The sequence below is a fragment of the Xenopus laevis genome, chromosome 8L, assembly GCF_017654675.1.
Source record: "Xenopus laevis strain J_2021 chromosome 8L, Xenopus_laevis_v10.1, whole genome shotgun sequence".
NCBI classification, from domain to species: Eukaryota; Metazoa; Chordata; class Amphibia; order Anura; family Pipidae; genus Xenopus; species Xenopus laevis.
This window is the reverse complement of record NC_054385.1, coordinates 131,106,448-131,178,244: the sequence shown is the minus strand read 5'-3', so window position 1 is coordinate 131,178,244 and position 71,797 is coordinate 131,106,448. Positions and strand designations below refer to the sequence as shown.

General features: G+C 41.4%; 4 protein-coding genes across 9 annotated transcripts in view; 2 read left to right on the top strand and 2 right to left on the bottom strand.

Annotated features, from left to right (window-relative positions):
• Positions 1-6,265, bottom strand: part of cfap126.L (cilia and flagella associated protein 126 L homeolog) — an 8,109-nt gene extending 1,844 nt beyond the window's left edge. Inside the window, exons 1-5 of one of the 2 annotated variants that reach the window (XM_041572159.1) lie at positions 6,183-6,265; positions 3,562-3,637; positions 3,364-3,426; positions 1,881-1,961; positions 439-615 (exon numbers count right to left, since the gene is read on the bottom strand). In XM_041572159.1, coding sequence (XP_041428093.1) covers positions 439-615; positions 1,881-1,961; positions 3,364-3,426; positions 3,562-3,588 — 348 coding nt within the window. In that variant the 5' untranslated portion in view covers positions 3,589-3,637; positions 6,183-6,265. 2 annotated transcript variants of the gene reach the window in all.
• Positions 6,149-17,760, bottom strand: LOC108699158 (eukaryotic translation initiation factor 3 subunit F). Its single transcript, XM_041573718.1, has 8 exons — positions 17,574-17,760; positions 17,227-17,297; positions 15,542-15,621; positions 13,993-14,130; positions 13,824-13,915; positions 12,577-12,713; positions 6,567-6,680; positions 6,149-6,435 (listed from the first exon to the last, which is right to left on the bottom strand). Exons 1-8 carry the CDS (start codon positions 17,719-17,721, stop codon positions 6,358-6,360), a joined length of 858 nt encoding a protein of 285 aa, XP_041429652.1. The 5' UTR covers positions 17,722-17,760; the 3' UTR covers positions 6,149-6,357.
• On the top strand, positions 17,754-32,817 carry LOC108699157 (Fc receptor-like protein 5). The gene is made up of 7 exons (XM_041573728.1): positions 17,754-17,931; positions 22,122-22,142; positions 23,359-23,619; positions 24,264-24,515; positions 24,943-25,224; positions 32,120-32,401; positions 32,525-32,817. The coding sequence occupies exons 1-7, from the start codon at positions 17,754-17,756 to the stop codon at positions 32,815-32,817; spliced, it is 1,569 nt and encodes a 522-aa protein (XP_041429662.1).
• Positions 32,818-40,907: 8,090 nt separating this feature from the next.
• On the top strand, positions 40,908-69,690 carry LOC108699156. 5 transcript variants are annotated; one of them, XM_041573686.1, is made up of 21 exons: positions 40,910-41,143; positions 44,469-44,546; positions 46,436-46,510; positions 47,034-47,081; positions 47,985-48,081; positions 51,507-51,715; positions 52,888-52,990; positions 53,298-53,539; positions 54,085-54,184; positions 56,311-56,519; positions 56,923-57,022; positions 58,434-58,642; positions 60,833-60,935; positions 61,705-61,946; positions 62,644-62,749; positions 63,770-63,811; positions 64,789-64,824; positions 64,909-64,950; positions 65,517-65,567; positions 68,326-68,543; positions 68,907-69,690. In XM_041573686.1, exons 2-21 carry the CDS (start codon positions 44,493-44,495, stop codon positions 69,087-69,089), a joined length of 2,469 nt encoding a protein of 822 aa, XP_041429620.1. In that variant the 5' UTR covers positions 40,910-41,143; positions 44,469-44,492; the 3' UTR covers positions 69,090-69,690. The 5 variants fall into 5 exon arrangements, with proteins under 5 accessions (XP_041429623.1, XP_041429621.1, XP_041429622.1 ...); XM_041573687.1 differs by lacking the exon at positions 47,034-47,081 and having other exon boundaries at positions 40,909-41,143; XM_018231019.2 differs by lacking the exon at positions 64,909-64,950.
• The last annotated feature ends 2,107 nt before the right edge of the window (positions 69,691-71,797 follow it).

Genomic DNA, 71,797 nt, shown 5'->3' with positions numbered 1-71,797 from the left:
TGGTCAGTTTCCCACCAGTCTGACCAGCAAGTAGTCAAGGAAGTTGTCAGGAGAAAGAAAGAGGTTGATGTTCTTCTGCTTAGGAAAGATGTGAGAAAGGTTTCTAATTTTATTCCTAAGCAGAAGAACATCAGTCTCTTTCTTTCTCCTGACAACTTCCTTGACTACTTGGTGGTCAGACTGATCAGAAACTGACCAGCAGGTGGCGCTGTTGTAACACAATTCATTCATATTAACAGTACATGTATCCCTTAATATCTTGGAATAAGAAGATATAAATAATGAATGTAAATTACAAAAGTGCTTAGAATAGCCCCCTCATCAATTTTACATTCACTTATTATAATGTTTTACTTATCCTTTAAGGCAAAGATTTCTGTTACCCCATTTTCTGCCCCATTGAGCGCATATTAACAGCAGGTAGGTGGATGTGAGTACCTTGCCCGAGATCTGAGGCTGGAGCCCATTGCAGGCATGGAGCAGCTCTTCCGAGTTCTGGATCCAATTAGTGAGGCGCTTTGAAGCCTCTGCAGAGCGGGACGTCAGACTCAACTTGGAGGGGGGGATTTTTGTTGGCAAATCCCAGGTCCCTAGAAAGGTCCCCCATGGGTTCTTCTGCAGAGGGGGGAAGTAAACTGTCAGTGTGAGAGTCGGTAAGTGGCAGTTAGGCTGTATTCCCTGTGTATCCTGTTGGTAGAGTCTGTCAGCTACTAAATCTATGCGCTGTTCTCTTTCCCATGGCCAGACAGGGCAGTAACTGAATGCTTCCATTGGTCTCTGAGTAGCATACATATAGCATACATTTTCATTTGGTGAAGTTTAATGAACAATGCTATGGGAGAAAAACTAGGGATGCACTGAATCCAGGATTCGGTTTGGGATTCGGCTTTTTTTCAGCAGGATTCGGATTTGGCCGAATCCTTGTGCATGGCCGAACCAAATTTGATTTTGCATATGCAAATTAGTTCTGGGAAAGGAAATGCCGTGACTTGTCCCCCCCCCTAATTTGCATATGCATCCTTGACACAGCACCCATCCCTACACAGCACCCATCCTTACACAGCACCCATACCTACACCTATCCCTACACAGCACCCATACCTTCACCCATTCCTACACAGCACCCATACCTACACCTATCCCTACACAGCACCCATACCTTCACCCATTCCTACACAGCACCCATACCTACACCCATCCCTACACAGCACCCATACCGTCACCCATCCCTACACAGCACCCATACCTACACCTATCCCTACACAGCACCCATACCTACACCTATCCCTACACAGCACCCATACCTTCACCCATTCCTACACAGCACCCATACCTACACTTATCCCTACACAGCACCCATACCCACACCCATCCCTACACAGCACCCATACCTTCAGCCATCCCTACACAGCACCCATACCTACACCCATCCCTACACAGCTCCCATACCTTCACCCATTCTTACACAGCACTGATCCCTACACCCATACCTACACAGCATATGCAAATTAGAATTCAGTTCGGTATTCGGACGAATCTTTCATCATGGATTTGGGGATTTGGCAGAATCCCAAAAAGTGGATTTGGTGCATCCCTAAAAAAAACCTCTGATCAGCTTTTCAGATGAAACTATGCCCTGGCCCCATTCCTGACCCTGGGAAAGAGAGCAGCCCAGAAACAGGAAGTACAGAGAATGGGAATTCTAAACATGGATACGTTGGGGGACATTGTGCTAGTTTGCTGGTCTCGATAAGATCACATGACTCTGTCACATGACAGTTGGTTGCAGTCAGGACAAAACTGTAGGCGTGAGTTGTTGATCCAGGTTCCTATGTGCCAGGCTGTACCATGATGCCAAATGGGGGGGGGGTGTGACTGACCTGTGAGCGGGGGACTCCAGCAAGCAAGTGGCCTCTCTCATTGGCTATGAACTGGGTGTAACCATCATGAGTGGAGGGGTGCTGAAATAGGAAGGGAATGTTAGTGCATATAATATGCCACGCTGGGTGCTCTATACATCAGACTGGCACAAGTACAGTGTATCACAGAAATAAAAGTATATACAGACAATACATGGGGGGAGGGGGAGTTTTCATGATGGTGGGAAGCTTCAGCTGTAAGGGGATTGTGGGAGCTGTAGTTCTACCACCTCTGAAGTGTCACAGTCAGTGTGTGGTTTCCCAGCTGTTGAGCTCATTCTGCGAGTCACACCTTGAGTGTAAGCTCACATGAGCAAGGACATAACAGCAACCCATTTGTTCCCTTTATTCTGAAACAGCTCCTGGATGATAGCACCCCCTACTGCTCAGCATCAGTACTTCTCATCTCCTTAGCATTCTCTATAGGGGGTACAGTACTTATCAGGGGTTGTATTGTCTCTATTAGACCCAAAGCTGGACCCTCATTTCTCAGGGGGATGTAGGAATGGGTGATGTGTAGGGATGGGTGATGTGTAGGGATGGGTGATGTGTAGGGATGGGTGATGTGTAGGGATGGGTGATGTGTAGGGATGGGTGATGTGTAGGGGTGGGTGATGTGTAGGGATGGGTGATGTGTAGGGATGGGTGATGTGTAGGGATGGGTGATGTGTAGGGGTGGGTGATGTGTAGAGATGGGTGATGTGTAGGGATGGGTGATGTGTAGGGATGGGTGATGTGTAGGGATGGGTGATGTGTAGGGATGGGTGATGTGTAGGGATGGGTGATGTGTAGGGATGGGTGATGTGTAGAGATGGGTGATGTGTAGGGATGGGTGATGTGTAGGGATGGGTGATGTGTAGGGATGGGTGATGTGTAGGGATGGGTGATGTGTAGGGATGGGTGATGTGTAGGGGTGGGTGATGTGTAGGGATGGGTGATGTGTAGGGATGGGTGATGTGTAGGGATGGGTGATGTGTAGGGGTGGGTGATGTGTAGGGATGGGTGATGTGTAGGGGTGGGTGATGTGTAGGGGTGGGTGATGTGTAGAGGTGGGTGATGTGTAGGGGTGGGTGATGTGTAGGGGTGGGTGATGTGTAGGGGTGGGTGATGTGTAGGGATGGGTGATGTGTAGGGATGGGTGATGTGTAGGGGTGGGTGATGTGTAGGGGTGGGTGATGTGTAGAGGTGGGTGATGTGTAGGGGTGGGTGATGTGTAGGGGTGGGTGATGTGTAGGGGTGGGTGATGTGTAGGGGTGGGTGATGTGTAGGGGTGGGTGATGTGTAGGGGTGGGTGATGTGTAGGGGTGGGTGATGTGTAGGGATGGGTGATGTGTAGGGATGGGTGATGTGTAGGGATGGGTGATGTGTAGGGGTGGGTGATGTGTAGGGGTGGGTGATGTGTAGGGGTGGGTGATGCTTTCAGTTTAACCCCTCCCATTCTTACCTGTTTGAAATCTTTGGGAATACTCCAGCAGTGAAGTTGTTTGGGAGTGAAGGCGCTCTGGTACTGCGGGAGGGAAACACAGAGAAGAGAGTGACGTCATTTCTCATTTGTCTGTGAGCTGATTGGTGGGCAGCACAGGGCTGTGTATAGATATATAAATATATAGGTAAGTAAGTAAGTCAGTAAGTAGAGAAATACCTGGTTAGCGCTGTAGTGAGTGGCCATGATGTACCGCAGCCCGGGATTGTGTATAGTGTATCCTAGCAACAGTATTCTGTGGAGACAGGGCGATAAGAGCCAATCAGTGTCAGTAAGTAGTACAGGACACGCCCACACGCAGGAGCAGGTCACGTGACAGTGCCAGACAGCGCGGTGGTGGCTTTGCTGCGCCTCCTGTTGAGCGGGGAGAGCAGAGCATTATGGGAAGTGTGTCGGATTAGTAACGTACAGAGTAGGAATCAACGGGAGTGACACGGTGTAATGACAGTGAGACAATGAGCTGTGCTGGGAAATGAACCATCTGCTGCGCCTCACAGTGTAGCGATGTGATATGTGCTGCCCCCTAGTGGCCACTGTGTGTAACACTCATCAATTACCTGTGAGTCACATGATCTAGTGGCCACTGTGTGTAACACAATTACCTGTGAGTCACATGATCTAGTGGCCACTGTAACACAATTACCTGTGAGTCACATGATCTAGTGGCCACTGTGTGTAACACAATTACCTGTGAGTCACATGATCTAGTGGCCACTGTGTGTAACACCCATTAATTACCTGTGAGTCACATGATCTAGTGGCCACTGTGTGTAACACAATTACCTGTGAGTCACATGATCTAGTGGCCACTGTGTGTAACACAATTACCTGTGAGTCACATGATCTAGTGGCCACTGTGTGTAACACAATTACCTGTGAGTCACATACACGGGGCCCAGGTGTCAGCAGCGGAGGGAGACTGGGGTTCTGATCAGCCCAGTGACTAACCCCAATAGTCCCGAACACTCGCCTCTCCTGATCTATAAACCCACGTGTCACTCACTGTTGCTTGAGGCTAAAGCCCAGCTCACACCAGTAGCAGAGGAGTCTGTGTTTTTGTCTGAAGCCTAAATCTCATTCCCACCAGTAATGGAGCAGGAAATAAAGCTCAGCTCTCCCCAAACTGCCACGTTATTTACACAGTCTGTGATTAGAGGAGTGAGTGTGGGAGAGACAGAGTGTGTGTATATATATATATTATATATCAGCAGCTTATTTGTCTCACTTATCTCTCATCTATATCCACATCTATCTCTCTTTCTCTATCCCTCTATCTATAACCATCCACCTGTCTCTCTCTCTCTCTCTCCCCCATATCTCTATCATATCTCTGCCCATCTACAGTAGAACCCCAACTTTACATCCTCAGATTTTAAGTTTTCCCTCATTTTAATGTTGTTTTGTGGTCCCACCCATATATTATGCACAATACATTTCCCTGGATTTCACACCATTTTTTTCTGGTCCTCTGAAAAACTAAAAATGGGGGTTATACTGTATTTATCCAACTCTATCCACATCTCTCTATCTATCCACCCCTCTCTATATATCCATCTCTCTAGCCATCCATCCCTTTCTCTCTCCATCTCTTTCTCTCTCCATATCTATCTCTATATATCCATATCTATCCATCCATCTCTCTCTCTCTCTCTCTCTCTCTATAACCATCTATCTATCTATCCCAGAGCCAGCATAGAGCCATAGTCACAGCCGTGCCAGTATCACAGCACTTCCATCTACTCACTAAACTGTGTATGTTACTGTATGGCAGCTCCCACTTGTGTAGGTAGAAATATAGTAGAATATACATGAAATGCAACCCTCACCCACCCCCACTGAAGATTTGGCACCAATGAGCAGGAGGCTGAATAGTCTAATAGCCCCTCCCCCCATATACAAATTCATTAAAAAGTGTCAAGTCAGTAAGATGAAATGGTTTTGTCAATATATTTCTTACTCCACAAAATACACGTTGGTGATGGATCATGTTGCCTGGGAATGTGAGTAATCCCCCCCGTATAGACTGTAACATAACGGGATACACAGGGAGGGGGCAGAATTAGAAGTGTGAGCCGGCCCAGTCCTTTAAAGGAAAACTATACCCCCAAAATGAATACTTAAGCAACAGATAGTTTATATCAAATTGAATGACATATTAAAGAATCTTACCAAACTGGAATATATATTTACATAAATATTGCCCTTTTACATCTCTTGCCTTGAACCACCATTTCGTGACTCTATCTGTGCTGCCTCAGAGATCACCTGACCAGAAATACTACAACACTAACTGTAACAGAAAGAGATCACCTGACCAGAAATACTGCAGCTCTAACTGTAACAGGAAGAGATCACCTGACCAGAAATACTACAGCTCTAACTGTAACAGGAAGAGATCACCTGACCAGAAATACTACAGCTCTAACTGTAACAGGAAGAGATCACCTGACCAGAAATACTGCAGCTCTAACTGTAACAGGAAGAGATCACCTGACCAGAAATACTACAACACTAACTGTAACAGGAAGAAGTGAGGAAGCAAAAGGCAGAACTCTGTCTGTTAATTGGCTCATGTGACCTTCCATGTGGTTTGTATGTGTGCACAGTGAATCTTACGATCTCAGGGGGCGGCCCTTATTTTTTAAAATGGCAATTTTCTATTTATGATTACCCAATGGCACATACCAAAAAAGTATATTATTATGATAATGGTTCATTTACATGAAGCAGGGTTTTACACATGAGCTGTTTTATGCAATATCTTTTTATAAGAGACCTACATTGTTTGGGGGGTATAGTTTTCTTTTAACAGCGAAATCCAATGGGAATATAATTTAATAGGAAGAGTCCCCCTCTGATGCAGCAAAGAGCAGTTGGTTTCCTCTCGTGGGTCGGTGTTTGTCAGTCAGTAAAGTCCAAGTAAAAACACGAGTTGTGCGTTCGGGAGGGAAGGGGTTACAGGTTGAGCAGCTTCTCGTTCAGAGCGATCTGGGACTGCGTCAGGTTGGCCAGGTAAGTGACCATCAGAAGATCCTGAATAGGAACAAAGGAAACAATAAAAAGCAGAAGAGACTGTTCTAATAGCCAGTTACAGTCTGTATAATGGAGCCTGCAGTGCATTGTGGGAATGTTCTGATACGAATACGAGGGTCCGATGCACTTACATTAATGTTGCTGTTCAACATGGACTCAAAGTCTTCCGGCTCAATCTTGGGCACCTGATTCACCAGATCCATCAGGAAGCGCCCGACTGTGTTGTCTGCCGTCACCTTCCCCGACTTCCAAAAGACACAAACATGTAACAACAAGGGGTTAAAGGGGTGGTTCACTTTTAAATTAACTGTTGGTATGACATAGAGATTGATATTCTGAGACAATTGGGTTTCATTTTTTATTATTTGTGGTTTTTGAGTTTAGCTTTTTATTCAGCAGCTCTCCAGTTTGTTATTTCAGAAATCTGGTTGCTAGGGTCCAAAGTCCCCTAGCAACCATGCATTGATATGAATAAGAGACTGGAATATGAACAGGAGAGGCCTGAATAGAAAAAGGAGAAATAAAAAGTAACAATAACAGGAAATTGTTTTTACTTACCGTAATTTCTGTTTCCTAGTCACCCCTGGCCAGCATTCACCAATGGGTTAACCTCCCTCCAGACCAATGGACAGGACCTCCCCCTAGCAAGTTAAAAATGAGAGCCCCACCCATACTCACTTGTCTTAGTCTAAAGCCTGACATTTAGGGCGGGTAATTCCCTGGTGAATGCTGCCATGGAAGGTGACCAGGAAACAGAAATTACGGTAAGTAAAAACAATTTCCTGTTTTCCTAGTCACCCCTGGCCAGCATTCACCAATGGGACTTCCAAAGCTACGAAAAAAGGGAGGGATACACAATATTGCATAATGAAAGAAAAATATGCTTTATTCAGCAATGTATAACTGACTGCAAGACTTTCCTCCCAAATTTAGCTTCTTGGGAGGCAAGGACATCTAGTCTATAGTGCTTAATGAATGTGTTGACCGATGACCATCTTGCTGCTCTACAAATCGCTTCTGGCGATGCTTTCGCTTCCATCGCCCATGAACTCGCCAACGCTCTGGTGGAATGGGCTTTTAACCCTTGGGGAACCTTCCTGCCTGCTATATTGTAGGTTTTCGCAATTGCCGACACAATCCAAGAGCTTAAAAGTCTTTTTGGAAGGAGCTTGTCCTTTCCTGAAACCACAGGGAATCACAAACAGATGGTCTGACTTTCTGAATATCTTAGACCTCTCCAGGTAAATTCCAATGGCTCTGACCAGATCCAATGTGTGCCAATATCTTTCTCTGTCCGACTTTGGAGATGGACAAAAAGATGGTAGAACTATTTCTAATTCCATATGGAATTTTGATACAACTTTTGGTAGAAATTTGAACGCAGGTCGAAGCACAACTTTATCTTTGAAGATTACCGTATACGGCTCTAAAGCAGACAATGCAGCCAACTCTCCGACCCTGCATGCTGATGTAACCGCCACCAGTAGTATAACTTTTAAGGTAAGGTTCCATAAAGAAGCCTTTTCCAATGGTTCAAAGGGAGCTTTTGTGAGAACATCCAAAACAAAAGGTAAGTCCCAAGGCGGTGCAATTTTCTTTATACATGGTTTTACTCTTACAAAAGCATCAAAAAATCTTCGGACTAATGAATCCGATGCCCAACTTACTCCTGTCAAAGCTGAAATGGCTGACACTTGTACTCTTAGTGTACTCATTTGGAGGCCCTACTCATAGCCTGAGAACAGAAAATCGACCAGCAACAGAGCTGTCGGAGACCTTGGGTCTTGGTTTTTTAGGGTTACAAATTGCACAAATCTGTCCCAGACTTTATAGTACTGAGATGAAGTGGAATACTTCCTTGACTTTAGGAGAAAATCCACAATCTCTTGCTTGAACCCTTGGTTTTTTAACCTCTCCCTTTCAACCTCCATGCCATCAAGGACAGGGGGTCCTTCTCTTGGTAAAGGAACATTCCCTGGGACAACCAACCTGGGAACTTCAAAATCTTCTTGGGACCCTCTAAGGTAAGTTTGCGAAGCAGAGGAAACCAAGGCCTTCTTGGCCAAAAGGGAATCAGTACTATAGCATCGACTGCTTCCCGATCCACTTTCTTCAATACTTTCCAAATAAGAGGAATTGGGGGAAATACATACACGAGTCCTCTGGACCAATCCTGATTTAGACCGTCTGTAGCCAGAGCCTCTTCGCAGGGATACCTTGCGTAGAATTTTTCGCATTTCCTGTTTTGGACTGAAGCCATAGCGTCTATATCTGGCATGCCCCATGCGTTTGCCAATTCCTGAAAGATGTTCTCGTGAAGACTCCACTCTCCTGGGTCTAAAGTGACTCGACTTAAAAAGTCTGCTCTTACATTTTCTGTTCCTGGCAAGTGTATTGCTGAAAGATTCTCCAGCCATCTTTCTGCCCACTGGAAAATCGGAACGGCTTCTTTTAACAATGTCATACTTCTGGTGCCTCCTTGCTTCTGAACATAGGCGACTGCTGTGACATTGTCTGACATGACTCTTACACTCTTTCCTCTTAGAACATCTGAAAGAGCAACTAGAGCCTTTCCTATTGCCCTTAGCTCGAGAACATTCGAAGGTGTCTGTTTCATATCCCATGACCCTTGAGCGAAATGTTCCCCAAAATGGGCTCCCCAGCCGGAACCTGACGCGTCTGTTGTCAGTATCGCCCATGCGGGTTCCTCCAGCTGTGTTCCTTTCCTTAAATTTTCTCTTACGCACCACCAATCTAGGCTGTGTCTTACCTCTTGCGGCAACCTTAGTGTCTTGTGCATATTTAGCTCTGGACATCTTACTTTCCTTAATAGGAAATTTTGAAGATCTCTCATGTGCCATCTTGACCATTTTACTACTTGTATTGTTGAGGACATCAGACCCAGAATTTTCAGACAGTGATGCACTGTCACTGACGCACGGCTTCCGAAGTCTTCTATTGCCTGCGGAATTTTTTGCTGTTTCGGGATTGGAAGACTTACCAAGTTTTCCTCTGTCTGGAAATATGCTCCCAGAAAATGAAGTGACTTGGATGGGATTAGCTGGCTCTTGTCTCGGTTGACAATCCATCCATATGTTTTCAGAACTTCCAATACTCTGTTTGTATGTCGTTCTGCCTCTTCTCTTGACCTTGCAGCCACCAGGATGTCGTCTAGGTAATGAAAGGTTGCTATTCCTTCCTTTCTCAATTCTGCTATTATGGTAATGAGGACCTTTGTAAAAACTCTTGGGGATTGTGATAACCCGAACGGGAGACACCTGAATTGTACATGAATTTCCCCTACTGCAAAACGTAGATACTTCCTGTGATCCTGGAAAATTGGTACGTGGAAATATGCATCCTTTAGGTCTATGTTCGTTAACCAATCTCCGATTGAGATGGCCTGAATGATGGATGCTAAGGACTCCATCTTGAACTTTTTCTTTACTAAGAATTTGTTTAGTTTTCTCAAGTCTAATACCGGTCTTAAAGCGCCGGATGCTTTTTTCACCAAGAAAAGCCTTGAATAAAATCCTTTTCCTCTTTCTTGAGACGGAACTTCTTCTATGGCCCTCGAGATGAGAAGCTGATTCATATACTCCTGAATCAAACTTTGACTCTCTTCTTTGTTCCGGAATGACAAAATTAAAAAATAATCCCTCCTTGGGATAGTTTCGAACTCCAAACGAAAACCTTCTTGAATGATCTTGGAAACCCATCGGTCCTGTATCGTTCTGGCCCAGACTTGAGCAAACAGATTTAATCTGCCTCCTACTTCTGCCTGAGCCAAAGTACCCTCATTGCTGCTGAGCTGTAGAAGAGGAGGAAGAGAAAAAACTTGATCTCTTCATATTCCCCCTGGAGCCAGGCCGCCCCGATCTCCAGGATGAGGTCTCGTGTACTCCTTCCCAGGTCTATATTGCCTTGAAGATTTAAAAGGCCTGTCTTTGTCTCTGGCATATGATGTATCATACCTGCCTCTTTTACTTCTCCTCTCCTGAGGAAGGAATACACTTTTTCCACCGGAGACCTTTTTGATAATGGCGTCTAGCTTTTCACCGAAAAGCATATCCCCTTCAAAAGGAAGCTGACATAAGTTTGTCTTCGAGGCTGCATCCGCTGCCCAAGGCTTCAGCCACAATGCCCTCCTTGCTGCAACTGAAAGTGCCATGGATCTGGCCATAAAATGCACCAAGTCAACTGATGCTTCTGACATAAAGTCAATCGCTGCCTTACAGTCTGCCAGCATCTCCAATAGTTTAGGTCTTTTAACGTTAGAGGAAATTGCTTCCTCGATATTTAGGAGCCAAACCTTAACTGCTCTAGAAACAGAAGTTAGTGCTACAGCTGGCCTGCATGCTGCTCCTGCAGCCGCAAATGACTTCTTTAAATTAAATTCCATTTTTTTATCCATAGGCTCTCTGAAAACCGCTGCATCATCTACAGGTAATGTTGTTTTCTTAGCAAGCCTGACCACGGCTGCGTCTACTTTGGGAGGGACATCCCAAAATTTTGCCTCATCATCATCAAAAGGATACTTCTTTTGGAACTTTCCAGCCGTCTGTGGCCTTTTCTCTGTCTTCTTCCATTCTGTAGCTATTATTTCTTTAATAGAGGCATGCACTGGAAAGCACAAAGATCTTTTCTTCAAAGAAGGAAAAAATTTATCAGCTGAAGATAATTTAGACGGCTCTGTAGGAAATGTCAAAGTTTGACGAACTGCCTTAATTAGTGGCTCCACAATGGACACATCAAAATTTGACTCATCTTCTGAGTCAATCTCCCCTTCTTCTGAGCCTAATGGAGAATGAAAGACTGAAACATCTGAAAGCTCCCCTTCAGAAACTTCCGACAGTGAGTCTGTCTGTCTTGAATATGCATGCCTTGGCCTTTTCCTGGAACTAGCCACTTCTTGAAAACCCTGCACCACTGCTTGTTTTATAACAGCTGCTAAGGAATCCGTAAACGCTTGATTTTCCTGAGAACCTGAGGGTGTTCGAACTTCCTGAGCCTGTGACGTGGAAGTCTTCTCGGGTGTTTTATCTTTCTTCTCTGTGGCAGGAAGGCTGCATAAAACAATAAACAAGATTAAATAATAACCTTTAGTTGCCCCCTTTTTTTTTTTTTTTTTATCCAGGTACCATCTAACCTTTTCCCCTTGGGGTGAGGTGTCTTGCCCGGTACACCAGAATCCATGTTCAGCTATCCCCTGGAATGTAACACACAGTGACAGGATTGCAGCATACAAACAAATGGAAGCAACAGGAAGTAATGATCTCCTTAAATAGCCACAAGTGTACAAGCATGAAATAACTTTACCATATCTGTAGAGGTTATAACTTGAAACCATGCCTGTTCCAGGGTTGCACGCCATACCTAAAAGATTTTGGCGCCAAAGGAAACACTTCCGTGTTTCAACGAAATGCTGCGACATAGACGCCTTGCCAATAACCAAAATGGCGTCCTCCATACTTCCGGTTTTAAAAATAGCGTAGAATCGCTCCTCTCGCACATCCCGCGTCTCAGGATGACCGAGCGACCCTGCCTACCTTACTATGTGACCACCGTCAACCGTCTGAAGCCGTTCCTTTGGAATGCACCGACTCCTCTGATGGTAACGCTCGCAGGACGGAACGATGACGTCACTTCCGGTTCCGCGCTCACAGTCAGAGACAACTCGCGCATTAGGTCTGCAGCATCGCCTCCCTAACCCGCTCAGCGGGAGGTACGGCTTGGCCATATGGCAAATCTCACCACCCGGCCTTCCTTAACTAACCCCTCATAGGGGAGTATTCGGACCTCCAGCAATGCAGTGGCTTAAGGGAGCGCACCAAACCCTACATGCTGGGAACTCCACAGGGACCTTAGCCCTCTGTTATTTCCATCCATCGGCCTCTGGACAGGACGAAAAAAAGACAAGTGAGTATGGGTGGGGCTCTCATTTTTAACTTGCTAGGGGGAGGTCCTGTCCATTGGTCTGGAGGGAGGTTAACCCATTGGTGAATGCTGGCCAGGGGTGACTAGGAAAGATTTGTAGTCTTACAGAGCATTTGTTTCTTACATGGGTCAGTGACCCCCATTTGAAAGCTGGAAACAGTCAGAAGAAAGCAAATAATTGAAAAACTATAAAGCGGCACTCACCAGCACATCCTCGGCATACTGCAACACGGTGCTCAGCGAGTCCTGTAGTCTGTTAGCAGCCGCCCCCACCTGCTGGAGGTCACTGGTGAGTCCAATGGAGCGGGTGGGGTTGGAGCTGGTTTTTGTGATCAGATCCACTTTGAAAAGATATATATATATATATATATATATATAAAAAATAATACGCAAAAGCCATGAATATCTTGTAAATTATATCCTTAAACGGTGACTAGTGATGTCATCAGTGGTAAATGGGGAGTTCTGATGTCATTTGAGTCACATGACTCCCCAAAACTTGTGTGTTATAATAAAGTACCACCTGTTGCAAAATATGAGGATATCAGAAGTTACCTCAGAGTTCCATGACCTGTACAAAAACACTCGGCCTTGTACTTTTATATGGTCATGAAACTCCTCCGTGACTGATAATATCCTTATAATTTACAAGAGGGGGTACTTTATTCACTACATATTCTGCATTGTTTCTGAAATAATCAAGTTTATGTTCACTATTCCTCTCTCAGCATCTGTTTCTCTTCATTCTCTCTTCATGCAGCAGTTGGGTGTCAGATATTCACTGACAGTTACATCCAATATATCTTATAGGGGGGCTCCTTTTGCCTAGAAGATGTATTAGAGCTCACTCTATTAAACTCACCAGACATCATGTCTCTCTACATGCAGGATTTGTGCAAAAGGCAGTTATTTTGTTAGATTTTGTTTGTACTGGAATCAGTTATTTGAGTGAGCTCTAATACATCTTCTAGGCAAAAGCAGCCCCTCTATAAGATATATTGGATCTAACTGTCAGTGAATATCTGACACCCAACTGCTGCATGAAGAGAGAATGAAGAGAAACAGATGCTGAGAGAGGAATAGTGAATATAAACTTGATTATTTTAGAAACAATACAGAATTTTTAATTGATTGTATTTAGAAAGTTTCTTATTTCAGTATGATGAAGCTTGTATTACATTTTATTTTTTGCGATAGTTCCCCTTTAATAAATCTACAAGCTCTGTCCTGGACTTGGAACCACTGGAGGTGCCAGAGAGCTGGACCAGAACACACGGCTGTCCATGAACTTGTTATTGGCTGGAGCTGTGGGCGGGGCTCTGAAACCAGATTCTGTGTGTTCCTGCAGCAGGGGGGCTGCTTATCTCCATTGACAAGTGACTACTTTTAACCAATAGCAGTACAGTATCCCTGTAGCAGCAATCCCTTGCCCCGCCCCCATCCGTTCTCACCTCCTATCCGCTCTGTATCGTAGTAGACGTACTTCACAGTCAGAGGGGTGAACATGACGCCCATAGTTTTACCGGGGACGCCCATCGGGGTGCTGCAAGAAAGAGGGACATGACATTCAGCCAATAGAAGATCAATATATAGGAAGGCGGGGCCTGCGGATCCCTGTACCTGATATAGGCCTTTATATTCATGCGGCTGCCCTGCAGACTGGTATCCAGAGTCATGTGAATGGGATTGGTGGCCTCGCGGCTGTAATACTCGTGGATGAGAACCGAGTGCTCTGTGATGTCATTTCCTGTGGCGTACCTGCAACGTAGAACATACACTTCAGATTAGGTACCAGCAGCTGGGTGTATCTGCTCCCTAATATCAACTTTAAAGGGACACCGAAATTACGGGTTGAATTCTCCTTTAAGTCTATTAGAAAATCATGTAAACATGTAATAAACCCAATAGGCTGGTTTTGCTTCCAAAAAAGGACTAATAATATCTAGGTTGGGATCAAGTACAAGTTACAGGAATGGGACCTGTTATCCAGAATTCTCAGGACCTGGGGTTTTCCAGATAACAGATCTTTCTGTAACTTGGATCTTCATACTTTAAGTCTACTAGAAAATCATATAAACATTAAATAAAGCCAACAGGCTGGTTTTGCCTCCAATAAGAATTAATTATATCTTAGTTGGGATCAAGTACAAGCGACTGTTTTATTATTACACAGAAAAAGGAAATTGTTTTTAAATATTCAGATAACATGGAGTGTATGGGAGAAGGCCTTCCCGTAATTCAGAGCTTTCTGGATAACAGATCCCATACCTGTACGTATGTATGTATGTATGAAGATGGCTCTATTCTAGGGGCCGAAACATTGAATAAAACAAACCTTTTTTGTAAATTGAGAAAATATATTTCAGAATATATTCTGGGAGCATAAGATCAGGAAGTCATTCCCCCTATCAGACTTCCTGTCTGGAAGATATAAGGGGAAGGAAACCTAGTCAGCGCAAACCCCCCACCCCCCCTCCCGTTTGTTGCCCCCCCTCCCTCCTCCCCCCTGGCCTACCCGTCCCACTGGGCAAATTCCCCTAACTTGTTACTTACCCTTCTGCGCAGGTCCAGTCCAGGGAGTTCACAGACGACATCTTCTTCCACGCGATTTGCTTCCTGCTGTGAACAGCGTTTTCGCGCATGCGCAGTAGGATCATTTTGCCGGTACGGATCTACTGCGCATGCGCCAAAAGTCACGCGCAGTAGATCGTACCGGCGAAATGATCCTACTGCGCATGCGCCGTTCACAGCAGGAAGAAGATCGCGTGAAAGAAGATGTCGTTGGTGAACTCCCTGGACTGGACCTGCGCAGAAGGGTAAGTAACAAGTTAGGGGCATTTGCCCAGTGGGACGGGTAGGCCAGGGGGGAGGAGGGAGGGTGGGGTTTGCGCCAACTAGGTTTCCTTCCCCTTTAAGGAGCAACACTGGGGCTTTTAATTACAGAAATGGAAAACGTTAGTAGTAAAAACCCAAAAATACCCCTAAAAGTATTTGGAATACCTAACCAATGAGTGGGGTTAATCCGTACCCATCCCCAGCTCCATGGCTACAGTTAACCCTATGAGCGTAATGGGACAGAAGCCCAACATGTCAATCACAATGGAGCTGGTGTATCTGGGGGCATCTGGGTGGGAACTACTTTCCCTACAAAGGGGCACTAAGTACTTACCAGCCCACAATCTGCTCAGTGGAGGTCACTTTCTTATGCAGCTCATACATGTTCTTGGCAAACTCCATGTCGACGGCCACCTGATGTAATAATAGAGAAGAAACGAGACTCACTCTCACACAGGTTATAGCAAGTCCTGGGGGGAACGCACCCAAAATCTGAGCAAGATTTCTTTCTATACATTCCTTACACCCAATCGTTTTTATAAGCGGCTGTAAAAGCAGGATCTGTGTCGGTTTCTATTTTCTGCACTGCTGGTTCTAACCCTTAAAACAACGTAGCAGAGCCAATTAATTAAAGAGGTGGTTCACCTTTAAAGTAATTTTTAGTATGTTATAGAACAAACAATTCCAAGCAACTTTCCAATTGGTTTTATTTATTTTTTTATAGTTTTATAGTTATTCGTCTTTTTCTTCTGATTCTTTGCAGCTTTCAAACGGGCGTCGCTGACCCCTTCTAAAAAAAAAACCCAAAATGCTCTGTAAGGCTACAAATGTATTGTTACTTTTTACTATTGATCCTTCTATTCAGACTCTCTCGAAATTCATATTTCAGTCTCTTATTCAAGTCAGTGCATGGTTGCTAAGGGAATTTGGATCCTAGCAATCAGATTGCAAACTGGAGAGCTGCCGAATAAAAAGATAAACAACTCAAAAACCTTCAATAATAACAATTGCAAATTGTCTCAGAATACCCCTCTCTACATAATACTTAAAGTTATCTCAAAAGGTGAACAACCCCTTTAAGATAACTTTTAGTATGTTACAGAATGGGAAATTCTAAGCAGCTTGATTGTTTTTAATAGTTTCTTAATTATTTGCCTTCTTCTTCAAACTCTTTCCAGTCTTCAAATGGGGGTCACTGACCCTATATAAAAAAACAAAAACAAATGCTCCATAAGGCTACACATATATTGTTATGGTTACTCGTCTTTCTATTTAGTCCCTGTCCTTTTTATATCAATGCATGGTTTCTAGGGGCATTTGGACCTTAGCAACCAGACTGCTGAAATGATAAACTGGAGAGCTGCTGAATAAAAAGTTAAATAACTCAACTAGAGACAGTGGTATGATTGGGTCAATACCCTAGAATGACCCCCAGACTAGCAAGGATGATTCCGCTTAATATATATACTGATAGAATAAATAAAGGTAGACCAATTGGTTGTGTAATGTTTAATATATATATATATATATATATATATATATATATATATATATATATATATATATATTATGTGATTTTACTTAAAAATGGATAACATTTTGACAATAACATCACTGTCAATTGTGAAAGGGACACGGTGTGTACCCATAACATTCAATGGATGTGAATATGGTTTTATATAATAAAAATGTAAGTTAAAAAAAAAATAATTAAAAAGCCAAATAAGTCAAAAAAGCACAAATAATAAAAAATGAAAACCAATTGCAAACGGTCTCAGAATATCCCTCTCTACGTCCTACTAAGAGTTAATTTAAAGGTGAACACTCCCTTTAAGCAAGTGGTTGTGGACTGTATAAAAGACAGACAGAAGGAGAGTCAGGAGACATTCCACATAAAGAAGACTGAGAGCAAATAGCGCAGGGGCTAGAGCTGCTCTGAGACCCCAGGAATAAAGCGAGGGCTTAAATATCCCAAGTAAGAACGTTGCGCGGCCCCTCCAAGCGGATTGGGATACAAACCTCATCCTCAGACTCATTGTGTGGGACGGAGAAGCAGTTTGTCACCTCCACGGAGTGTTTGTCGGTGGTCCCTGCAATGACACAAGCAGCACTGATTAATTCTCTGTGTAATTAATAGAAGAACATGGAAAGAACTACACAAATGTGCCTCAAACCCACAGCCAAACTAGTTCTGAGACAAACATGAGCCCAACAGACCCTGCCCCTGTCACACAAACCCCTAAACAATGCACTTGTGGCCTAGTCCAAATACAAATGTCACAGCTGGAATCACAAGGAAACGCTTTTTGTCCCACTTGGGCTCCCGTCACTTTTTCCCCCTCCACTGTATCCAGCCTTTCTCTTACCCAAAAGGGTGCCTATAACTCGCCCAGCTCCTTCGTTTCTTCTCTCAAAACTGTCCACTATGGCGGCCAGCACCACCGGATGAACCTTCACCACCGGACCGTGCAGAATGGCTGAACCTGCCACAGACAGAGAGCCGGAAGCCGCCATTTTAACTAGGGCAGGCGCGCGAGAGGGAGGTCATGGGCGGGTCACAAAACCCCGCGTTCCGATTGGGTCACATACAGGAAGAGCTTGCCGGGAACGTCGAACTGAGACGCGTTCCTTTGTTCCGATTGGACAGGAGTACAAGTCAGCTGACCTGCGCTTACGGCAGTAAAGGAGTCGAAGCGCGTTGCTTTGCTGTGATTCGACACACGGGTACTCCATCAAAAACCTTAAAGGATTATTAAACCTTTAAAATAAGTGAATGTAAAAGTGATGAGGGGGCTATTTTAAGTACTTTTGTAATTTACATTCATTATTTATTTTGTCTTTATTCCAAGATATTAAGGGATACGTGTACTGTTAAAGGAACAGTAACGTCAAAAAATAAAAGTGTTTTAAAGTAATGAAAATATAATGCAGTGTTGCTCTGCACTGGTAAAACTGCTGTGTTTGCTTAAGAAACACTACTATTGTTTATATAAATAAGCTGCTGTGTAGCCATGGGGGCAGTCATTCAAGCACAGGATACACAGTAGATAACAGATAAGTACTACTATAGTTTATATAAACAAGCTGCTGTGTAGCCATGGGGGCAGCCATTCAAGCACAGGATACACAGTAGATAACAGATAAGTACTACTATAGTTTATATAAACAAGCTGCTGTGTAGCCATGGGGGCAGCCATTCAAGCACAGGATACACAGTAGATAACAGATAAGTACTACTATAGTTTATATAAACAAGCTGCTGTGTAGCCATGATGGCAGCCATTCAAGCACAGGATACACAGTAGATAACAGATAAGTACTACTATAGTTTATATAAACAAGCTGCTGTGTAGCCATGGGGGCAGCCATTCAAGCACAGGATACACAGTAGATAACAGATAAGTACTACTATAGTTTATATAAACAAGCTGCTGTGTAGCCATGGGGCAGCCATTCAAGCACAGGATACACAGTAGATAACAGATAAGTACTACTATAGTTTATATAAACAAGCTGCTGTGTAGCCATGGGGGCAGCCATTCAAGCACAGGATCCACAGTAGATAACAGATAAGTACTACTATAGTTTATATAAACAAGCTGCTGTGTAGCCATGGGGGCAGCCATTCAAGCACAGGATACACAGTAGATAACAGATAAGTACTACTATAGTTTATATAAACAAGCTGCTGTGTAGCCATGGGGGCAGCCATTCAAGCACAGGATACACAGTAGATAACAGATAAGTACTACTATAGTTTATATAAACAAGCTGCTGTGTAGCCATGGGGGCAGCCATTCAAGCACAGGATACACAGTAGATAACAGATAAGTACTACTATAGTTTATATAAACAAGCTGCTGTGTAGCCATGGGGGCAGCCATTCAAAGGAGAAAAAGCTCAAGTTACACAGCAGATAAGCTCTGTCTGTCTAGTGGTGTTATCTGTTATCCATTAGTTAACCTGTGCCATATAGCCGTTTTTCAATTTCTGCCATTGCTCCACAGCAGCTTGTTTATATGAAATATAGTAGCGTTTCTGAAGCAAACACATCAGTTTTACCAGTGCAGGGCAACAGTACAAGATATTTTCATTACTTTAAAACACTTAAATTTTTTGGTGTTACTGTTCCTTTAATAAGAATGAATTTTGTTCCAACAGCGCCACCTGCTGGTCAGTTTCCCACCAGTCTGACCATCAAGTAGTCAAGGAAGTTGTCAGGAGAAAGAAAGAGGCTGCTCTGATGTTCTGCTTAGGAATAAAATTAGAAACCTTTCTCACATCTTTCCTAAGCAGAAGAACATCAGCCTCTTTCTTTCTCCTGACAACTTCCTTGACTACTTGATGGTCAGACTGGTGGGAAACTGACCAGCAGGTGGCGCTGTTGGAACAAAATTCATTCTTATTAACAGTACATGTATCCCTTAATATCTTGGAATAAAAACAAAATAAATAATGAATGTAAATTACAAAAGTGCTTAGAATAGACCCCTCGTCAATTTTACAGTCACTTAATTTAAATGTTTACTTATTCTTTAAAGCTGGATGTTGTTGAATACGGAAGTGCTGGTGTTACAGAAGAATTCTTGTTATTCTTTAGTCACACAGTGTTATGGTACAAGCTGACTTTAGTTTCTATCAGAGCTGCCACTTTATTTTATTGTTTTATTGAGGAGCCTTTAGCAAAGTATTGAGTTTCCTGTACATTCATTTCTACTGGTCTCTATATTTCTATTTAATCTTTATGATCAACCCCAGAAATCAGGGGGGGCCATCCTGGTTTTTAATTACTGGGGGTCAGTGACCCCACTCAACAAAGAAACAGCATTTTTAGCTGCAGGCAGGAAAGATACAGAATAGTAAGGCTAATTATTCTAAATGAACAGTAAAGCTGCTTAGAATGGGACCTACTATAATGTATTGTGTTGTAAAGATGAACTTCCCCTTTAATTCCTATTTACATAGGATCTGGGGTATCCATAGCAACCAATCAGCAAATAACCCAGATCTCACCCCCAGACTGGGACATATTTCCCATTTGCAGAATTGCAAAACATCTGATTTATGGGGATTTTATCTTTTTGTTTTTTTTTATTTACCTTTTAAATGATTTGGCAGTTACGGTATATGTCGTAATACCGACTTGGTCATAGAGGTCAGATACACATTCTCAACCGCAAGCTCCTTTCATCTTTGGGAACTGTGAAATCATGTTCTATATATATATAGACCCAAAAACAGAACTAATGGGGTTTATATTCTGATCTAACGAGCTCCCTGAATGTCTTTTGCCAGCATGTCTCCTCTAATCTGCCTGGTCTTTATTGGTAAGGGCAATATCCTTCTTATATTCCTTATTATCAGATAAAAATGTGGGGATCAGATAGGATCTGTGCAGCCACTGGGACAGAATGTTCTGTTATACAGATAGCGAGAATCTCAGCTGCCATAAAGCAGGACAGGACTGCTGCTTACAATGGGGATCAGATAGGATCTGTGCAGCCACTGGGACAGAATGTTCTGTTATACAGATAGCTAGAATCTCAGCTGCCATAAAGCAGGACAGGACTGCTGCTTACAATGGGGATCAGATAGGATCTGTGCAGCCACTGGGACAGAATGTTCTGTTATACAGATAGCTAGAATCTCAGCTGCCATAAAGCAGGACAGGACTGCTGCTTACAATGGGGATCAGATAGGATCTGTGCAGCCACTGGGACAGAATGCTCTGTTATACAGATAGCTAGAATCTCAGCTGCCATAAAGCAGGACAGGACTGCTGCTTACAATGGGGATCAGATAGGATCTGTGCAGCCACTGGGACAGAATGTTCTGTTATACAGATAGCTAGAATCTCAGCTGCCATAAAGCAGGACAGGACTGTTGCAGATGAGCATAGATTTCTATTATTATTTTATTTTGCATTTGCTTTTATTCAGCCCCTCTTATGTGTCCTTCATTCTGATATTCAGCAAATCTAACAAGGAAAGACCATATCATATACATAAAATAATCAATACCCCCTCATAAAAGGACGTTGGGTATATCAGTTTGGGGATGCCACATTACCCACTGCACCCATACACATCATGGCTGATTAGCAATATATTTGGCCTCACACAGTAGCCTACACTGGTTTTTGTGTAGCCATGAAACATGCAGAACATCTGGTCTGACCTACAAGAAGTGGAAGGGACGTTACTGGCAGTTGCTGCTATCTATAAACACGGCAGTTTCCCCTCCTTTTTTAGTGCCAGTAAAAAAAAAGAGGAATTTCCATATTTACTAATATTGCACATTGTGTCATCAGAAAGCAGAAACTTTTCAATTACTTCATTATTTATAGCTTTTGAATTATTTGCCTTCTTCTTCTGACTCTTTCCAGCTTTCAAAAGGGGGTCACTGACCCCATCTAAAAAACAAATGCTCTGTAAGGCTACAAATGTATTGTTATTGTTACTATTTATTACTCATCTTTCTATTCAGTCCTCTCCTATTCATATTCCAGTCTCTTATTCATATCAATGTATGGTTGCTAGAGAATTTGGACCCTGACTGATGAGATAAAGGCATGTAGGACTAGTTAGAGACAGGTTAGTCATGTAATAGTGTATGTAAGGGTAACTAAAGCCTCACACTGTAGAATGTATCATTGTTAATTATAAGAGCAGATGTACAGCAGCCCCATCACATGGACATTTCCCCTTAGGCTTCAATGACTGTGAAGTCTCCAGGGCAGGGAATGGGGCCGGGATGGGAAATACACAATTACTGGGGAGAATTATAAGAGGGGGAATCTTCATTAGGAAAAGGGTTTTGTTACTCGTTAGTAATACAGAAGGTTCGGCCTCCGGTAACAACATCAAATAGTCACAACAATATTTGTATTCATGGATCTTCCTTGTTTTTTTCAGCCGCGGGGATGGAAATCACTGGTGAGTATGAGGCTCTCAGAGCTGCTGTAAAAAACATTTCTGGGAATATTTTATTTAACACACATCACTGCTGGAACACTGAGAATTGGCTGCTCCACCATTAGGCTGTAGCCAGCTCTGAAATCTACTCCTAAACAAATGTTTTGTACCTTATCCAATTCATTGTGGCCTAATAAATAAAAACCTCATGCTGCACGGCTGGTTACCACTCACTCCTGGTATGTGCTGCATGGCTGGTTACCACTCACTCCTGGTATGTGCTGCATGGCTGGTTACCACTCACTCCTGGTATGTGCTGCATGGCTGGTTACCACTTACTCCTGGTTTGTGCTGCATGGCTGGTTACCACTCACTCCAGGTATGTGCTGCATGGCTGGTTACCACTCACTCCTGGTATGTGCTGCATGGCTGGTTACCACTCACTCCTGGTTTGTGCTGCATGGCTGGTTACCACTCACTCCTGGTATGTGCTGCATGGTTCTGGTTACCGCTCACTCCAGGTATGTGCTGCATGGCTGGTTACCACTCACTCCTGGTATGTGCTGCATGGCTGGTTACCACTCACTCCTGGTTTGTGCTGCATGGCTGGTTACCACTCACTCCTGGTATGTGCTGCATGGTTCTGGTTACCGCTCACTCCAGGTATGTGCTGCATGGCTGGTTACCACTCACTCCTGGTATGTGCTGCATGGCTGGTTACCACTCACTCCAGGTATGTGCTGCATGGCTGGTTACCACTCACTCCTGGTATGTGCTGCATGGCTGGTTACCGCTCACTCCAGGTATGTGCTGCATGGCTGGTTACCACTCACTCCTGGTATGTGCTGCATGGCTGGTTACCACTCACTCCTGGTTTGTGCTGCATGGCTGGTTACCGCTCACTCCAGGTATGTGTTGCATGGCTGGTTACCACTCACTCCTGGTATGTGCTGCATGGCTGGTTACCACTCACTCCAGGTATGTGCTGCACGACTGGTTAGGAATCACTCCAGGTAAGTGCTGCATGGCTGGTTAGGAACCACTCCAGGTAAGTGCTGCATGGTTAGTTAGGAATCACTGCACATACAGTACATTGTATGTGGCTGCTCCCAATGCAGTAAGTACAATCTGCAGTATGTATCAGCCATGCAGCGGCTCATATTAATTCGGGTAACTCTTCATCAACAAGTGGATGAAAGGAGTAAATGAATCATCCATTGAATTTTGTTTCTTGCAGGTGCAACAGTCAGGCCCACGGTGTCCCTGAACCCAAACTGGGCTACGATATTCACACGAGAATCCGTCACCATGTCCTGCGACTTGGCTTCTGGCACCCAAGGGAAGGAGAGTTATCACTGGTACAGAGACAATCAGTCGCTGCCCACACACCAGCAGAACTTCACCATTCAGTCGGCTGATATGATGGATAGAGGGAAGTACCAGTGCCGGACCAGTACCAGTGAGAGAAGCGCCGCAGTTGGACTGGATGTTACTAATGGTGAGTGACGCAGCTCATAGCATCAGTTATTTCTTATGGGATGGGAAGCACATTGCCTAATTGCAGCTCCCTAGGGATATGCCCAGCACCCTCAGATTATGGTAAATGAAATGAGAAAATAAAATGATATCTCCAGTCTCATCATTTGTGTATCTATTTCTCCACCAGCAGTATATCTGTCCTTGCAGCAGTATTTCTGTTCCTGCAGCAGTATTTATGTCCTTACAACAGTATATCTGTCCTTGCAGCAGTATTTCTGTCCCTGCAGCAATATATATATATATATATATATATATATATATATATATATATATATATATATATATATATATATATATATATACGTCCTTGTAGCAGCATATCTGTCCCTGCAGCGGTATTTCTCTCCCTGCAACAGTATCTCTGTTCCTGCAACAGTATCTCTGTCCTTGCAGCAGTCTCTCTGTTTCTGTAGCAGTATTTCTGTCCCTGCAGCAGTATTTTCCTTCCCTGCAGCAGTATGCCTCTCCAAAGCTATAGCTATTCCATAACAGTACTTATGTTTCCAGTATTATATCTCTTCCTCCTACGCTCCCGTGTATGCACGTCTCCAGCAAAATGTTTGTCCAGCAGTACAGTACGTCCATGTGCTCCTTTTATTGCAGATTATGCCACCCTGCAGGCGCCCCCTTCTGTTCATGAAGGAGACTCGCTGTCGCTCAGATGTCACAGCTGGCCTGGTTACTATGAAGAATATACAGTGTTTTATAAGGGGGAGGAGATCATCCAAAGCTCCGCCTCCGACCTTCTGCACTTGGGGGAAGTTGCTAAGAATGCGTCAGGTTTATACAAATGCACCAAAAAATCCCATTTCTTCTACAAGCCAGCGCAATATACGTCTGCAGTATTGGTTCTAGGTACTGGTTAATTTATACTCCCTCCGTATTATGATTCCTCTCAAATCTCTATAAAGGTGGGTGATTCACAGATCTCAGTGCTCCTGATTTAGGATTTAGTCCGGAATTGCAGGTCCCATAAAGCATGTGACTTACCAGAAAGTGGGTGTTGCTTTGGGTTGACTGGGGGTGTGTCTAGGCATAAGTGGGTGTGGTCAGTAGATTTCTAATACACACCCCTGAGTAAGATAGTGAAAGGCCGGCCTGGATGTAACACCGATCTGTAAGCTTTAAAGGGCTAATCCCCAATATACACTCGAACATTTTGTTGGGGGGCCCATTTCTACTTAAGGGGAGCCCAAGACTCTATCCCCAAAGTCCTGTTTTCTCATTCTTGACTTTTTTGAAGTATACTTACCCCATATTCATCCCTTATTTTCCCTTCCAGAACTCTTCAGCACCCCTCAACTAAAACTGACCCCGAATCCAGTGACAGAAGGAGATCACATGACCATAACATGTGACACAAAGCTCAGCCCACACAGAGAGACTACAGAGCTACAGTTTGCTTTCTACAGAAATGGGCACAATGTGCAGGGATTCAGTTTATCCAACCAATATGGAGTCCCCTCAGCTCAGCTGGAGGATTCTGGGAATTATACTTGTGAGGTACAAACTCGAACCGGCAGTGTGAGGAAGAGGAGCAGCGAGGGACATATCTATATACAAGGCAAGTAATCCCCTGCCTTGTCTCATTGTGGGTCAAAATCAAAAAAACTTCTTTGGCTATGGGAGCTTAGGAACCCATGTAATTTTTCCCAGTTCTACAGATATATGATTATCTATACTTCCTGTTTCTGGGCTGCTCTCTTTCCCATGGTCACACAGCCCTAACCCTGTAATTCATATTCCTAAACTGCTCTCTTTCCCATGTTCATACAGCCCTGGTCCTGTAATTCATATTCCTCAGCTGCTCTCTTTCCCATGGTCACACAGCCCTAGCCCTGTAATGCATATTCCTCAGCTGCTCTCTTTCCCATGGTCACACAGCCCTGGCCCTGTAATTCATATTCCTAAACTGCTCTTTTTCCCATGGTCACACAGGCCTAGCCCTGTAATTCATATCCCTAAACTGCTCTCTTTCCCATGGTCACACAGCCCTGGTCCTGTAATTCATATTCCTATACTGCTCTCTTTCCCATGGTCACACAGGCCTAGCCCTGTAATTCATATTCCTATACTGCTCTCTTTCCCATGGTCACACAGGCCTAACCCTGTAATTCATATTCCTCAGCTACTCTCTTTCCCATGGTCAGATGGTGGCAGTTGGTCCCTCTGTATATAGGTGAATAAAGGGGTAAAGTGAATTTTCTTAAAGGGGAGAACAGTAATTTAACAAAATTAATATTACATTTTCTCTCATTAGATACAAGCCAGAAGATGCCATTGATGGATAAGCTACAGCCCCTGATATTCGCTAACTGCCTCCTCATTGGTACCATGTGTATAATATACCTACTTGTCAGAGCTCCTCCAATGACTAAAAAGGAACATTTAGAATATTTAATCTGATTTATTAGTATGTACATTGCACTCACAGCAATCCTCCCCTGCAGCACTGGGGCCATGGGTTCAGTTCTGGGCAGGGTAATTGTTTGTGTCTGTAGTAGGGAAATTAGATTGTAAGCTCTGCTGGGGCAGGAACCAATGCGAATGATTAATTCTCTGTAACTTGCTGTTTAATATAATGTAAAGTATGAGTTATATGAATAAATTATAGCAACATACTGTAACTGAGTTAAGTATTCATTTTGGCGGGTATAGTTTTCCTTTAATGAGCAGTAAAGTGCAAGAGGGCTGAAGGCCATTTAGGGGGAGATTTGGGGTGAGAGCTTATTTGTGCCCTGGGTACCCCTGGAACTATAGCAGGGTGACTGTTACCCCAATGTTTCTATATATCTGTAACCTTGTTATGAGCTAAGGGGGCCCAGTCTGAAGGTCAGTTAGGGGGAGATTTGGGGTGAGTGCTTATTTGTACCCTGGGTACCCCTGGAACTATAGCAGGGTGACACCCCAATGTTTCTATATATCTGTAACCTTGTTATGAGCTAAGGGGGCCCAGTCTGAAGGTCAGTTAGGAGGAGATTTAGGGTGAGTGATTATTTGTACCCTGGGTACCCCTGGAACTATAGCAGGGTGACACCCCAATGTTTCTATATATCTGTAACCTTGTTATGAGCTAAGGGGGCCCAGTCTGAAGGTCAGTTAGGGGGAGATTTGGGGTGAGTGTTTATTTGTACCCTGGGTACCCCTGGAACTATAGCAGGGTGACACCCCAATGTTTCTATATATCTGTAACCTTGTTATGAGCTAAGGGGGCCCAGTCTGAAGGTCAGTTAGGGGGAGATTTGGGGTGAGTGTTTATTTGTACCCTGGGTACCCCTGGAACTATAGCAGGGTGACACCCCAATGTGTCTATATATCTGTAACCTTGTTATGAGCTAAGGGGGCCCAGTCTGAAGGTCAGTTAGGGGGAGATTTGGGGTGAGTGTTTATTTGTACCCTGGGTACCCCTGGAACTATAGCAGGGTGACACCCCAATGTTTCTATATATCTGTAACCTTGTTATGAGCTAAGGGGGCCCAGTCTGAAGATCAGTTAGGGGGAGATTTGGGGTGAGTGTTTATTTGTGCCCTGGGTACCCCTAGAACTATAGCAGGGTGACACCCCAATGTGTCTATATATCTGTAACCTTGTTATGAGCTAAGGGGGCCCAGTCTGAAGGTCAGTTAGTGGGAGATTTGGGGTGAGTGTTTATTTGTACCCTGGGTACCCCTGGAACTATAGCAGGGTGACACCCCAATGTTTCTATATATCTGTAACCTTGTTATGAGCTAAGGGGGCTCTGACCACAGCTAAGAAATGGTGTAATTGAGCAGTAAGTGATCACAGTAGTAAGTTGTAGTACTGTAGACCATGGGAAGCTCACACATTGAGCTACTATACTACTTGGCAGTTATGATGATAATAATTTGAAGGGAACACAGACTTATAATAGACTTTTTTACTGATTCTGTGGGTCCACAATTTGGCAATGAACCAGCAGTGGAGACCTGATAAACATCAAGTTTATCTACTACCTGACCCTCCACTAGACATTAAACCAAAAACGTTTTCATTCTGTGATGGAAAGGGACATGGAGAAGCCTATTTTACACCCTGCAGCCTGCCCCTACCTGACACCCACACGTAACTACCTGCTACTCACCCAATACACACATTTCTGCTGCAGGACTCTGCTTTGATGTGTCACAGTAACAAACACTGGTGGGATTACATTAACAGTAACCCATATACTACAGGAAACCCTCTGTACGTGAGAACATTTCTACCGGAAACTGAAAACCAAAGTCACACATTGGGCTACTGACCTAATTGTAACATCTGATAAGAGACCTTAGTCTGTAAAGTCAGCCAGTGGGCGGCTGGGTATATACAGGTACAGATGGCATAGACTGGATGCAAAGGACCCACAGTTGCCATTATATATATATATATATATATATACAGTATATATGCCTAGAACTAACATAGTAACTTAGGTTGAAAAAGACACATGTCTGATATGGCAGAATTACTGATGAACATGACAGCTCTGATGTTGGGGATTTTGCTCTGTAAGTACAAACTCTTTTTCTTACTTTACCTACTGTATGTCGTTCATGTTCTGCATTCTGATCCGGTTTCTTATTTATGGAAAGCAATCACCCCAGGAGCTTGTGCAATGGAAGTCAGAATCAGATCAGCTTCCGCTGTCCTTGCTTGGAAAGGCCGGTTTAGGGACAAGAAACTTGTTCTGTTGTCGCATTAGTTGGCAGCCACTAGTGATGGGCGAATTTGTCCCGTTTCGCTTCGCCATGAATTTTGCAAATTTCCCACGAAATTCGCAAAACTGGCGAAAATTCACCGGATTCCAAATGGTTGCCGGCGCCAGTTTAAGTCAATGGGCGCTTATCGTCACCGGCGTCTAAATTGCGGCAGGCCCCAACGTGAAAAAACTTTGACACCAGCAGCGTCTGGTAAATAAATAGACCATCACTAGCAGCCAACGCCCAACGCCGGTACAAGGGCCCCCAAGGACTTTAAAGGGCAGACTTTAATGCGGTTCCTGTGTGTTCAGGGGTCCTCTGGGTGGGGTGGTTATTACTAAGTAAAAACAGGGGATTTCATACACTAACTTGTGAATATAACAATATCTACCACTCTTCCCTGTTGGTTCTGTCTCTGAAACAGTGTAGCAGAAGCCAACTGATTTACTCCAAAATACTTGTGTTGTGGCCCCTAATTCTGGCTTTGACAATCAGAGTAGGTGTGACAGTAAATTTTAAGCATGGGCAACCTAAAGGCTACAAGTCCGTCTCCATTGACTTTAATGTTCCTGGGTCCACCCTACGTGATGCCCATGGCACAGTCTCCCTGGATGCAAGTGAAAAGACTTTAGAAAGTAAATTGTTCCAGTTCTGGTGAAGACAACTCTCAGACAGATTCAAGCCAACCTTCAGAAACAAGGTACTTCATTTTCAGCCCCCACCATCAAAGTTAGGAGACCCACTGACAGAAACCTACTGGAGGTTGCCAAAACACACATGAACAAGCCAAAGTCCTTCTGGGAGGATACCCTGTGATCATATGAGACCTTATTAGGAAAATGCAACATATAAAACAGAAAAAATCTGACTTTATAGAAAATAACCCATCTCTACAGTGAGACATGGAGGAGGTTTGCTGATGTTTTGAGGTGGCCTTGCTGCTCTTGGAACTGGGGGCCAAGAGTCTGTGCATGGTACCATGAAATCAGAAGATTATCAGTCATTTTGGAGTATAATATTATTGTCAGAAAGCTGGGTTTCTTTCTTGGATCATGGATCTTCCAGCAGGATGATGACCTTAAACACACCTCAAAAAGTTCCTAGGATTGTTCCTAGATAAAATGCTGGATTGTTTTGAACGGACCAAGGATGAGTCCAGATTTTAATCCTACACATGGAAAGATCTGAAAGCTGCAGTTGGGAGAAGGTGCCTGGAAAAGTCTGAAAGAACCGGAGCATTGTGCAAGAGAAGAACGGTCGAAACAGTAGAGAGATGTAGAAAACGAATTTATGGCTGCAGGAAGCACTTTATTTCAGTTATTCACAAGGGGCTGCTACCACATATTAAATCTAGGGTGTCAATCAGATTGTCAAAATCATATATGTTTAGATGTCAGAGGATGTTTTTAGTTATGAAAAGAAGTTCTATCATCTTAACAGTGGCTCGAGGAACTGTAGGAACCTGATTTTATCGACTTCAGTTACAGATTGAATCTAGTGAAAAATATATTTGCAAGGATATATTTTTCTCCCAAGAACCCACATGAACATCATTTTATCCCAAAACCTTACTTACACCACCTAGCCATGCAAATTCTGGCCAGTTCCAGGAGAACCAACAGCAGTAGGACGCTCGCCTGCTCATACTTAAATAACTGGCTTTCATTGGCGCATGTGGTTTCTGTATCATTCACTTTTTCTTTTCTCTTTTTTGCAGTATTGACGATAAGGAAGGCTGGTAAGTCTATTTGTCATCTGTCTAACTACTGTATGTTTATCTGTGGAGGACTATCTTCATAACGTGTTTTCTCTTAGTCCTCATATAAGTCTACTTATACTAGCTATAATTAGTGATGCATTGAAAACAGTATTTGTCCAATTCCAATTGTAAGATTCAGAGAAATCCTGAGTTCCTCCCCCAACCGATTCCAAATTCTTCAAGTCATATCACTTGGGTTGTTTCAGTCATGTTCCACTGGGCCACACCTGAACAATGAAAAACCAATGAAAAAATGGAAGGATTGTATTTCCAAGATAATTTTGGACCATTCTTGCTCTACGCAAGAAGAGCTTTAGATGATGACCAGCAAACCCCACTTGTCCGACTTCTTTAGTCCACTTCCCCAATGACAGTCAAATTAAACCTATAAATATGTTTGAGCACATGCTGCCATCCTTATTATATACCAATTTAACTCTCTTGAAGTTGAGGTTAATAGGGATCACCGCTTGTTTCAAAAAAATCACTTCCCTGCTCTGCAGCTTTTGGTAATGGAGTACTCCCGCTCCAAATATCGGTCTCTCTGAGGTCCGGATTTTGAGCTCTCTCAAATCCACATTTAGAAAAGATTTCTGGTCTTTTGCGCTTTTAATTTTATACTACAGATCCTTATTATATAGTTTGCATTGTATAATTTGAAAAAAACAATTGTTGTTGTTAGGCACAGTCCATCCAGTGGTTACTTTCTCACCAAACTGGGCAACAATATTCACTGAAGAGTCGCTAACTATGACCTGTAATGTGGCCTCGAGGACACAAGGAAAGCAGCCATATTTTTGGTACAAAGACAATACCAGAATAAGTGGAAATCAACAGAGCTTTACGATTCAATCAGTGAAATGGGAAGACAGAGGGGGATACCAGTGCCAGACCAGTACCGGTGATCTGAGCGAGCCAGTTACACTGGATGTCACTTATGGTGAGTTTAATTTTATGGTGATATTAATCACTCAGCTATTGCATAATTCTGCTAAGCAGTTCTTTAGTACCATAGAATGCTGCAATGTCATTGGTCAGATAGGTTGGCAGGGGGTACCTCGCATTTGCTGGTAAACCAATCAAGTTTGCAGGCAAATGGACCACATCATCAAGCTCAGCTTCTTACTGTGTGAGATATGACCCTAGCTAGTAGGCAGGGTCTAAGACAGGTAAGGAAGGTAGGTGGCTCCATCCAGGTTTAACAATGCCTTGTGGATAGGTTGGAAATTCCAGTGGGCCAGGAATGTCAGGGTGTCACTCTAGATTAGTAATCACCAACCAGATGCACCAAATGCATGCTGATTAGAAGAAGACCAGAAGCAGACCAGAAGAAGAAGCCCAGATTTAGACCAGAAGACCAAAAGAAGACCAAGCATGCTACCAAACAGAGTCTCATTTATTTTGACATGGAATTCAGCAAAGTTTCCATAGATGGTTCTCTGATAAAGGAAAGTTTAGTTTGTTCAGACACAACTCCCACTACAATGGCCCACAGACCTATGACCAATAACATTGGGGCATTCCATAGAACTGGCAGACTACTTCATCTTTTGGACAATTATGGTCCATTACTCACATGTACCAAATCCCCTGTAACATTGGAAAAAACATGGATAACTCAACATTTTTGTTGTTTAATTGCAGATGTGCTTATTCTGGCAGTGCCCCCAACTGCCCATGAAGGGGACTACCTGTCTCTTGGATGCCCCAGTCGACCTTGGTATCACGTACTGCAAACAATATTTTACAGGGACAATCGCGTTGTCCAATCCTCAGTAACTGACTCTGAGTTACGTATTCAGGAAGCAGATGCCAATGACACGGGCACCTACACTTGTTCAAAAACATTACTATTCAAAGCTGATGGACTTACTTTCAATGTTACATCTCGTGATGCCTCCGTTTATGTAAAAGGTAAAATACCCTGAGAGTTTCTTGAATCATACAGTACACTGTGTAATCTCTTCTACTTGGAAACCCCTTTCTGTTTCCTTTAGAGCTCTTCTCTTACCCCAAAATAAAAGCGATCTCAGATCAGGTGAAAGGAGGAGATCACATGACCATAACATGTGATACAAAGCTCAGCCCACACAGAGCGACTACAGAGCTACAGTTTGTTTTCTACAGAAATGGGCACAATGTGCAGGGATTCAGTTTATCCAACCAATATGGAGTCTCCTCAGCTCAGCTGGAGGATTCTGGGAATTATACCTGCGAGGTACAAACTCCAACTGGCAGTGTGAGGAAGAGGAGCAACACGGTGCATATCCAGATACAGGGTGAGAATGGAATACTCTCTCTGTCCCTTCCCATTCTAGCTTTGTGCATTTGTTTACCTTATTCATGTAAAAGTATTCTGTAAATTCACATTATTGTATTGTTATATGTATGTTTCCCTTCAGAGCTAACCTCTTATACACAAATAAAAGTGATACAAGATCCTGTGACAGAAGGTGACCACATGACCGTAACATGTGACCCAAAGAGGAGCAACCTGACACACATCCAAATACAGGGTAAGAAATTATTTAGCATTTATGAGGGTGCAGTCTGGGAAATGAATAACCATTCTCTCTCTGATATCTTTTTATATCTGAAACCATTTTATGAGCGAAGGATGCCTTGGTCAAAGCTTGGACCTTCAAATGTGTCTTGCTATACACAAAAAGCCCAGCTTGAAGGCCAGGAAATTTGATATTTGGGGTAAATATGTATTTGCTGTTCTAGGTTTTCTTGAAACGATGGCTGAATGACTGATAACAATGATATTGTTCTATATCTGAATGCATTTTATGACCTAAGGATGCCTTGGTCAAAGCTTGGATCATCAAATGAGACTTGATACACTTAAAAAGCTCAGCTTGAAGTCCAGAAATGGTGATATTTGGGGTGAATGTGTATTTGCTGTTCTAGATATTCTTGGAACAATGGCTGAATGACTGGTACATCAATATTTTTCTGTCTGAACCTATTTTATGAGCTATGGATGCCTTAATTGAAGCTTGGACCTTCAGCTGAGGCTGGATACACCTGAAAGCACAGCTTGAAGGACAGGATGGGTGATATGTGGGGTGAATATGTATTTGGTGTCCTAGATATTCTTGGAACAGTGGCTGAATGACTGGTACACTGATATATTTCTATGTCAACCCATTTCATGAACTATGGATGCCTTGGTCATAGCTTGGACCTTCAGTTGGGGCTTGATAGACCTGAAAGCTCAGCTGGAAGGCCAGGTAGGGTGATATTTGAGGTGAAAATGTATTTGCTGTCCTAGATATTCTTGGAATGATGCCTGAATGACTGATACACTGATATCTTTCTATGTCTGAACCCATTTCATGAGCTAAGGGTGCCTTGGTCACAGCTTGGACTTCAATTTGGGCTTCATACACCTGAAATACTAGCTTTAGTGCCAGGTAGGGTGATATTTGGAGTGAAAATGTATTTGCTGTCCCAGATATTCTTGGAACAATAGCTGAATTACTGGTACACTAATATCTTTCTATATCTAAACCCATTTCATGAGCTAAGGGAGCCTTGGTTGAAGCTTGGACCATCAATAAGGGTGAATGTGTATTTGCTACTCTAGATATTCTTGGAACTATAGCTGAATGAATAATAGACTGATATTTTCCATTTAATGAGCCCTGGCTAATATTTGGAGCATCAAATGGGGCTCGAACAGAGAAGTTTGAAAGTCACTACTCTGGTGTGCTCTTTGAAAGATAAACTTCTGCACAATGTTGTAATGACTTGTTAGATACATACACCTAATTACAAACAACAATGACAGGAAACCTAACAAATATTGCCTTTTCTTTTCAGGCAGAAAGCCAACAAGCTCATTGCAGAATTTGATAAGACTGGTCTTGTCAGCCTTCATATTCCTTGTTATCCTGTGTCTTCTCTTATATGATCTAAAGAAGAAAAGGACTCCGAATAACCAAGTGACAGAAGAGGTCTCATCTCCACCCCTTTAAGATTGTGTTTGCAATAAACAGACCGGTCAGATAACATATACCAAATTTGTCTAAAAGCTTCAAAAAGAAGAGAATTTTACAGAATTTTGATGGGTTTGCGAAAAAAAGGGGAGAAGACATTTATTTAGTTGCAAAGTTTCATGCAGTTGTGTGTTAATAGGGAGAGACAAGTTGAAAGCATTCAGATACAGTCAACTCTTGATTTAAAGGATAAGGCAAGGAAAGACGGTGGATTGTAGAATCCGGAGCACTAGTGGAAGCCAAGAAGGTACGTTAAAACAGTTAAAGTTTATTCAGCATGTTAAAATCCAGATACAGCGTTCCCAAACACAGTAGGGGCCATGCGCTCAAAGCGTTTCGTGGCTACACGCCATTTCCTCAGGACTTTCACTTCCAGGACTTCCACTTCCACTTCGTACCTTCTTGGCTTCCACTAGTGCTCCGGACTCTACAAATCCTGCTTCTACTGTTGGCCTCGGGGGATCACGGCCCACGTGTAGCACATTGGAATGCAACTCAGTCGGTAAGTGCTCCCACTACAACTTTCTGTTTCAAGGAAAGACGGCGCCAATATAATTGACTTGGATTTTATGCCTCCACAACTTCGCCCTGACCCAAGTGTCATTAATGACAATAGTCTTCTGCAGTGGGTGGCTTCACTCCCACTGCAGCATTAGGTCTTAATGTAAAGGGATACAAAAAGAACATTTCTCTATATAGTCATACTGTATTAAAAAAGTATATTTATTGAAACATTTATAAAACCAATGTGACCTCATTAGAGTCCTCATGGAAAGGGACTAGAAGCAGTGAGCTACCATCTAGATAAATATAGTGACTATTCAGAAGAACTTAAAAAATTTCTTATCTTGACTATTAGGTATTTATTACAACATAATTACTTCATATTTGACACAAGTTTCTATCTGCAGAGCTGTGGGACTGCAATGGGAGCAAAGTTCGCCCCCTCCTTCGCCAACTTGTAAATGGGTTGGTGGGAGGAGACCCACATCTCTACAGACTGGAAAATGTGCTTAAAAGTGTATATTCGGTATATAAATGATCTGCTATGTATTTGGGACGGTAGTGAGGAACAGTTTAGTACATTTGCCTCAGAAATGAAAATTTGAAATTTACCAGTAAATTCTCACAAAAGAATAGAATTTCTAGATGTGGGGACACAGAGTTCTTTCTACTATTTATCGTAAACCATGCAGTGGAAACAGTCTTCTACATGCTCATTCTTGCCATCCTAAAGGATTGATGGGGGGATACCAGTGACCAGTGGGCCAGGTTCTGCGATTGAGGAGGAACCGCTCAACTGATAAAGAATTCTACAGATTAGCAGGAGATATGAAGGATCGGTTTCAAGAGAGAGGCTATAATAAGACCAATATAAACCATGCATTTAGGAGGGCAGCGAAGACAGAGAGAGATGGAATTTTAGTACCAAAGCAACATAAACAAAATAGACAATTCAAAGAGAAAGTGTCCTTTATTATAAGATACAGTAAACAATATAAAAAGGTTTGTATAAAAACCAGATGTACTGCCAAACAGAGTCTCCTGTAGGCTGCCAGTCCACATAGAGGCAATCAATAGCCAATCACAGCCCTTATTTGGCACAACCCAGGAACTTGTTTCATGCTTGTGCTGCTAACCCAACTCTGTTTACATCTGAATGTTGCTCACGGATGAAAAAGTTTGGGGACCCCTGCCTTAGACGAAGGGATAGGTAGTGTAGCTAGGTGAGCCCACACATTAGGGGACTTACTTTCACCGAGTCATTTTAGAGACAAAACTGTAAGACAATCGCAATTTATGAAATATATGGGATGCTATAAATGTGGCACCAAACTCTGCATTACGTGCAAATTCATGCAGGTATCCCAAGAATTCAAATCCACAGAGACTAATAAAATATCTAGAATTAAACAGTATATAAATTGTAATAGGACAGGTGTCATTTATCTAATAACTTGCAAAAAATGCAACAAACAATATGTGGGATGCACCAAGCGCCCTTTAAAAAAAAAAAGCATCAGAGAACATATAGGACAAATCAACAATTTAAACTACACTAACAAAACATCCAAGGTAAAAGTAAAGTTCACTCTAGAGAGCCAAATTTGATTCAGTGTATTTTATTTAAACACAACATGTTTCGGACAGACGTCCTTCATCAGGTGCTTAGTACCTGATGAAGGACATGTCTGTCCGAAACATGTTGTGTGTTTAAATAAAATACACTGAATCAAATTTGGCTCTCCAGAGTGAACTTTACTTTTACCTTGGATATTTGGTGGCTTGGACGGTGCCACTGACTCTGTTGGATAGAGCCCTGATACCTTTGGGGTGAGGGACCACCCGACAATCAATCGAATTACACCAATGTTGCACTTTAAGGAATGCAGGTACTTTTCAGTGCAAGGAATAGAACAAGTGAAAACAGGTGTAAGAGGAGGTGATCTTTTAACTTTATTACATAAGAGAACGGTGTACTGGATATTCTATTTACAGACACGGCTACCATTGGGATTCCATTTTATATTTCATGTAACCTGCTATGTATAATTTATACTTTTTAGAATTATTTATACTGCATACTAATTGTAACAATTGTAATTGTAGCCCTTGACATGGAAAAAGAAAAAACTTTTTTGGATATGTGTCGAATTGAGTGTTCTTAGGGCTCTTAAAGACGAGCGTTTGAAGCTGCGCTCCCCTGCGTTCCAGTTTTATGCGTTCAGCCGCAGGGGAGCGCAGGAGTAGGCGCATTCAATGGGGCTGTACTCACACAGGCGCATGTAGGCGCCGAACGCAGGTTGAGACGCAACATGCTGCATTTTCCCTGCATTCGGCACCTACATGCGCCTGTGTGAGTACAGCCCCATTGAATGCGCCTACTCCTGCGCTCCCCTGCGGCTGAACGCATAAAACTGGAACGCAGGGGAGGGCAGCTTCAAACGCTCGTCTGTATGACCCCTTAATATAGAGTGGGCAGGCACAATGATGGTTAACGAGGCGTTCCAGCAGTAATGAGCTGACCCTAATTTTGATTTTAATTCATGGGAGGGTCTGTCTGTAAATTAATATATATGTAAAGGGGGAGCATGAGCTTTGTTCTCTGAGATGGCCTATGACTAAGTGCTGAGAGGCATGAAACGCGTTAGGCTCCATGTGGGGTAAATTTGTTTTTTAAATGTTTCAATAAATATGCTTTTTTTAAATACAGCATGATTATATAGAGAATTTTTTTTTTCTATGCATTACCTCTGTTTGGTCATTAAATGTCTCTGTCATGCTTTACATTATTCAGACTGTTGTGTTATGCCCATGGTCAATATATATTAACTAACCAATTAATGTAAAGGGAAACTATTCTTTATTTAAGTGCTGTATGTTTTGTCCTTCATATAACATGAACAAATAATTACACATAAACAAGGCCCTGCTATTGTTATAATCTCCTATTTCTTGAAAGGATTGGGCATGTTGAAGCTTTAGCCTGTCTACAAACAAAGCAAACAGGTCTCTTATCTATATTATTTCACTCCTTTGGGTTTGATTCAGCCATAAAAAAGACAATCTGTTCCAATGTATTGTAAATAATAGGTAGGGGTGATACTAATGTCAAGAGACCTAGTTTCATTGTCGCCTTGAGCCTTTGCAGCAGTGCCATTATGCAAGTATATTAGTAGGGTTTTTATCTGCTGTTTATTAGTCTTGCGAGTGCCCCCTAGTGGCACAATGCAAAACCTGTTAATAAATGTTAATAATTCAGAGTAATGGATTGGGTGCAAATGACATAATTTAATTGAGATGTAAATCTACCCGGTTATACAATGAAAAAATATTATAGTGACCATCATGAAGGTGGAATACCCACAGCCTAACTTAAGTTTTGGGTTTTAAAGGAACAGTAATGTATTTATGTCGGAGAACAGAATTCAATACTTTTCTAATCTGGTCCTCCCTCCTGTCATCAGGAACCCCCACTACATCTCTAGGGCTCATTTACCAATGAGAGTGGGAAGCATTAGGCAGGAAAAATCCTGGTGCTCGCAAGGCAGTGTTTGCTGCCAGTTGTCTATGCTCTAGCAATAAACTGTGTGCAAGTTGTGCTGCTATTTTTCTGCCATCAGTAGTGCAAATTATGGTGCGAGAGATTGTGTAAGAATGTGTAGGTGTAGGTGTGTGTGTAGGTGCAGCACCCAAAGGGAACTCTGTACTCACTGCAGAGGCCAATTACAGGTCTCCCTTGAGTGCCCAGCTACACCATGCACCTTATACAGAAATATTAGATTACCAGGAATTGTGGTGCAAAGTGCAGATATGTGTGAGTATAATATTGCAAGTACCTTTGTGAATTGCATTTAATTTCATGACTTTGCATTGTTTTTGCACTTATATGTTTAAATGTGTCCTACTGACCCACAGCCATTGCGCCAGTAGGGGTGCAGACACACGGGCAAATTTACTTACCTCTGAAGTTGCGCCAGGGTTGACATTGCCGCACTTCGCCAGACGTAGATTCGCTAGGGCTGCGCAATTTCACGAAGATCCGAAGTTGTGCACAATTTACCGATCGTTTTCGAAGTTGCGCTAGCGATGTTGCGATCAGCCGTTCGAAGTGACTCAAGCGATGCCTAATTTGCACACAGCTTGCAGTTAAAGTACAATGGATGTATATGTAGCAGCAAATACATTACACTGCACAAGTAAAATAAAATAGAGTTGTTATATTGCCCTACACATGTGCCCAGTGTATAGTTTATGTGCCATATGTTAGGAAATGTAGGGGGGAAGGAGGGTACCCCAAAAAAAATTACGATCTTTTTCAGCCTATCACCCTTAAAAAAGTAAAAGATGCCAGTGTTTTTCAACTTTTTTTAAAGCAAGTCCTATCTACTCTATTGCACTTTGCCTGGTCTGAGGTGGCGAAGGCAAGTCTGGCGTAAGAGGTAACGTTCAGTAAAACCCGCAAGTTAGTGAATTAGCGTAGTTACGTCCCTTCGCCATAGCGCAACTTCGTCTGGCGTAAGGGTGAAAAGTAGCGCTAGAGTAGCGAATTTATGCCAGCACCCGTTAGTAAATCGGCGAAGTGGCAAAATGACGTCACGCTGGCGAATTTTTGCTAGCCTTGACCACCTTAGTAAATTTGCCCCCTAGAATGGATTTCAGTACCGAAACCACTACATTTCTGCGTCAGACCCAGTGGTGATTCCAGACACACAATGGAGCAGATGTCCATGGATTGGCTGATTCTCGCCCTGTGTTTACCTGCACGCTGAGCCATCCATTAGTCTCACAGCAGCAGGGAAGCAAGGCATTGTCCTGTATTACTAGGGATATAGACTTGCAGGTGGAAAACCTAATTTAGAATATGATTTGGCGTTTTGCAGATTTTTGTGGATTTTCTTTTTCTTTGTAATTAATCCTATTGGGTTTAATCAATATTTAAATCATTACCATTAACTGGAAAACCCCAGAGCATTCTGGATAATAGGTCCCAAATGGAAATATATATACATATATATATCTATATATATCTATCTATATATATATATATTTGTAGAAATCGGAGGCACTAACGGACATAATTACTGGTGAATTTATTTAACTTCTCATGTTCCTCCACATTAATGCGTTTCAGTTCCTCTTCAACGGACAACGGATCAAGAGGAACCTAAACACGTTGATGTGGGGGAACATGTGAGAAGTTAAATAAATTCACCAGTGATTATGTCTGTAAGTGCCTCCGATTTCTACAATTATTGAAAAACGTTTTGGGAGATGCACCTGGGATTTGGTATGATTTGGTGAGTGCCAATACTTGATATGACTATACACACACACACACATAGACTTAATTTATTAAGACCCAAATTACAGAAAGATCCCTTATATGGAAAACCCCAGGTCCCGAGTTTTCTGGATAACAGGTCCCATATACTGTGTATACTGTTTATATAAATTCTCTGCTGCCTGGTCACCTTATTTACCAGTAGCTCTTTTTAGAGAACACAGAAACATCCCCTCAGGTGAGAAGAATTGAGGGTTCATTTTAAAATAATAAAAGTGAGACAGTGGGACAGTGGTGCTGGTGCCAGTGAGATGGTTCTGTCGGGCTGTGGTGCCAGTGAGATGGTTCTGTCGGGCTGTGGTGCTGGTGCCAGTGAGATGGTTCTGTCTGGGCTGTGGTGCCAGTGAGATGGTTCTGTCTGGGCTGTGGGGCCAGTGAGATGGTTCTGTCTGGGTTGTGGTGCCAGTGAGATGGTTCTGTCTGGGCTGTGGTGCCAGTGAGATGGTTCTGTCAGGCTGTGGTGCTGGTGCCAGTGAGATGGTTCTGTCGGGCTGCGGTGCTGGTGCCAGTGAGATGGTTCTGTTGGGCTGTGGTGCCAGTGAAATGGTTCTGTCGGGCTGCGGTGCTGGTGCCAGTGAGATGGTTTTGTCGGGGCTGTGGTGCCAGTGAAATGGTTCTGTCGGGCTGTGGTGCTGGTGCCAGTGAAATGGTTCTGTCGGGGCTGTGGTGCTGGTGCCAGTGAAATGGTTCTGTCGGGCTGTGGTGCTGGTGCCAGTGAAATGGTTCTGTCGGGCTGTGGTGCTGGTGCCAGTGAAATGGTTCTGTCGGGGCTGTGGTGCTGGTGCCAGTGAAATGGTTCTGACGGGGCTGTGGTGCTGGTGCCAGTGAAATGGTTCTGTCGGGGCTGTGGTGCTGGTGCCAGTGAAATGGTTCTGTCGGGCTGTGGTGCTGGTGCCAGTGAAATGGTTCTGTCGGCTGTGGTGCTGGTGCCAGTGAAATGGTTCTGTCGGGGCTGTGGTGCTGGTGCCAGTGAAATGGTTCTGACGGGCTGTGGTGCCAGTGAAATGGTTCTGACGGGCTGTGGTGCTGGTGCCAGTGAGGAATTGAGTGAGGGATTGAGTCAGGTCAGCAGACAGGAGTGAAAGTGAAAGTAGAAGCAGAGGGAAAAGGGCAGTAGGAAGGAAATCTGTGTATTGTACTGGCTGGAGCTGATAAACCTGGGATTCCTGTAGGTAAGTCGTATTCTCATCTAATGTCTCATCCTGGGGGTCCCTGAATAACTGCCCCCTGTACCCTTACAAATCTGACTCTATTATCTGTGGCTTCTGGGCAGTGTTATTTCCCGACTGGAGAGTTGCCAGACTGATACGTAACTAACAAACTGCCAGCGCTGATTCTCTCACTGTTATTCACCCTGTTATTTGTATTCACATTTCATTACAGCACCAACTGCCCCTTTATTATTATTATTATTATTATTATTATGTATATGTGGGACTGCACTTTATAATCAGCTAGAGATCATTTGGTGTCAATATAAATGAACATCAGGGCAAAGAGGAGACGCCCAGGTCCCCATAACATTAGAGCAACTGTAGATTCTGTCTCCTCATAACATTGCCCGTCTCTATGGCAACAGCTGCACCAGCCTCTACCTGAGCCACAGCCTGGTCACATGACTGTGTGTGTGAGAGAGAATATGGCTGTTACCTCAGTGTGAGAGGGAGAGGAGACAATTCTGCTGCTTCCTCTGTGTCTGTGTGTGAGACACTCTAATGAAACCCCAATCTCAACCCCCTGTATTTATTGTTAAGAGAAGGGAGGCTTTATTGTGTGTTTACAGCTGTTTACATAATATAAACAGTTCTATTGGCCACCACAGTTTTGCTGTTACCCAGAATTCCCTGTCTGCTCACGGTGGTGTTTATAGAAATGACCTGTAGGTGTCACTGTGCCCATGAGTTGGGCTGTGCATGTACAGTACTTTCTATACAACTTGGGGTGTTAGAGTTGAAGCTACTGTTGAAGTGTAATGGCTGCATGACTCTGCTAATAAAGCACTGTTATACTCTACTCATCCTCGGCTACCAAAACATAACACTCACTATGCACCCAACTAAAGAAACATGTTCCTGGGAGTGACTGTATGAATGTGATTTACTGACATATATCTGTGTGTTTAGTGTTTCCATGAGGGGCTCATACCTGCTTGTGAGACCCCAGATCCAATGTTTCCCACAGTAAGTGCTGGTTCCATAAATGCAGGTAAATTATGTGACAGGTTATTGAACATAGATAGGGGAGCATAAGAATGACATCTCTCTTCCCAAATCATTATCATATAATTTATTAAAGGGTTATGTATAGTTTCAATATGTTTCTCCAGGGTCGGACTGGGCGGGCAGGACACTGGGAAAAAACCTGGTGGGCCCCGGCCCTCATGGGCCCTGCCAGTCCAGAACTGCCCTTGTGCTGCAATCATGGTGGTGATCACACATTCACGCTGTGGGGGTTGGGACGGGGCCCCTGGGGACTGCCAGGAGGGCCCTTTGTTTTGCAGCCTCGGTGGGCCCTCAATTCCCCAGTCTGACCCTGTGTTTCTCACACTCTCTATATAGAATGTATGTGAATGGCTAGCTGGGCATCGCCAGTACATTAATTTTTACAGATTATCTCTCAGACCTGGCAGCACCCTAACCCCTAATTATTGTATACAGATTTAGACTTTGTAAGCAATCACAATGAAAAAGGTTACTGCTTAAAAATATTTATTGTACAAAAATGACATCTATCAAGAAAGCGCCATTGTCACATTCAGCCTATGATTAAGGGGCAAATTCACTAAGCGCCGAAGCGCCTACCACTGGCGTCAATTCGCTAGCGTTGGTCATTTTCGTTACTTCGCAAATTCACTAACGAACGCTGGTGTACATTCGCTAGTGTTACTTCGCACCCTTACGCCTGGCCAATTTGCGCAACGGACGTAACTACTCAAATTCACTAACGCGCGCATTGTACTGAACGCTACCTTTTACGCCAGACTTCCTTCGCCACCTCAGACCAGGCGAAGCGCAATAGAGTAGATAGGGATTGCTTCAAAAAAAGTTACAATTTTTTCTAAGTCCCAAAAAACGCTGGCGTTTTTTCTATATTATGGGTGATAGGCTGAAAAAGATCGAAATTTTTTTTGGGGCTCCCCAAATTTTATTTGATGTTTTGAAGGTTTCCCAGGCATTTGTAATGCTGCTACATATTCCTCTATTGAAATTTGAATTTGGCGCCGTATGCAAATTAACCATCGCTAGCGTAACTTCGCTTCGCTTAGCGAATCAACGCTAGCGCAACTTCGCAACCTTACGCTACCCCTGAGCGCAACTTTGGATTTTAGTGAATTTGCGGAGCGCTAGCGAAACTACGCCTGGCGAAGTGCGGCGAAGTTACGCTTGGAGCAACTACGAATCTTAGTGAATTTGCCCCTAAGTGTCCCAGAGAGGGAAATGCTTAAGGCAGATGTATTGGATCTCTACTCTAGCTAAAGGTCCAGGGTTAAGGTTGCCACCTGGCCAGTATTTTACCGGCCTGGCCGGTAAAAATGATGGTTGATCCCAGTGTTATTAATAGGGAAAAAAGATAAAGGTGGCAACCCTATCCGGGGTATGTGCACCTGGACCCAATGTTCACTTTTCAAGTGTAGTATCTGTTCTTTTCAGGAGGGGTGTCAAAACCTTTTCTTGTGAGGCAGAGAAACACTTGATCCTCTGGCCAGGGCTGTAGCTTCATGAAAGCCCAGGGTATTGTGCCTGACTCACGACTGGGTCTAGCACATTTGCACAATGCACTTTAAAGCTTTTATGTTGCTTTTATACTTCGGTCCAACCTATTGGGCAGCGAGAACATTTTTATATTTGGTCGCTGGCACCCACAGCACTTATTTTATGAACTTATTTTTAAGCACTTATTTAATATAGCACTTATTTTTATATTTTATATGTTTTATTCTGCTTCACGGGTTCGGGTGACACATAGGGGTATATTTATCAAAAAGTGAAGTTAGAGATCGCCACAGTCCTCTAGAGGGAAATACTGCCACTCTCCATTCATTTCTATGGGATTTTGAAAGGCAAAGGAGAGTCAGAAGACCCTTGCCCCCTGCATGTGCCTTTTTGTGCAGGGGGGCTCGGGGATGGCGGGGCTCACTCTAGCTTCGGCGAAGGTGAGCCCAAAGACTTAAGATGCCATTAGTGTCTTTAGCCTGGGGCTCTTAAGTATTTTGGAGTCCATGCACTCCATGCACTGGGGAAAGACGCATTTTTTTAACTCTGCACTTTGGTTCCCAGGCTTTCAATAAAGAAAAAAGAAAATGTGCCGGTTGGTGTGTCTACACTAATCTTTCCAAATGAGTTCTATACCTCTCTTTATTGGATAACTTTCTCCCCCCAAGCCAATTTCGTGGAGATTCCCATGTAAATGAAGGCCTTACGTTATTACCTACTCCGTGGATTATATAATAATAATTATCGATTTAATTACTAAAATGTTCTTTTGTGCATTATTTAGATATATATGAGACTATACTGAAATATGGGGAATTCACAGGCTCGAGCCATCCCAGAACTGGACCTGGCAGGAGGAGAGGTAAGTGAATAGTACAAAAGGCAGAAATACACTGATTTTCAGAGACAAAAAAGGTAATTTATGAAGGTACAACAGAACAATATGGCCTGTTATGGCTGCAGTTTGATTTTTATTCCCATGAGGCCCTGTGGCTCCTTTTCATTCAGTGATGGTAACAAGGAAAAGGTGTTGTGTTCTGTGGCATGGCTGTTCTGAGCATGTGGCTTGTACAAGACTAGATTGGAAGAATCCACAGCACCCTTGGGTGTTAAATGTGAGATCCCCCTCTGAATCCCAGAGCATGTATAGTCGCTGGTGTGCTGCATTATGTACAAGTACCATCAGGGCAGCATACCTCCCAACTGTCCCTTTTTCGGAGGGACAGTTCCTCTTTTGACAGCTCAACCCGCAGTCCCTCATTTGTACTGGAAAGTCCCTCTTTTCTCTGCACTGAACAGCCAGAAAAAGAAACAAAGTTTCTCACTTAATTGGCTTTTAGCAGAAAGCCCAGAACAGCCACAGGTGCAAATAAGATACTTTGTAACAATTGTGAGACACAAAAACACAGTTTAGATAAGGAGAAATATTTTCAAACTTTCATAACCTGCCAAATTTTGTAAAAAGAACATGGTAATTAGGGGGTGTGGCCACAGAAAGGGGTGTGGTCAAAAAAATTGCTGCGCTACGTGCGGAAAAAACATTTTTGTTCCTCTTTTTACTTCCAAAATGTTGGGAGGTATGGGACAGGAGTATTATTAACATGAGTAACACATTCTTTGCACAAAGTCAGTGGTGTATCATGGTGGACGCTCTAATCAGCTTCAGTCACTGATGCTCTGAGGTGACTGTATAGAAAATACAGCCCTAGCCATATTGAGTAGGTGTCCTGGGTTCAGCATGGCCACCTGCTCTGGAAGTAGGCACGCGGTATGAACAGCCTCAGTAGTCGATGGTGTGGCACATCATTATAACTGATATTAGTGTTTTCCCCCATCCAGAGTGTGGGATCTTCCAGCCTGCAGCTGTTTCATAAGAAACTATTTTTCAACCATAGGGCCTTTTAAAGGGGTGGTTCACCTTTAAGTTAACTTTTAGTATATTATAGAATGGCTAATGTTAAGCAACTTTTCAGTTGGCCTTCATGTTTTCTTTTTTCATAGTTTTTGAATCATTTGTCTTCTCCTGACTTTCAAATAGGGGTTATTGACCCTATCTACAAAACAAATGCTCCGTAAAGTTACAAATGAATTGGTATTGGCCCAACTTCTACTGCTGTTAGTAGGAGCAGCAATTTCCATTATAATCTACACCAGTGATCCCCAACCAGTAGCTCGTGAGTAACATGTTGCTCTCCAACACCTTGGATGTTGCTCCCAGTGGTCTCAAAGCAGGTGCTTTTTTTTTAATTCTAGGCTTGGAGGCAAGTTTTGGTTGCATAAAAACCAGGTGTACTGCCAAACAGAGCCTGCTGTAGGCTGTCAGTCCACATAGGGGCTACTAAATGACCAATCACAGCCCTTATTTGGCACCCCAGGAACATTTTTCATGCTACTGTTGCTCCCCAACTCCTTTTACTTCTGAATGTTGCTCACAGGTTCTAAAGGTTGGGGAACCCTGATCTACATAGTATGCACAGATGAGCAACACATACTTATCTCACACTTGTGTAAACCTATTGAATGCAGGAGTGGTAACAAGGTGTGGAATTTCTTTTCTGTTTAATATTCTTATTGAGAGCCATTAGAGGGCAGCAAAGTGTGGCTTCTCCCTGTTTCAAGTATTTCAGCTACATTTATTGGGTTTATTGACATGAAGAATATCCATAAACTGCAGAAGTGTTATACAGACTGACCGGGGCTGTTCACTAATTATTATTTCATTTCTTTCAATTATTTTCCCCTTCCTATTAGGTATATATCATGTCAGACAATGAACTGTGGGAGAGACATGTGGTGGATCAGCTGCACCCTGGATTGATTAGACCGGTAATAAAAGAATTAAAAGAATCATAAAAAATCAATATACAGACTTTCAGAAGCCAAGTGGTCATTTATTAAGGAACCACAAAACTGCATGTCTTATTATGGCAGCAGTGTAAGAATGTATCTAGCTATTCATTTTTAACTGCTGCAGTGTTCATCTATCACTTGTTGGCACATAAAGAACAAGTTGGTCACTTTCAACCTCAGGACAGGTAGAGAAGGGTGCAGGTACGGTTGGGCAGGTGCAGATAAGGTTGGGCAGGTGCAGGTAAGGGTGGGAACTCATAGGTCAGGAAATTCCCAAGCTGTGCATCACTAGTGCTGAAGGTTTGTACTAATATTAGCATTTATATTCCACTTGTAAGTGAGTCTTGTGCATTTCAAAGCATTAAAGGGGCTGTTTGCCTTGAAACTAATGTTTCTGCTCATTTGGGTTACTATATAAATAAAAAGCAGCGCAGCTACATGGGTTGGATTGTTCATCATTAATATTTTCATCAATAAAATGTTCCTTCCCCATATTTAGATATCTCTGTTAATAGACTTCATCATCCGAGACCTGAGAGGAGTCCAGGTAACAATATATTAGAGAGGCAATATGCTGATTTTTAGACGTCAAATGCACATTTGTTAAAGGGGTGGTTCACCTTTAAGTTAACTTTTAGTATTTTATAAAATGGGCAATTCTAAGCCACTTTTCAATTGGACTTCATTATTTGGTTTTTTTTTTATAGTTTTTTAATTATTTGCCTTTTGTTTTCTGACTCTTTTCAGCTTTCAAATGAGGGTCATAGGCCTCACCTAAAAACAAATGCTCTTTAAGGCTACACATGTATAGTCATTGCTACTTTCTATTACTCATCTTTCTATTCAGGTCTCCCCTATCCATATTCCAGTCTCTTATTCAAATCAATGCATGGTTACTAGGGTCATTTGGACCTTTAAGTTAATTTAAAGGCGTTTATTTAGAACAATGTGGGCCAGAATTGCTAAAGCTCAATTACATTGTGCTACGCAATATGTTGGCGCTATATAAATACATGTTAATAATAATACATTGGGATAACAAGGGGAAGGGACAAGTGAGCCTCTCCTCACATCCCACGTTCTCAGCTCTGATTCTTTAAACTAATGGTTTCTCATAATCAGAGAAGGAGGTTGAGGTTGGGTCAGACAACAAGTGTAAGGGATTCCAGACTGCAAGGATCACTGTGGGCAGTCTAAAGCTGATTGATAGGTCTTTGGAAACTAGAGGGAACTCTTGTTTCATCTCCCCTTATCTGCCCACAGGACCCCTAGAAATAAGGACAGTGTTTTAACTGCCTTTATGAAGCCCCTCATTTTCTTAACCCTGTGCATCAGTCATGAGACATTGTATGTACTGCCTATTTCCCCCAATGGAGGCAGAGGAGCATGATGGGAAATGTAACCATATAACAGCGGTGGGAAATCTGATATAACCTTTTTTATTCTCCAGAAAGTAAATGCTGATGCAGGAGACATGATCGAATTTCTGGGGGAGAAATCCAAATGGGCAGTTTGTACAGGAGGGGGTAAAGCTGCCTTTAGAACAGGTATTGTCCTTATTATTATTTTCATAAACTTTTATAATACGCTCAAACATGACCAGTTATAGTTTCGACTTAGGCATAACACTTTTACAGAAGTATGGAGATCAATAGCAGCAGTAGCCATTTCTATAACACATATATGTTCAGTGATTGATTGTGAATGTTGCAGAAAAAGTAATCGTTTGAACCCCATAGGTGTCAGTAAAGGGAAGTAAAACCATTGTTATCCATGAACATACAGACAGAGCAGGCTTTATTTTTGCTTCTGGTCACACAACTCTTTCCGGGGATCTCAAAGTAGATCTTGATAAAGAGCCAGGCGGCTCGAAACGTTGCTCTGCTGTTGCCCTGCATGTGAGAAATAAAGGCTTTTATTTTAATCGGAGTGCTGCCCGTTTGAATTCCTAACAAGAGTTATATTCGTGTGGAAGGACACGTGGGAAAAGTGCACCCGGGAACAAAATTGCAGACAAGTGAGTGCGACCTAAATTGAATTGAGGGGATCTCAAAGTAGCCCAATATTTCAAATGGAAGTATTACATTTATGAAATGAAGTCTGATTTCTCACTAAACATATCAGAGAGACACAGTCACTGTACTGCTGCTGACGCCACTATGGTAGGCAGTAGAACTGCTGATGATGTCACAACGACAGTTTGCTGATGTGACCTGGCTTCAGAGTTTGCAGCTCTAAACATTGCTCATTTTGCTTCAAGCACTTGTTCAAGCAGGATCTTCCTACGACTTTTCACAGTTTTTAGTATTTTCAATTGAAAATGGATGATTACACCATTAAAAAGAAACTACGGAGAAGTGAACGAATAAAGGCAAGAAGAGAAAAATGGCAAACTGAGAGATCAGGTGAATGTCACACCATTTACAAGATCTTAAGGCTCCCACAGAACCTCCAGAGGAACCAACCTCATGCTACAGAGCCTTTGTCTAGTATAGGTCAATCTAAAAAAAGAGCCTTAACAGAGCCTATGGCAAATGAGGAGAGCCACTCTGATATATCCGTTACTGAGACCTGGAAAATCCTGTTAATCCTAAGCCTCCTAATGCTGTTTGACCTGAAGGCACAATGACAGGAGATCAGAGATACTATCCAGAACCTGCACCAGGCAATGGCAAACATAAATGATAAACTGGTCAGGACTAAAGATGATTTGTTTAACCTCAAATGAATAACACAGAGAAATATGGTGCTGCTGATTATTTGGGGTCTCTGTCGGATCTAAGAGGAGGAATATGAAGGACAATACATTTCAGGAGAATATATATATATATATCTTTATAATGTAATTTTATTTCTATGCACATTAAATAATAATACAATCATTATTCAACTATATTTAATTGTCTCTTGCATTTTTTTTGTCCAAGTTGTGTTCTTTCTAACATTACCCTTTATAGAGATATACTGTTGGAAATGTAATCTCTTCAGACCCATAGGTGTCAGTAAAGGAGAAGGCGAGCCATGGTTATACATGGAGCTACAGATATAACATCTGTAAATCTATAATTATTTGTGATGCTCAGATTATTGACATTAAAAATACTAGATGGATCTTTGGTGAAAGTGTCAAAAAGAAGTAATCACTGCAAAAACACAAAGAACTCTTATGGGCAACATATATTTTTTCCCATAATTTGATCATTTTATTTCAAATTGGATGATTACAGCTTTGAAAACAAACTACAGAGGAGCGAGCGAATAAAGGCAAGAAGAGAAAAACTGCAAACTGAGAGATCAGGTGAATCTCACACCAGTTATAATCCTCCAGAGGAACCAACCTCATGCTACAGAGCCTATGGCAAGTGAGGAGAGCTGCTCTGCTATATTTGTTACTGGGACCTGGAAAATCTTGCTCATCCTAAGCCTCCTTATATTGGTTCTGGCTAGTTATATTGCCACAAGGAACCAGAGACCCAGATGAGAGTTGAATGACTTTAACCAGGATGATGCATTTGATATACAAAAAGCCTCAGAGACCAGAGATACTATCCAGAACCTGCACCAGGAATTGGCAAAAATAAATGATAAACTGGTCAGGACTAAAGATGATCGGTTTAACCTCAGATATATGGCGCTGGGATTCATTTGAGGCCCCTGTCGGATGTAAGAGGAGGAATATGAAGAGCAATACATTTCAGTAGAATAGGTCAGTGAAGTTAAGGGACCAGAGAAGACAAAAATAAATAAGATATATAAGTGTATAAAAGACAAGCGCAGGCTGAGACCAAAGGTGAACATCTGAACCTTGAGAATCAGATAAAGCAAAACTTGAATGTATTTACTGTATATATGTTTATATATTTTCATTATATTTTATTTATTAAATTAATAAATATATTTTTTGAAATGATTGTTATCAGAATATATGATTAATAATAAAACATTTTCAACTACAGTTTATTGTATCTTATGCCAACAGTCAGGCTTTGTTGTAATATTGTGTTTTCTCACTTTTTTTCCTTAAACTCAGGCAGCACAGACTCTTTCCTAAGGATATTTAAGTGCCTGTATCCATAAACCCCTCCTGCATATTAGCACCTTCCCCAGAGTTTGGGAATTCATGTAACATAATGGTGTAATTATTTCAAAGCACCCCAATAATTTACATGTAATGCTGTGGCTAATGGAAGGCCTGGCTCACTAAGCGTTACTTATAAGCGTTAGTTATAGGTAATCTTACTTTTCATTGGTTCTGTCCTACTACACTTTTGGATACACTGGATATATTGGCAGCCAATGTTTTTGTCAAATAAATCATGTTAAATAGGTATAAATACATAGCATAACTATAATTTTTGCATTCTAATTTTAAAATTTGTTGGGTGATGCCCCATCACGACTGAGGTAGCTGCCATGAGAAGAGCACCTGAATACCGTACAGAGGATTGAAAACAAAAAGGTCTGTAGCACAATGGCAACATAAACATGACGGAAGCTATTGTTGCTTCTAGGTAGAGCAACTGTTTTATCAGTGAAGCTTGAAGTATAAATGTATTTAATTACAAACACTTATCCCTGTGGAGCAGGACATTGAGGGCTGAGTCACTTGTGGATGAATCTGGCTCTGCAGTGTTGGTGCCCATTTACAACCAGACATTCAGCAACTTTTTTTTTACCATTCTGAGGTCTCATTCAGTCAATAAATAAAATTATAATATTGAAATAGGTTCACATTTCAAATAAAAGTAATCCAGACTGGTAACTTGAGGTTCTTCTGGGTTAACCAGATTTGGCATCACAAGACCTGTGAGTTGCATCTTTTCTACTGCTGGGTTGTAATTGACAACTACACACTTGCACCACATTTAGAATTGAGGGTGTGTATAAATTGACCAGGCAAAGTATTGTCCACTCCGGAGACAATATGCAAAATGTGAATTCGGCAAAACTCATGTATTGTTGTTCTCTGCAGAGCATGGACTGGTGAAGGAAGAGGACATTGGGAGAATTGCAGGAGGCCGTTCCTATCAAGTCAATAATAAGTTTGACCGGAAACTGAAACCCCTCTCTGCCAATTTAGTGATCAAGGATGTACACAGGCAGCTTGGGAGGAGATGTGCAGAAGAAACTGATGAACTATTTGTTACACAACTGAGATATGGAATTGCGTGTTCAAATGAGGTGGGTTTTGTTTGTATTTATATTATTAGTTTATTTGTAGGTAGTGTTACTTATGGCTATAAGCTTTATCTAGAAGATTATCCATACCTGTACCTTTTGTTTAAGTGAATGTACACTACTAGAATCAATACTTTATTCAGTTGTGCTGAAGATGAGTAATACAAACTCAGGTGTAAATTAGGAGTATGTACAGACATGCACAGACAAACTCAAACACACATGGATATTAACACACATGCATACACATAGAGAAACACAATCCCATACACAAGTACATACAAACTATCCTTAGGAGTTGGCAGAGTTTTGGGTAGCCCCACTCGGTGTGTAACAATAGATGCAGCAGACATGTTGGCTGTTGGTGGCCTCGGAAGTAAAGACTGGTGGCCCCACTTCTGATGTAAATGCTTAGCGTAGCTTCATGTAACATGTAGAAATACTGGTGGGGGTAAATAACATACAGAAGAGGCCAATATGAAGTTAGCAGCAAGTAACCAGCACTCCACAAAGCAGAGTAAATGTAGATAGTACATGTTTTGCTATGGAGGAATTTTTAATAGAATCATAGGGCTGGAATGTAAGAATCCATCTGGGAGGATCTATTAACAGGCAGACAGATTTAACCAGTGGTCACTGGTTGTTTTGACCATGAAAAGCCTCTTATAATGGGTTAATTACTTCAAGCTAACAATCGTTTTCATCTAAACCTCACACTGGTTTAAAACAGCAAGACCTCTAGTAGAAAAATCTAAAAAACAACAACATATTTATACAAGGCTGACCTGGGAGAGCCAGGCCAAGGGGCCTTGTTATTCAAGAAAGAGGTGACCATCTGTGTCCTTCCATGGCCCCAACCACAGTTATCAGTGTCATATCAATAGATTTTGAAGTTTAATACTGCAAACTGTATGGCCAATTACATGACTCATATACAGTGCTAATTGGAGGTGGAACAGTCAAGCATCTGTGGGAGCCACTTCCCTGTTCTTATAATGTAAATGGCTGTTTTAATTCTAAACTGACCCTGATAGGAAAAGAAAAATCAAACAGAACACAAAAGCAGGACAATCCTTTCATACATTACCCCCGAAAGACACTTTCTAGAAAAAAATAATAATAGAAATAAATAATATAAATATATTAATATAAATATTTTTGTGTTTCCCTTTCAGAATCCACCACCTAACATTGGAGAGATGCTTTGTTTTTTATTCCAAAGCCATGAACACTGGGGTATTTACATAGGAGACAATTCTGTGGTTTATCTTGACAGAGGTAAGTGAGTTAGAAAAAAACCTGCTGGTATTGTACTGGTTGAACTGTGCCAATCTACTTTGTATTGCGTCCATGCCATTGTGACATCAACTGCTGAAATAACCACATAGGACCCATCTCCACTCAAATCTTTCCTTCACATTTGTCCCTCAGTCAGTAGTATCCAAAATATTCCATTGACACCTGGTTAAACACATGGTTCTGGTTATTGACCCAATGTTCCTGGAATGTAGGTGATAGATTCTCTTGATAAAACATCAGTAAAGGTTCTATATCTCCTTTAACCCTTCCTTCTATCTGCTTTCAGGTCTGCAGGAAGGATTCTCTGAACCTTCAGAAACAGCTTATGTACAGGAGATCCCTTTAAACCAAGTAAAGGACATCAGAGTCATCAACAAATATGATCAGATGTTAAAGCCGAAAAAGCAAGGAGACATCACAATGGAAGCTAAACAAAAAACTGGGGAGAGAATGACTTGGGGAGAGAAGAATGACACTGATCAGCTGTTTGTAACTGAACTGAGATATGGACTGAAGTTCTCCGATAAGGTAAGGGTTTCTATTAAAGGCTAAGTACATGAATATAATTGAAGAGCTTCTTCTACTGGATTTGTTTGTTTCGTTATTACAGGCTGGGGTGAGAATGGGGTGTAACAAGGCATTGCCAAAAACCTCAGACAAACCATAATATGAATCAAAAGAATTCATCCTTATTTTTAATAATATTTTCAATTCTGCTGAATTGTAGTTTCCTTATAAACATTTAATGGATATCAGTGTCCTTCTAAACATGTTAATATTTCTGTTAATCATCTTGGTTTTTAGGTATAACTGTCCCCTAGCAACCAGCAAGAATTGAAAGTTGTGGCTACAAAAAGGCAGAATAGAAAGATGGATAGAATGATAGAATTTCAGGATAACACTGTATAGTACATACTACATAGTTCAAGATCATTTTCAGAGGCAATACAAAATGATGGTATTTTGGAAATCTTTAGTATGATGTTTGCAGTCTGCTAACAAGTCACGTTAATGTGCACTCTAACAACAAATGAGTGCTCAATAACTAAAATGCAACTCTTGCTCTTGACCAGCGACCGCTACCTGAGGTTGGAGACCTGATTGAGTTTCTCTGTGACTTCAAAAATCATTGGGGAGTCTATGTTGGAGATGGCAAGGTTGTGCACAGGACAGGTAAGTGAAACAAATATACCCAAGTTTCACCCTCTTTTTCTGATCCTTATCCCTCTTCTCTCTGAACTGAGATAGTGGATATTTTATGATGGTGTCATGGAGCAGACATGTCGCACTTAAATGGCATCAAGGGGCGAAGTAAGAGCACACAAAAAATGGATTTATCAATGAACATTCCCTCTTTTTCCAATAATTCAATATTTGCAACTTTCTACTTGGTTTATCCCCACAATAAAACCCACAACATGGCCTGTTCTACACCCCATCTGATTTCTAGTTCTACTTTTTGTTTAAAGGGATACTGTCATGGGAAAACATTTTTTTTTTCCAAAATGAATCAGTTAATAGTGCTGCTCCAGCAGAATTCTACACTGAAATCCATTTCTCAAAAGAGCAAACAGATTTTTTTATATTCAATTTTGAAATCTGACATGGGGCTAGACATTTTGTCAATTTCCCAGCTGCCCCTGGTCATGTGACTTGTGCCTGCACTTTAGGAGAGAAATGCTTTCTGGCAGGCTGCTGTTTTTCCTTCTCAATGTAACTGAATGTGTCTCAGTGAGACATGGGTTTTTACTATTGAGTGTTGTTCTTAGATCTACCAGGCAGCTGTTATCTTGTGTTAGGGAGCTGCTATCTGGTTACCTTCCCATTGTTCTTTTGTTTGGCTGCTGGGGGGGGGGGGGGGAAAGGGAGGGGGTGATATCACTCCAACTTGCAGTACAGCAGTAAAGAGTGATTGAAGTTTATCAGAGCACAAGTCACATGACTGGGTGCAGCTGGGAAACTGACAATAGCCCCATGTCAGATTTCAAAATGAAATATAAAAAAAACAGTTTGCTCCTTTGAGAAATGGATTTCAGTGCAGAATTCTGCTGGAGTAGCACTATTAACTGAGGCACTTTGGAAAAAACATGTTTTCCCATGACAGTATCCCTTTAAAGGCAGCTGTTCGATTTAGATTCTAGCCGGCAGGAAGGCATTGAGAGGAAACTAGACGCCCGAAGAAGATGCAATTTGTTGCCGGGCGAATAAATCTCCCCGAATCTCCAGGTGTGTCTCTGCCCCTAAAGGCAGTTGTTAGAATTCGATTCTAGCCGGCGGGAAGGCATTGCGGGGAGATTAATCGCCCGAAGAAGAGTCGATTTTTTGCTGGGCAACTAATCTCCCTGAATCTCCAAGTGTGTCTCTGCCCTTAAAGGCAGCTGATAGAATTGCGATTAGTCGCTCCGAAGAAGAGGCGAATTGACGCTGGCAAAGGGAAAAAGGGAGGGGGTGATATCACTCCAACTTGCAGTACAGCAGTAAAGAGTGATTGAAGTTTATCAGAGCACAAGTCACAGGACTTGGGGCAGCTGGGAAATTGACAAAATGTCTAGCCCCATGTGAGATTTCAAAATTGAATATAAAAAAATCTGTTTGCTCTTTTGAGAAATGGATTTCAGTGCAGAATTCTGCTGGAGCAGCGCTATTAACTGATTCATTTTGAAAAAAATTTTGTTTCCCATGACAGTATCCCTTTAATAAAACCTGTTCATTCCTAAGAATGTTTGCTGGGTAATTGTACCTGTGTTTGCTATAGTCCTGCAACATTTGTAGCTCAGGGACACTGGACTTTTTCAATAGCTGTCTATAACAAAATCGGATATAAAGAGTAAATCAGTATGCATACTTTGGAAAAAAAGCATTCTACTTAATATTTATTTATATTGTTACTTGATAAACAAATTATAAACCAAATATATCCCTTTCTAATACACTCAATAGAAGAAAAAACACTCCAGCATACAGAGGGCACCAACCTGCTGGTGATCAGGAAAAACTGGATGGGAATCATCTGTGTATTGCTTGAGAAGGATGGGAAACCTGTAAAAGCCCCATGTTTCTACCCAACGGATGCTAAGGGATACACCTCAGGGAATACCAAAAAAAAAAAAGAGATACAATGGTCACCGGATACAATTGAACATGCCTTTAATAGGGACATGTTTGGTCTGTGTAACTGACTGGCAATATTACACAGTTGTGCTCCTGGCACAAAGTCCCTATTCAATATCCAAGCTATTTAGATAAAAAATATTTAAAATGTGAATTACAGAAAATGCAACCATTTTGATTCTCTGCAGAGTTTGGATTGGTGGAGGAAGCTTACGTTGGGAGAGTATCAGATGGACGTCCCTATAGAGTCAATAACAGATTTGACCGGAAACTAAATCCTCGCTCCGGCGCTTTAGTGATTAAGGATGTACGTAGTCAGTTTTGGATGAGATGTGCAGAGGATAATGATGAACTATTTGTTACCCGCCTGAGATATGGAATTGCATGTTCAGATGAGGTGGGTTTCCCTTTTAGATTTTTATTATTGTAAGTTTACCTAAAGCATTATTCATATGTATAAACTAACACATGAACACACCCATATACACAAGTATAAACAACACACACTTACTGTAAGATAGCTCATAGTACAAGTTGATCCAGGGACTGGTCCCATTGCATCTTGGAGTCAGGAAAGAATTTTCTCCCCTTTGAGGCAAATTGGAGAGGCTTCAAATTGGGGTTTTCACCTTCCTCTGGATCATCTGGCAGTTAGGCAGGTTATATATAGACTTGTGGTTGAACTTGATGGACGTGTGGCTTTTTTCTACCTAACTTACTATGTTACTGTCTTTACTTAAATACTATGCTTAAAGGGAATTGATAACTTCTAATTAAATGCAACTTTCATTCTTGACCAGAGGCCACTCCCTGAAGCTGGAGACCTGGTTCAGTTTCTTCGTGATGTCAAAAATCATTGGGGGGTCTATGTTGGAGATGGCAAGGTTGTACACAGGACAGGTAAAGTGAAGGTTCTGCATTTTACGCCCCAATTTCTCCCTTGCATTATGATCCTAGTAGACATACAGTGGAACCTCAATTTTAAAGCCCCTAATTTTGTTTCCCCTCATTTTACATTGTTTTTGTGTAGTCCCACAAATATATAATGCATAATATATTTTCCTGATTTTACATCTTCCAGGATTTTACACCATTTTTTCTGGTCCCCTGAAAAACTTAAAATGGGGTTTTTACTGTAGTAGTATTGTAGAATTGGTAAATGGGAGGGTGCCATTGAGCAGACATGTTAAACTTGGTTGGCACTGCAAGGCAAATGAACAGGGTAGGACCAATTTTATCAGGAGCCAATGAATCTGGGTTGAGGAAATTAGAATACCTAGAAGAAAACCCATACAAACAAGGAGAGAACATACAAACTCCTTGCTAATTATGGCCATATATCCATGTGAATTATACTTGTGCTCACTAAAGTATCCCTTTACTAATTTGAAGGGTCATGAAACCAGCAATGTAAAACCATGAACCAGCAAATGTATAAAAATAAATGTATAAAATAAATTAAAGTCAGTAAAAGACAACTGTATAAGATCTTTATTTTAATGGTTGTGAACCAGGGGAGAGTGATGAATGACAGCAATGCCCTTGCAACCAATCGTTGATTAACAAGTCGTTGCTGGTTGACAACACTATAAACAAACTAACAGACATGTGAAGAAGTATTCATAACCTGAATAGGGTATTCTTGAAGGTCGTAGCTGGGTTTGCACTGTAGCAACCAAATTGTCTTGAGATGTATCCTTCATCTTGTTAGGATGCCAACAACTAGCAGGTGAAGTGGTTCTTAAGATTGTGATACTTCCATATGCATATTCCACACCCACTCCAGCACCCCAAAATTCCTTCATTAATATGCCAGAGAGAGAGAGCTGAGTACGTGATGGGATGAGGGTGCAGAAGGTTTAGCTGGAAGGTCCAATTAAATGGTTCAGACACACTTTTTCCAAGGACATTAAACCAGTGGAAGTGGTGCCAGAATGCCAGAGGCTCTCACCTGCTTTATTCCAGAAATGGCCTGAATTACTTAATATCATAGTTCATCTAACTGGGTTAATGGAGAGTTATGTTCTACCCTGGTACCATGGATTATCACATTTAAGAGGTGGCGTTACTCCATTAAAAAGAGAAAAGGGAAAAGCATATGTACCAGATCATCTAGTGATTGACGAGACAGCCAAAACATCCTAAGGCACTGGAATATCATTGGCTTATAAACTTTGAACAAGTACTTCTTCTGTTCTTATGTCCCAATCAATCCATTTAGCTTTCAAATGTCTATCATCCATCTATATCTATGATTAGACTAAAAATATACAACATGAGAATTAGAGAAAACACAACTGTCTGTCTGCAGAGTTTGGATTGGTGGAGGAAGATTACATTGCGAGAACTGCGGGTGTCCATTCCTATAGAGTTAATAATAAATTTGACCGGAAACTGAAACCTCGCTCTGGGACTTTCATGATTATGGATGTACGCAGTCAACTTGGGATGAGATGTGCAGAAGAAAATGATGAACTATTTGTTACACGTCTGAGATATGGAATTGCATGTTCAGATGAGGTGGGTTATCTTCTTCTTCTTATGTTGCTTCTGGATCTTTTCTAAAATCACAGACACTTGAAGACCCTTGTAAGAAGTTCCAGTGTTATAGACCACTGGCAAAAAACCCTGAGCCCTGTCATCTCCCCATTATATCTTTACCCTCAATAAGACTATGAAGATTTTCATTCATCCAGGTCATAGTATATCTAGTATTGGTCAATCTAGAAACAACTGGACTTGCTGAGTAATCAATGATTAATGATCAATAATACCCTCAATAAGTTCTACAAGTTATTCAAATGCATTAGGCTTATTATCCGTTTCTTAACAGCCATAGAAAAAAAAATAGAGTTGTGCTCATTCGGTGGCGGTGCGATGATGGTGTGAACACAAAGTTCATACAAAGAAATAGGTCCTCTGCACTCGCCCATTATCTAAATTATTATAATATATCATATTCGGCATTAAGGAGAAAGAAGGGTAATTGAAAACTACAATAAGGGGCAGATTTATTAAGGTTTGACTTGAGTTTTGGATTTAAAAGTTTTTTAAAGTTAAAGTTAAGAAAAACTAAAAAATTTTAAAATATTTATTATATCCCAACCTTGGAAATAGCTCAAATCCTAAAATACACCATTTAAAACCTGTCGAGGTCATGTAAGAGTCAATGGCAGAGGTCCCTTGAACTATTTGAAGACGTTAAAAGCCTTCATGATGTTTGAGTTTTTCCAGAGGGTTTTGCCAGAAAACTCGAACAATTTGAATGATTCAAGTTTTTTCCCACTGAAAACTCGATCAATTAGAGTTTTTGGGTTTCACCCCGAACTCGTGGATTTGAGTTTTTCCCATTCAAGTTTTTTTTTTAAAATTAGAATCCATTCCAATTGTGAGTTCATTGGAGGTATATAAAAGTCTAAAGTTCGACCTTTTGGTAAATAAGCGAGCACTCTTCTCCTACAGATATTTTAAACTTCACAGGTAGGTAACAATCTCCCCCTCATTCTCATACTTATCATAGACACCATCCATATTGGACATTTGCTAAAACCAAGTGCGGTACTAAGGGGTTGAAGTAACAGTTTAAGAATGTTTGACGTGGGTTGAGGAGTATCCAACCATTGACCCATTTCCTTGTAGAATAACCCAAATGTTAGGTATCTCAATGTGCTGACTAAGTAAAAGGAAACTGTTTTTTTTAACCATTGGCACCCTTTACCTTAAGTATTACTAATCTTAAGGTTTGGGTGTAATTAAGATGTGCAGAAATGAGTGTAGTGCCACTTCTACTGATGGCCACTGCCATGCAAACTCACTGGTATCCTTTTGATGTAGTTGGAAATACCAAGTTATCATTATACATTTCGGCAAGAAAGACCTATTATAAGTATCAAGGTGGCATCAGTATTAATTCACTCTCAAACTAGTGTCTCACTAGGTCTTCCACTCAAGACAGCCGGTGTAATGCCTACAGGCCTGGTTTCTTCTTCTTGTGTGATGTCCAGGGAACTTCTTTTCACCCTTAAGGTGTGCCTTTGCGCCTGTCAGTGGAGGACTGTATTTAGCAGGCATATGCTGTACTGGAACCTTCTTGTATTTCTGCAGCTGGCAGGGCACACTAGGCTTTTTGCTGTGAGAGGCGTCCAATAAGCAGGGAAACCTTTGGCTGATTTGAGTGGCTTTGACCTGTTATTTTATCAAAGACAAACTTTTTGAAAGTTGGTAACAATAGTTTACAATATTATCACAGAGGTTTTATCCATTAAAGGTTGGGTGAGAACTCCTGCAACACATACTTTATTCATGACAGTAAAGAGTGGAAAGCTTGGAGTAATCAGGATGTCCTGATACAAGAGTCATTTGCCATAGGGCCCCCGTAAGAACAGTGACTTGTTGTGTCCTGCACCTTCTGCTGAATGACACACAAGTTAGGGAATGGGTAGAGAAAAGAGGGGATGTTTACGTGCCTCCCCCAGCTGTCCCTGTTAGATACAAGCAGCTACCCACAGATCTCTGCATTTCAAATCAAAATGGGCCTCTAAGTTGGTGTAACAGCACAAGACAGAGATCTGAGAGCCCCTAAACTCCACGTAGGCACTGTCTCATTTTCACCAGTGGAAGTGACAATGAGATGGAGTCATTCATCTCTGGTGAGTCCCAGGAGGAACAGAAAGGGACTCACACAGAAAGTTTTTTCTATTTCACTTTCAGAACCCACCTCCTGACGCTGGAGAGATACTTTGTTATTCATTCCAAAACCAGGAACACTGGGGTATTTATACAGGCGACAGCACTGTGGTTTATCTCGACAGAGGTAAGAGTTAGACAATGTTATTGTACTGATGAATTGTACCAATAGTTGTTTGTATTGCTTACATGCCATAATGATATCAACTGCCAAAATGAGAAGGAATGATTTTCAGACTGGTTGGCTTTATTCATGTGCAGTATCCAAAACATTTCAAAAGTGACAGGTTATAATACTAATAACCTATAATAATATAGATCCTCATGCACACACCTCTGCTTGGGGTTCCCTGAGCTTCTTCAAATCAGAAACCTGAGACCAACACACTAGTTGGCCATACAATGGCTGACCCTGAAAGGTATCCAACTAATCAGCCTGTGAGCAAAACAGATGGGTAAAGTATAATCAATTGGCTGTGTAGAATGTTGGCCAAAAGCTATTGTTCTGTTTTTGGGGCCAACAGTCTAAAGGATCAAATGTCCTGCAAGTAAAAAGGAGCTTCAGTGCCAACCACATATCATTCAGTGGATGACAAGGTGCATCAGCTGGTGAAACGTTTTGGCAAATGTAATAACAATCCCACAGGATCACAGGGTGGTCCATCAAAACTCTGACCCCTTAGTTAACATATATAATAAGATGGTCTTGTAGTGGGACCAAAATTGGTCAAACTGCCCAAACAAATCTAGCCACTGTATACAGCCAACTTTACAGTTTCCTCAAATGGAACAGATGTTCTTCTCATAGTGCTTCAGGAATGGTCGAAATAAAGACTGACAAACACTGCTTAACTTTGTCATGTTGACTGTCCATGTTGAAAAACCATTCCTCTCAGGCCTGCAGGAAGGATTCTCTGAACCTTCAGAAACAGCTTATGTACAGGAGATCCCTCTAAACCAATTAAAGGACATCAAAGTTATCAACAAGTATGATCAGATGTTAAAGCCTAAAAAGCAAGGAGACATCACCATCGAAGCTAAACAAAGGATTGGGGAGAAGATGATTTGGGGGGAGGACAATGACACTGATCAGCTGTTTGTAACTGAATTGAGATATGGAATAAAGGCCTCAAATAAGGTAAGGGCATATCCATCCTACTTTGACCTGTGACACATTGGGGCTCATTTATAAACTTTGTGAAGGGCAGACTGATTCTCACAAAAAATGCAAATTGTGAATACTCTGTGCTTGAGTTCCGCTACAACTTTGGTTGCGGAGATAAATATTCGCAAAACAGTTTCACAAACTGCGAATGAAAGTTACTGTCAACGCAACAACCTCACACACTGGGCGCACTCACACAAACTCCTGTCTCGTTTGCAAGCCATTTGTGAAAATTTAAGATTTAAGATCGAGATTTCATATTCAGTTTCCATGACTTATTTTGCCAACTTTTTAGAAGAGATTGCTGACATTTCCTCAAACTGGTTGATTCATTCCAAGTGAAAGAAATATATATAGTCTAAGGCATTTAGGATATCCATTTTTTAAAGTCTCAACGTCTCTCTAAAATGGTGAAAAAAACCCGGCAGGTCTAAAAACTTGTGTTAGAGAGCCAACTGCCAACAGATATCTTCTTATCAGTCAGTTACTGTAGATAAGTGGAAGGTCATCTTAAAATGAACCTTTAGTAAGATACTCACTGATATATTTCAAAACAACTTGCTATTAGTCTAAATTTTTTTTTTTTTTTGAGGAATGTGTTGTTCTGAAGTTCTTTGAGGTGCAAAAAGACTAATCTTTAATAACTTCTGCAAACGTTGTTCTTGAGCAGCAGCCACCTCCTGAGCCTGGAGACCTGATTGAGTTTGTCCGCCTGTGGGGTGTCTATAGTCATTGGGGAGTCTATGTTGGAGATGGCAATCTTGTGCACCTGCAACGTAAGTGGAGTTCAATTCAGTTTTTGTAATGTTTTTTTGGTAAATAGTGCCTATGAGCTGTAGGATCTACTCTATAGTTGCTTTAAGTCTTGAAAGATATCCACTATCTCTTCACAACATCAGCGATTTGCAGGTAAACCTGTTATTGGGCAATAGAGAACCTCTGTACATATAGGTCCACTATGAATGGCAAGAGTAGTCTGCTCAATGGAGATCTTGTGTCCTACCATACATTGGTTACAAAGAAAATTGACTGCAGTCATAGTTGGGCACACAAGTCTCTTGGGACTTGGCATGACATGGACATGTGAAGTTTGCAGTAGCCCAAAGCACCAAACTCAGTGGTCAAATGGAAGTTCATGGTATTCATAGTAGAACTTGAAGCACAATAATAGCTCCAGAGACAATGTCTATCTATCTGCTAGGGGTCAAGGAAACAAAAAGTAATCATGGAAAAAGTTGTTTGATTTCACTCACAATGTTCTCACAATAATTACCTTTGACTTATACAGAGGTTTGCCGGGTTCTAGACTTTTTTAATTAGATTTTTTTCGGTACGTTATGAAAATTCGAATTTCAAAAACTCTCATTTGAATTCTTGATTTTTTTATTGCCTCAAAAATCTTAACTCGCAGATAAAATGCCATTTGCATTTGAATTCTTGATTTTTTTATTGCCTCAAAAATCTTAACTCGCAGATAAAATGCCATTTTCAATTTTAGTAAATATGTCCTTCTTTGTGTTAAAATTCTGATTCTTTGCATCGCTACAAATTTGTTTTGATGGTGAAAGGCGCAAGTGCTTTTAGTATGGCATTTATTTTTATTTTATTATTTATTTTATTTATTCCGATATGTAGAACCAATAGTGGGTAACATTGTGCTTGAAATAGGTAACCCAAGTTAGGTCTCTGTCTAAACTTCGAAACAATCTAATTGGATCCAATGTGTTTACTAAATAACTGGTCTATTGCCTATCATTATATCTTATAATTATATCATTATGTCTTTTCTCTATTAGCGGATTCTAGCTCAATATTTGACTCATTGTCTTCATTTAGACGTAAGTAAACTACTAGTTAAGCTACGTAAGCTATCTACATTCTGTTATGATTGTATCTATATAAATATACAATTAGAATGAAATAATGTTAAATGATAAGGATGGTAGAAATCAGTTATACAGTTCCCTGTATAACTCAGCCTGCAGCCTTGTGCCTTTATATGGTCACAGAACAACCCCTCAGTGACTTCTAATATCCTTATCATTTACAGTAGGGGGTACATTATCCCTTATAATACATGAGTGATACTCAGAGTTCCCTGTATAACTCAGCCTGCAGCCTTGTGCCTTTATATGGTCACAGAACAACCCCTCAGTGACTTCTAATATCCTTATCATTTACAGTAGGGGGTACATTATCCCTTATAATACATGAGTGATACTCAGAGTTCCCTGTATAACTCAGCCTGCAGCCTTGTGCCTTTATATGGTCACAGAACAACCCCTCAGTGACTTCTAATATCCTTATCATTTACAGTAGGGGGTACATTATCCCTTATAATACATGAGTGATACTCAGAGTACTCAGCCTGCAGCCTTGTGCCTTTATATGGTCACAGAACAACCCCTCAGTGACTTCTAATATCCTTATCATTTACAGTAGGGGGTACATTATCCCTTATAATACATGAGTGATACTCAGAGTTCCCTGTATAACTCAGCCTGCAGCCTTGTGTCTTTATATGGTCACAGAACAACCCCTCAGTGACTTCTAATATCCTTATCATTTACAGTGCAAAGCTTTACATTATTTTCTGTAAGGGTTTCAGACAAGGGCAAATACAAATTAGTTAGGAGAAGGGAGGGCAGGAATAGTAAGGTGTAGGGATCTGCTTTTGTAAACAACTGATACCAAGTCTATTGGCTGATAATTATCAGGGACGCCTTATATTTAGTAGATAATGAAATGCAGCTCCAGGCACAGTATAATAATGATAACTTGGTCATTGCTTCATTTCTTACATTTTTACCAACAGATCAATGTCAAGCGATGAGCAGCGCAATGATCCCAGGTAAGGGAAGTGTGTGGGGCTGAATCCAATTTGTGAACTGAATAGGCAATGGCTAATTTCCTTATCTTGTCTTTTCACTATTAGGGAATTTTAATTTGATATTGGATCCAATGTCTCCAGTGGGGGGTAAGTAAGATAGTGGTTGAATGCAATATTTACTGTCCTGTTTATTCTATGTAGATTATGAGAGTGACTGATTGGTTTAGCTTTACGTATGGTTTAGCTTCATTGTTGGATACTAGATTGTGCATCCCCCTGTCCTGGGCATTATATACTCTGTGACCTCAGTATAATGGCAGTAGCTTATGGGACTTCTCATTTACATGAGCCTTATGGAGCCTCAGACCCTTCCCAAACTGCACTCACACACGTATTCATAGTTGTTGCAAATATAGATTAAGAGAGGTATAAACAAACTACAATATGAAACTCGAGGCTCCACTGAAGTTTTTTAAACAAATCTCATTGGATGGCGTAACAGGAGGACATTTCTTGGTCCTCCTCAACCCTTCCTTTAGTGGCCTCTACCAGAATCACACTTATATTTTCCATGCTCTACTAATCAAACATATAGACTATCACATTATATGGTTTTTATACATCCATCACCCCCATTTTATTAGTGAGGGGGGATTAAATGGGACATAAAGCAAATAAAATCTTTTGACTATGACCATTGCTTATTTTCTCAGTTTCACTGTTAGATCAAAGGCTAATGGCCAAGAGCATCATTTCCGATAAAGGTAAGTGAAGTGCTACAACTGTGGCTACAGTCCTATGTCTTTATCGTTATATATTGTTATATTTTTATCATATACTGTAAGTCCCAAACAAGGGCATTAAGAGGTATTTTATGTTTTCCTTCACTGTTTTCTACTGTATTTGACATATTTCCTGTATTTGATTTTGCCCCTCTTCAGCATTGCTGAATTTGGCATTGGCTGCTTCCTTACATATATGGGCAGACTAATCAATGGTCGAAATGAAAATTTAAATAAGAATTGTAGAGTTGTTCATGGCCAAAACTGTCACATTCGACTAGGGAATTGTAAAATTAGATTCGATTTTTTTAACAAATTCTAATTCGATTTTTGAGATTTATCATACTCTGGCCCTTTAAGAACTCAATTTGACTATTCGCCTGCCTAAAACCTGCCGAAGTGCTGTTTTAGTCAACGGGAGACGTCCCAGAATCAATTTAGAGTTGTTTTTAAAACTCAAATCGAATTTGATTCAAGCTGTCGGGTCGATCCTATTCAACCGAGTTTAAAAAATGCAATTTTTTAAAATAAATTTTGATTGGTCAAATTTCGAGTTCATGGGAGTTTTACTCCCATGAATTCGAAATTCAACCCTTGATAAATATGCCCCAAAAACAATACATAAAGGCAGAATTATTAAGGTTCGAATGGTAAATTTTTATTAGAATTTTCAAGTTTGTTTTTTGTCAAAACTCACAATTTCAAGTTTAAATCCACCAAATCAAAGTTGAATCCGATATTTATCATCCCCCTACCCTGGAAACAACTCAAATTCAATAGGTTACCACCTAAAACCTTCTGAGTTCATGTAGAAGTCAATGGCAGTTGACCCATTTGAAGATGTGAATAGCCTTCCTGACATTCAAGCCTTTTTGCAGAGGAAAACTTGATTCCAATTGCATTCAAATTTTATTCGAGTTTTTGGGTCGGTAAAATCCGTTTGAATTTTAGACTGCATTTTTTTACATAAATGAGCTCCCTTTCGAATTCTGAATAAATACGAGGTTTATTAGAGTTCCAAAAAATTCACATACCTCTAAAATTGTACCTTTGATAAATAACCTCCATAGTAATGATTGCTAGCTTATTGGCCAATAATTTAGCTCATGTACATGTTGTTGGGAGACAAACTCTACCGTCATCATTTCATATGCAACGAAACAATGTCACAATGTCATATATTTGGAATGACTTGGAATTCAAAATAGGGAAATATGCGATTTAAAAAAAAAAAAAAAAAAAAAGCAAACAAAAAACATGTGGTTTTTAAAATATCTAGAAATCAACTAAAAAGTTGCTGTTTATGGCCTTTTTGCTTAGATACAAATGTACGATCCTAAAAATAATTTGAAGTATTCATAGGACCCCATAAATAAGTGGCTTCAAGAGAGTTATAAAATTGCCTTACAATGTTAATAAGATGCCCCTAACACAAAGTTGGCCCCAGAAAGCATAGTTTTTGTTATATATCTATATCTCTCTATATATATACAGTATATACACACACATATATACATATATATATGTATATATATATATATATATGTATATATATATATATATATATATATATATATATGTATATATATATATATGTATATATATATATATATATATATATATATATATATATATATATATATATATATATATATATATATATATAATATTTTCGAACATACAGTTTCTGAAGACTTCATATTTGGTAAATATGTATTTTACTCCAGACTAAAAACTGGGAATCTTCATTAACATTAGCAGCTGTTTCTGGAAATGGAATCAAAACTTGCAGTTACCTGTATGTCCCATGTTTTGGGGAAAACAAAAGATCACCCTTAGGGCTCTTACACACGGCCGTTCCGACCTGCGCTCCCCTGCGTTCGGTTTTTTGGCGTTCAGCCGCAGGGGAGCGCAGGAATAGACGCAAGTCATTATTTGAAATGGGGCTGTACTCACTCAGGCGCGTGTAGGCGCCGAACACAGGTTGAGACGCAACATGCTGCATTTTTCCTGCGTTCGGCGCCTACACGCGCCTGAGTGAGTACAGCCCCATTTCAAATAATGACTTGCGTCTATTCCTGCGCTCCCCTGTGGCTGAACGCCAAAAAACGGAATGCAGGGGAGCGCAGGTCAGAACGGCCGTGTGTAAGAGCCCTAATACCTAACAGCATCTTATCACAAAGAGTTTCTCTGGTACAAAGGCAAAATGTCCCCATTTCAAATTCCACGTCGTTTGACACCCAGTAATGCTACAATTGAATTTTAATGACATTTTTAAACCCCTAAAATGAATTAAAACTATTTAAACCATAGAGAGATGCGTGGAATCCGTAGATTAGGGTTTCAGCCGAAGCCTATAACTTTCACGTGGGATTCAGACGAATCCCAAATCAAATCTGAACCCTAATTTACAAAGGCAATCTACATTTAATAAAGATTTTAACATGGGGAAAAACACTTTTCTGCTCCTAAATGTAACTCTTTAATGGGGGCTAATTTTTAAATACAAGTTAGTGGTCACGAAATGACACGCTGCCCTCCTCCAGTGAATCTCCGCCAAAACTTCCAGTTCAGCTACTGCTCCACCCCGTCATGTGACTCCACCATCACCCCTGAGTACAGAAAATATCTAATGGTTGTTCTTAAATACTAAGGTACTAGGAAGTCCTTAAAGGGGTACCCCCCTCATTTTAGGGTTAACCCATATAAATAACTTTTTTTATTTATTCTTACCTTATAGATGGGAAAGTTCTCGAGGAACCTGTGAAATCTGTGGCAAAGGGCAGCAAATACCGTGTGAATAACAGCTATGATAAATACTATGAACCCAGGAGGAAGGAAGACATAGTAGAAACGGCAAAGCAATATGTTGGGAAAAAAATGACTTACAATCTGTGTAAATATAACTGTGAGCACTTCGCTACATTCATGAGATACGGCGTGGCTTTCTCTAAACAGGTAAAGAACTTTTTTTTTTTTTAAATTAAAACATTAGGCAGAATGTCATTTCAACACAAGTCCTGTTTATTGTGTTCATGTTTAGCAAATGTGTTTACCGTTCCTTTAATAGATAGAAACTGGGAATATACTGTAGAAGCTCTTGCTAAAAATGGTGTGAGAGTGTATACAGACAGACAGACAGACACAGACTGACAGATAGAGCAGCAGTGGCAGTTGGGTGATGTAACAGTGATGGAAGATGGATTCTGTAGTGGGATTGGCTGTTGGGATAACTGCAGGATCTTGTATATTTATCTATACAGTGAAATTATCTACCTGCAAGTTTTAGAATTTACAATGGTATCATTCCTTCTCATACAGGTGGAAGAGTGGACAATACCTCACCTTTTCTGTAGACAAAATGGTTCCTGCGATTGTGATATTGAGGCTTTTCTAGCAATAGTAAATGACCCAACTCTTCAAGAAATCAGACAGCTCCTTCAGCAACATGGTCTGGATCTTCAAGCAATGGCTCAACTTCACCACAATTATCTGACTCTTTAAGACATGGCTCAGGTTCTGTGGCACAATTCTAACCCCCCGGCCAATTTTTAATAAAAAACATATTTGTCCAGACGCAGTAACGCATATCAACAAGGTCGGACTGGGCTCTCTGGCTCAGACCTGCTCCCTATGTGAAGCCTTTTCCACGGCTTCCAACCTCCCTCCCTCCTGCAAGAGGAAGAGGTGCGGAGGGAGGTTGAGGCTCAGCAGGGGGCCAGAAGAGGCTTTGTGTCTGAGGCTGGGGGGCCCAGAAGCAGCAGCCCTTGCGGACCCCCCAGTCTGACGCTACATATCGACCAATCTGATATTTGCAAGTGATTGGTAAATAAGCAATTCATATTTTATAAGCCCAGTTGTGTCATGTCGACCTGTATGCACTTCTTCATTGGCTCATTATCATTTCATCTCTTCACTTCAGTTATTGCTGGATATGGGTTTAATTACACATTCCTTTCAGTATGAATTTCAGCCATTCCAAAGCCAGGCTTAATGAGTGTTTGTCAAACTTATCAGCCAGTTTCTGAAAGCTAAGGAGGCATTTTATTGCCAATAGTTTAGCTGCAATAGTGAAATCTATATCACTATATTTATTCTGTAGAATGCTTTACCATACCTGAGTAAACAGCTCTAGACACTGGGGGTCATTTATCAACACTGGGCAAATGTACCCCTGGGCAGTTACCCATGGCAACCAATCAGATTGCTGCATTCATTGTTCTACTTGCAGTTGCCTGTAAAAACCTAATCACTGATTGGTTGCTATAGGTAACTGCCCAATGAGCAAATTTGCCCAGTGTTGATAAATGAACCTCACTGTCTCTGTTTGTTTAGGATAGCAGCTGCCATATTAGCCTGGTGTGACATCACTTCCTGCCTGAGTCTTTCCCTGCTCACTCATAGCTCTGGGCTCAGATTACAGCAGAGAAGGGAGGGGGTGGGGAATTGGATCAAACTGAGCATGCTCAAGCCCTAGCCCTGGAGGTTTAAGCAGAAAACAGTTAGTCTGATTCAGAAGCCCATGAGTACACAATAGAAGGAAAGAAATGTGCTGTTTCTTTTGACAGAGGACTCAGAGCAACATTACTTTCAGGGTTTATTGATGTATTTAGGTGGATCTTTCTGATAAGGCTTACTTAGTTTTAACTTTTCCTTTAAATCCATAAAGAAGGTCTTGTCTCAGGTTCTGCCTACTGGAGATGATGCCTTCCTACCTGATCTTTGCAGTAGGCATCAAGTAGGGTTCATCAAGGGGAGACAATGGACTGATGTGCTGAGGATAAAGTGCAGACTAATGAGGAGTGAACTCTTTGTGTAAAGTTTGTGAAACTGCCTAAAATGTTGTGAAACCATGACATTTCTTTGAAATGAATAGGTATCAATGTGAAGGCAAAATGACAATTCTGCTTTTAGCTCAACAATAACATATACATTGTCCTACATTGCTAGAAAAGCATCTTTACATTATGCCACAACTGTGCTGCCATGTTGCCAGTTTCTTCCACACCAAACCCTGGAGAGCGCTCTCTCTCGATAGAGAGAGTGAGAGAGGGGACTTGGGTGGGCTCTGATTCAATTGGTTGATGTGGAATAAAAGGGGTGGATCATAATGACATCTGCTTTTCTTTCTGGTGAAACAGACTGCATGGCAAAATTGTAGTGCGGATTTACAAAAACATTCGGCAATGGCAACAACAGTGAATTTTTGTAGCAGAAAAAAATGCTTCTAGTGCTGACCTCCATATTGCTTGTGTCTCAAATATTATTATTCCATATTAACATGGTCTTTAAGTTGGTTTTGAAAAGGTCTTGATACCTGTCCTGATCCTATGCTCAGACTCTACAAGCTTGGATTTTGGGTTAAGCCAGTAAGTAATTCTTCTCTAGTTTAGGTATGATCCCTGTCTGTCTATTAATATCCTGTTCTTTTGTTCTGTACTGTGTACTCAGCGCTAAAAAATAAATAAATAAATATATATATATAAAATGGAGAGATGTTGTTTGTGTACCAGTCAAAATAAACTTATTTAAATGCAAAATAAAGGATTGCTGACTTTGTTACTGTTACCAAAAAAAATGGCATTAATAGGTATATAACTCCAAATTAGGAGAGGATAATGCTAAATTAGCAACAATTACAAGATATGCATAGTCATACTATAACACTGTACAGGTATGGGATATGTTATCTGGAAACCCGTCATCCAGAAAGCACTGAATTACAGAATGGAAGTCTCCCATAGACTCCATTTTATCCAAATTTAAAAAAAAAATGATTTCCTTTTTCTGTGTAATAATAAAACAGTCGCATGTACTTGATCCCAACTAAGATATAATTATTGGAAGCAAAACCAGCCTATTGGGTTAATTTAAATGTTTACATGATTTTCTAGTAGACTATGGAGATCCAAATTGCGGAAAAACCCCAGGTCCCGACCATTCTGGATAAAAGGTCCTACACCTGTACTATTTATGGGCAAGATGGTAAGTAGTAATGCCATTAAATGATCCTGTTATCCAGGATAATATATCCCCTGGCTGTAGCAGTGGGAGCAAGAGTAATGTGATAGACTAGCAAAGGTGGTCATGAATATAGTATGTCCATATTAATATATAGAGAAATGTTCCATATGTGCCCATGATTGCCTAACAGGCACTGTCCTTACTAGTTAATATGTATATTAATATGTATATATATATATGTAATTAAT

Excerpts from the sequence above, each read along its gene's own strand:
- LOC108699157 (XM_041573728.1), top strand. The coding sequence starts at position 17,754 with ATGGGCGGGTCACAAAACCCCGCGTTCCGATTGGGTCACATACAGGAA. Across the intron at positions 22,143-23,358 it reads CGCGGGGATGGAAATCACTG|GTGCAACAGTCAGGCCCACG; the intron begins GTGAGTATGAGG and ends TGTTTCTTGCAG. Across the intron at positions 25,225-32,119 it reads GGGACATATCTATATACAAG|AGCTCTTCTCTTACCCCAAA; the intron begins GCAAGTAATCCC and ends TGTTTCCTTTAG.
- LOC108699156 (XM_041573686.1), top strand. The coding sequence starts at position 44,493 with ATGGGGAATTCACAGGCTCGAGCCATCCCAGAACTGGACCTGGCAGGA. Across the intron at positions 57,023-58,433 it reads CAAGGTTGTACACAGGACAG|AGTTTGGATTGGTGGAGGAA; the intron begins GTAAAGTGAAGG and ends GTCTGTCTGCAG. Across the intron at positions 61,947-62,643 it reads GAATAAAGGCCTCAAATAAG|CAGCCACCTCCTGAGCCTGG; the intron begins GTAAGGGCATAT and ends GTTCTTGAGCAG.
- LOC108699158 (XM_041573718.1), bottom strand. The coding sequence starts at position 17,721 with ATGGCGGCTTCCGGCTCTCTGTCTGTGGCAGGTTCAGCCATTCTGCAC. Across the intron at positions 14,131-15,541 it reads ACTGAGCAGATTGTGGGCTG|GTACGCCACAGGAAATGACA; the intron begins GTAAGTACTTAG and ends TCTACGTTGCAG. Across the intron at positions 13,916-13,992 it reads AATATAAAGGCCTATATCAG|CACCCCGATGGGCGTCCCCG; the intron begins GTACAGGGATCC and ends TCTTTCTTGCAG.